Here is a 72,089-nt window from a genome sequence, read left to right on the forward strand (position 1 = left end):
CCAGTGAGATGAGTGATGAACCTGAAGACATCACACTGGTGACCTTTGCCTTGGGAAAGCCTCAGTAGTGTGTGATTTGTGGCTTGGGCTTTTAACAATAGCTTGAAAATAATGACTACAAACAGCCAACTCATGCAATGAGCACAGGACCCGGTCCCACTGCCTGGATGCCTCCCAAACAGATCAAGCCAATCAACTGTCTCACCCATTCAGAGGGTCTGATCCAGTTGGGGACCCCTCAGCCATTGGTTCGCTAGGCCTGGGAGGAGGGGACTGGACCTGCCTGGACTGAGTCTACCAGGTTGATCTCAGTCCGCGGGGGAGGCTTTGCCCTGGAGGAGGTGGGAATGGGTGGTGGGGTGGGGGAAAGGTGAGGGGGGTGGGAGGGGGAGAACAAGGGAATCCGTGGCTGATATGTAGAACTGAATTGTATTGTAAATAAATAATAAATAAATAAATAAATAGGAAGAAAAAAATAATGACTACATAGAAAAAAACCTTCTAAGTAAGAATATGAAGAAAATACTTTATAGTTAAACAATGTATTTAAGCTGTGTTATTAAACCAAATCATAGTTTATTTTTAATAAAAATAAGGGTTTTGTAAAGTTTATAACAGACTAAGGTTAATTTACTGTTGAAGAGAAATGGTCATGCAAGTTTAGTGCAGCCTATGTGTAGAGCAATGAACTGCAATGTCTTCAGTCTTCCCATTTACCCCCTACTCACTCCCTGACTGGACATGGAACCTTCCAGATCTGCAAACTCTGTCATCCTAGGTGCCCCACACAGCTGTGCCATTTTGTATCTCTTATACTATATCTTTATGGCATCCGTTCTGATTTTAGCTGTACTTAGACACACAGACACAATGGTGATGCAAACGCCTGCACTATGGTATTCAGTATAATAACTTAGTACAAAGCTTTGGAGCCTGAGTGAGTAGTGGGCTGTACCATCTGGGTTTGTGCATGTATGCTCTATATTTTCACAGTAACGAAACTGCACAGTGCTCTGTTTGTTAGAACCGATTAGTGTGTCATTCAGTGATTCATGGCTGTCTTCTTAAACTACTAAGCAGTATATATGGCCTCAAGTCAAAGTAATAATGTTTATTTTTTGTCGCTCAGTTGACATTCTATATTTAATAGCACTCTTTGTTGGGTTTTCAGTATGACAGCATTCAATGTCCAGGTAATTAAGTGCATTTTAATTGCAGGCAAGTTGGATTAAATAAAAGTAGTCATGGCGTTCTCTAATTATAAATTTTACTTTCAAAATTCCTTTGTTTCAAGATTGAAACTTTCACTTGAGAAAGTTAGTTGAAAAATTTCCACAATACAATTCAATTCAAGAGTGATTCACAGTATCTGCTGTCACCCACAAAGTCAATGCCATTTCATTATTCTCTTCTGTTCAGAGATTAAAACCGTGCCTCTCCATTTGCATAATCAACTTGTTCTGATGTCCACAATGCCTCTAAGAGTCCCTGCCAATGAGAAAGCTCTGCAAATGACAAAAGGCTCCGCTGATAGTATTGCCCTTCACTAAAGAGCCAGAACCTAATTTGTCACATCTCAAGCAAGACTCACACATTAGTCACGTTAGGAGCTTGCACTTTAGGAGTAGCAAAGCCTCACAGGACACAGCATGCATTTTATTTTTCAGAAGTGAAGTTCTCAAACACCGTAACTAAAACAAATGCCATTTCAAAGGACATTACAAATGCCTCACTTCCTCTGCAAGGAAGAGCAGTGATAATGAATCCCTGGCAGAAACTGTAAGCTGGTCTTGGGGCTCATTTGTCTTTTGTTTTTCTTCTCAAGACTCTTAGAGTTGACTAAGCAAGGGTAAAAACAAGCTGCAGAGGCCTTTGTCAGAGCTCAATACAGAAAGAGATGGTCTAGAATGAAGGAGAGGAAAGTTACTGTGGGCCAGCTAGACACCTCAGCAGGTAAAGGCACTGGCCGAAAACCCTGGCAGCCTGTCTCGGATTCCCACACAGTGGAAGGACAAAACTGACTCTGGCAAGTGGTTCTCTGACCTCCCCGTGCACTCTGTGGCATGCACTGCCCCCCATCTAAGAAAGAAAGAAAGAAAGAAAGAAAGAAAGAAAGAAAGAAAGAAAGAAAGAAAGAAAGAAAGAAAGAAAGAAAGAAAGAAAGAAAGAAAGAAAGAAGGGAAGAAAGAAAGAAAGAAAGAAGGGAAGAAAGAAAGAAAGAAAGAAAGAAAGAAAAGAAAATTTAAGTTGCTGATGTCATATGTGTAAATTTTCATAGAATCTTTGTGCTGGAGGATTGGAGGGAACTTTAAAGTTTAACCTCCCCAAAGATCTTGACTTCATACACAAGAAAACTAAAGTTCCTTAATACATTAGATAGATGTGACTCTTACCTTCCCAGAGTAGTTTAGTGACTTGGATGGATTGTGACCTAAACCAAGTCAACCCTTTCCTCCTCAAGTTGCTTTTTTTTCTTTTTTATTTATTTTATTGGTTTTTTATTAATTTTTTTTCATTTTACATACCAACCACTGTTCACCCTCCCTCCCCTCCTCCTGTTTCCCAACCCTACCTCCCCCCAAATCCCATCTTCTATTCACTCCTCATGAGGGTAAGGCCTCCATTGGGTAGTCAACAGAGGCTGGCATACCAAGTTGAGGACAGACCTAGTCCCTCCCCGCTGCATCAAGGCTGAGTAAGGCATCCCACCATAGGGAATGGGCTCTAAAAAGCCAGTTCATGTACCCAGGAAGATAGGTCCTGGCACCATTGCCAGGGGTCCCACAAACAGATCAAGCCACACAACTGTCACCCACATTCAGAGGGCCTAGTTCGGTCCCATGCAGGCTCCCCAGCTGTCAGTCCAAAGTCCGTGAGTTCCCACTAGCTCCGGTCAGCTGTCTCTGTGGTTTTTCCCATCGTGACCTTGATCTCCCCTTGCTCTGACAGTCCCCCCTCCCTCTCTTCAACTGAACTCCAGGAGCCTGGCCAAGTGTTTGACTGTGGGTGTTTGCATCTGCTTCCATCAGTCACTGGATGTGGGTTCTATGATGACAATTAGGGTAGTCACCAATCTGAGTACAGTGGAAGGCTAGTTTAGACACCCTCTCCATTATTGCTAGGAGTCTAAGCTGAGGATATCCTTGTGGGTTCCTGGGGATTTCCCTAGCACCAGGTTTCTCTTTAACTCCATACTGGCTCACTCTGTCAAGATGTCTTCTTTCATTGTCCTCCCTCCCCAAACTCAGTCATATCGATCCCTCAAGTTCCCACTCCTCATCTCCTCTTCTCTACACCCCCTCCCAGTTTACCCAGGATATCTTAGCCCCTTTCCCCTTCCTGGGGTGAGCCATGCATGAACCTCTTAGGGTCCTTCTCTTTACCTAGCTTCTCTGGGGTTGTGAATTGTAGCCTGGTTATCCTTCGCTTTGGGTCTAATATGTACTTATGAGTTAGTACATATCGTGTTTGTCCTTCTGAGTCTGAGTTACCTCACTCAGGATGATTTTTTTTTTAGTTCCATCCATTTGCCTACAAATTTCATGATACCATTGTTTTTTTTACTGCTGCATAATACTCCATTGTGTAAATTTTCTTTATTCTTCAGTTGAGGGGCATCTAGATTGTTTCCAGGTTCTGGCCATTACAAATAATGCTGCTGTGAACATAGTTGAGCATGTGTCCTTGTGGTGTAGTTGAGCATCTTTTGTGTATCTGCCCAAGAGTGGTATTGCTGGGTCTTGAGGTAGTTTGATCTCCAATTTTCTGAGATACCACCATACTTCCAGAGAACAAGATTGCACTTCCACAAGCAGTGGGAGAGTGTTCCCTTTTCTCCACATCTTCTTCAACATAAGCTGTCATCAGTGTTTTTTATCTTAGTCATTCTGACAGGTGGAAGATGGTGTCTCAGAGTTGTTTTGATTTGCAGTTCCCTGATGGCTAAGAATGTTGGACACTTCCTTAAATGTCCTTCAAATTTTTGAGATTTCTTCCATTGAGAATTCTCTACTTAGATCTGCACCCCATTTTTAAATTAGATTATTTAGTATTTTGATGTCTAGTTTCTTCAGTTCTTTATATATTTTGGAGAACAGCCCTCTGTCAGATGCAGGGTTGTTAAAGATCTTTTCCCATTCTGTAGACTGTCTTCTTTACCATGTCCTTTGCCTTACAGAAGCTTCTCAGTGTCTGTGCTACTGGGGTTATATTTAGAAAGTGGCCTCCTGTGCCAATGTGTTCAAGGTTACTTCTCACTTTCTCTTTTATCAGGTTCAGAGTAACTGGATTTATGTTGTGGTCTTTGATCCATTTGGACTTGAGTTTTGTGCATAGCAATTGATATGGATCTATTTGTGTTTTTCTACATGTTGACATCCAGTTATGCCAGTATCATTTGTTGAAGATGTTTTCTTTTTTCCATTGTACCATTTTAGCTTCTTTGTTACAAATCAGATATTCATAGGTGTGTGGATTAGTGTCAGGTTCTTCAATTCAACTCCATTGATCCATGTGTCTGTTTTTATGTCAATACCAAGCTTTCTTTTCATCAGATTATTTTATCACAGGGGCAGGGATCAAAACAAAACATAAGAGGTTTGACTACAACAACCTGGACAACTTAAAATTCACAAATCTAGCCAGGCGGTGGTGGCGCATGCCTTTAATTCCGCCACTCAGGAGGCAGAGCCAGGTGGATCTCTATGAGTTTGAGACCAGCCTGGTCTACAGAACGAGATCCAGGACAGGCACCCAAACTACACAGAGAAACCCTGTCTCGGAAAAAAAAAGAAGAAAAGAAAAGAAAAATCCACCAATCTATGAAGACATCAAAATCAATATTATTAACATATGTCACCCCCTAAAGTTTCTTCATAGATCTTTGCAATTAATGCCTCCATGTTTTCCATCCTGTCCCAAAGCAATCGCTGACATGTAACTTCATTCATTATAGATTAGTTTTTGTTCTATAGAATTTATGTAAGTAAAGTAATCTGGCTGCTACACTGTAGCTCCCACTGACCTAGGACTCACTTTATAGCCCAAGCTGACTTTGAACTCACCATATAGTTCAGGTGAACCTTGAACTCATCCTCCGATCTTAGCCTCTTGAGTGGTGGGATTACAACATGGGAGGAACTGCACACAGCCACCAAATTAAAACAGACATATTCTGTAGCAGGAATCTTAGAAGGTCTTATTAATAAAATCAAACCTGAGGCCAGTTATTGCAGTGAATGCTGGAAGATCAGAGAAACAGAACAAGCCACAGCCACCTCACCTTGCCAGTTCCTCAGATGATCCTGTTTCCTCAGACCGGAAGCCTCTCAGTCCTCATCCAGAATGAATCTCAGCTGAACTGCTGCTCGAAAGCCTGAAAGCTTAACCAGCCAAATGCTTTTAGTTCCTGGTCTTCACGCCTTGTATGTCTTTCTGCTTTCTGCCATCACTCCCTGGGATTAAAGGCTCACTTCTTGGGATTAAAGGCGTGTGTCACCATGCCTGGCTGTTTCCAATGTGGCCTTGAACTCACAGAGATCCAGAGGGATTTCTGCCTCTGGAATGCTAGGATTAAAGGTGTGAGTGCCACCATTTTCTAGCCTCTGTATCTGCTGGCTGTTCTCTTCTTTGACCCCAGATAAGTTTATTAGGGTGCACGATATTTTGGGGAACACAATACCACAATACGCTACTCATTCATTTTTTTTTTTTTTTTTTTTGGGTCTGGTTCCTTTCATTCATTGTAGTAAGGAGATTTGTTTATGCTGTCTTGGGTTTTCACAGTTCATTCTTATTGATGTTGTATAGTATCTCCCTTTACAAATACAGGATTTAGCCATTCACTTGTGGATGAAGTTTTTGGGTAATTTCTAAGTTGGAGCTGTCACAATTACTGATAATAGCAGGATCTCTCTCTGGCTGTTCTTCATTGGATGTCTGCCTTATGGTTGGCCTTCACCTCTCTCACTGTGGTACTCACTTTGATGGGTTTTTATTTTCCTTTGTGTTCAATAAGAGACACAGGTAAGTTCAAAACTACAAATGGACAATTCGGAATGCTGTCTAATTGGAGATACAGACTAAGGATGGATGCAGTACACAAGACTTGAAAACTGTTGAACAAATGACTAGACTTGGTTGTATTTATAATGTCATCTACCCAACAGTTAGAGAACACATCAAACATTAGACAAGAAGGCCTGTATTCTGAAAACACTACAAATACCAATAAATGCAATTAATATTTAAGTCACAAGAAGTAAGTTCTCAGACTAAAATGGAATTAAACTAAAGATAATTAACAGAGAATTAACTGAATGGGAAATTCCCAGATACTTGGGACCTGCTTTTAAATAACTCATTTTCTGAAGAAGAAATTACATAGAGATTTAGAACAAATTTTAATTGAATGAGGATGAAATACAGCACATTACAATTTGTAGCTAATTACATGGGACAATTATCCCTTTACTGCTTATATTAAAGATATAAAAAGTTTCAGATTGTTGAATAAGGTCTCCCCTAAATAATCTAGTAAAAGAATAGCAAATTCCATCTAAAGAAAGCAGGAAAATGAAATCATAAAGATGTGCAAAGGTCAACAGCACAGGAAACAAAAAGCAATAGATCAAAATAAGGACAGAAAAAGGTAGTGCTTTGCAAAGATCTATGGCAGAGACAAACCTCTACTCATCTAACCAAGAAAGAAGACACAAATTGCCAAAGTCAGAAGTCCAAGGGACTATACAAAGATCCTTCAGTCATTAACAGGATAATAGCATGCTACCTTTGTGTGTATGTGGTTTTTTATTTTTCTTTTCTTTTTGTTATTATCGTATAATTGCATCACTTCTTTCTTCCCCTTTCTCCCACCAAACCCTCCCTCATACCCCTTCTTGCTCTCTCTCAAATTCATTGCCCCCTTTCCCATTAATTGTTGTTACATGCATATGTGTATGTGTATATACACATGTATTTCTAAATATAACCTGTTCAGTCTATATAATGTTAGTCATACGTAGGTTTTCAAGACTAACCCTTTGTAATTAGATAATGAATTGGTATGCCCTTCCCTGGAGAAGACTGTTTCTCCCTCTCCCGGGAACTATCAGTTGCCAATAGCTATTCTGCTAGGGGAGAGAGTATATGCCCCTCTCAACACTGGCATTCAGTCTGGTTTGAGCTTGCATAGGTCTTGTGCATGTGAAACTACAAAGCTTTTTGAGCTAGGTTGGTAGATTTTCTACCTCGGAGCAGAAAAATATTTCTTAATTATGACAGAGCTCATAAGCCAAAATAAAAATTAATACATTGGTGTGTGATGAAATTTAAATTGTTGTCATCCAAATATACCCCAAAGCAAGTGAATGCATAGGCCATAAGCTGGGTAATGAAGTGTAGGGCAACTGAGTACTTATAAAAGGAAATCAAAGGACTAGTATCAAGAAGAAAGGGTGTTTGTGTGCATTTATACGTTAATAAAAACAGATCACCCACCTCTAGATAAAAAAAGGCCAAAATGTACATATTTTAAAGGAAAGAGATCAAATTATTCTAAACATAAAAACATCTTAACTATGTGAAAACATAGTTAAATTCATGAATGATCAGGTCAATGTAAAGCATTTTGAGAAATGATAATTAAATAGTAAATAAATTGTTTAAGTCAGATGACATCACATTGGGCAGGGTGAGCATTGGTGGGAATTCTTAGTCACTGTGGAAAAAGAAGAAGTTAGGTAACTACTTGTTAAAGTACTGGCTTCCCGGACGAACCTAAATGTGCACACACACTACCACCCAGAATACTGACTAGTGGGTACAGGCTCTCTAGAAAGCATGGCAGCCTTCACAAATTTTCACATTACAGTAATGTTTACAGATGCTTCTCATATCAGAAAAGATGAAAACATCACAAATATCTATTAATAAAGGGATGGATAAATAAATGATAGAATCAGTAGAACACTGAAGAGCAGTGTTCTATAACTGTATGTAACAACTTGGTTGAATTATGCAAGAACATATGTTTGAATGAAAGAATAAAGTCACAAGGCAAAAGTATCATTTGATTTTGCTTATATATAATTCAAAACCTAGCAAACTAATGTACTACTTAGAATGTACTGTGTACAGTACAAAACCTCCAGAGAAAGAAAACTGATCAGCCTGTAATTCAGGACTTACAGGCTCAGTGGGAAGAGCATTGCTACCTGTATTAGGCATACGAGATGGCCTGAAAAATAATAGAGTGCTATCTCTTAGATTTTGTATCATGCCCCTAAGTGTTCATTCTTTGCTGACTTATTGCACATATTATATATTGGGTGTATTATTGGTTTCTAACTTAATTGTTGCAGATTCTAAGAATCTCAAACTATAGATCTTAACTCACTAAGATGATATGAATAAATCTGTTTATTTTATCAGATTTTTGTAGTGATTTGGATAAAGGTAGCCTGAAGACCATGGTTTAAGTATCTGTATTGCTAGCAGTTTGGCATTTTTACTCTTATAACTGGCAATTCCAGAAGAGCAAGACAGCAATCAAAGGAGATAGTTTGTAACAAATGAAATACAACTCTTCCATGTTCAGAAACATTCATTTTACTATACTATTTATAAAAGATAAGTCAAAAGAAATTGCATTTTGAACCATGTTAGTTGTTACACAAGATCCCGATGAAGAAACGTGTCCCCGTACCATACAGTACCATGTAGAGAAAACTGGCTAATCATTATGCCATGAGTTAGGAATGTAGTACCTGAAAGTCAACCCAGTGCCCCCTTATCATTTGTCTAGAAAAATATAAAACCCTGGCTTCTTTTTAAAACATGAAATCATTGTCAATAAAAATTCATAGGAATAAAATTAGGTTGAAGGAAATACAATATTAAGAAAAGGTGGCACTGGTTAGCTGCCTAGTAAATATTAATATTAAACTTTTCTAAGATGCATTAAGTTACAACAGTCAGTCCAAGCAACACTATTTGATTATCTTCTGATCTGCATATGGAGTGCAGCTATTCTAAACAACCTTGCGATGACATAATTTTATTTTACATATATACAGATTGTGCTATTTATATACACATCACAGGACTCTTCCAGTCACTTCATCTCGACGACGGGGACTTGACAAGAAGAACAGTTCTGGTTGGCTTCTTGCATTCAGGAAAGGCTCAAGTAGCTGTTTCTTTTTCTTCTCTGCTGAGAAGGGTTCTGGGAACTCTGAATGCTTAGCTGGGTTTAGGTGTGGCGGTGGTGGGATGATAAAGACTATTGGGGATTTAGGGCTTATAAATAGTGTCTTTTCTCGAACATTTCAGGTGTTAGCTACACCTTCGACTTCTGTGCTTCCACCAGACTATATGATCCTTTCATGTTGGCTTTTCTTGCGAAGTAAATGATCATCCCGACGGCAGGTATTACCAAGGAGGAGGCACAGTACAGTGCAAGGAGTCCCGGAGAAAAATAGTCCTCCGTAGTTTCTCTTCCTGGAAAATAACCAAATGGATACAATTAATGTCTAGTACAAAAGGAAATCGTTTACTCACAGTATGTATTTTATTATAACAGTACAACTAGTTCTTCAAAGAGGAAGAGGGTAAAAGCTGTGCTGAGGATCATTGAAACTCATTAGGCACATTTTCTTTTCTGAAATGTCCAACTAAGAAGCTCATGGTTGCTATGCTCATGATAGGTATGAAGATAACAGTTCTTGACTTTACAAACTTGGATATTAAAAGATTGCTTTGGGTGTTAAAATGGAAGGGAGAGCACACATTTTAGTGATCTGTTTTTTATAAGAACAGGAATCAGAAATATCTAACAAAGTCCTGTGGCTCTGATCATCATGAATTGAAATACCTAACTAGTTCTCCGAGACAATCTTTATAACACTCAGAGTATGCTCAAGACAGGGCACCCTTGTTGATGGCTGGCCTGTGTTTACATGGCGTCTTCTGTGTGTCTGAAGCAAACTGTCTTTACATGATTATTCCCCTCCAGCATTGACAACCTTTCTTGATTTACTGATGGTCTTCAGATATTTCGTTTAAATAAATGTCTTAGTTACTCAGAGAATGGTTCTCTGACCTACATCTCCCTTGTTCTAAATTAATACTCCACCATTCCCTCCAAATCCAAGCACCACACTTTCACATGCCCCTAACAGCTTGCAGTTCAACATTTGCCCATGCAGTTATCTGTTACATTTATTTCCCTTTCCTGACTGCAAACTCTATAGAGATGGCTATGTTTGTATGAAGTACTTTACAACTAACCAGGACTTAAGACACTACTTGGTACGTTAGGTAACCCCCAAAATATTATTTGAGTACTAATAAAGTTTTTTTTTCTAAATCCTGTATTTTACAGTAGTCATAAATGCAGTACTGAAAATGACAACATATAAACAATTTAAAGTCTCCTAAGAAAGCATAGGGCAATTGTAGCACCTCTTAATATCTCAGCTCCATCAAAACATCTCCAGAGAGCGTGGCATTCTCCTGAGACCCACTTCTGTTGGTTTTACACACCACAGTGTGGTCTCACAATTACACTTTACCAAGTGCAAGGGTATGTTGTCTGAGTCCTTGCAGGAATTAGTGATCTGATCCGAGGCATCACTATGTTCCTTCCAGAGCTTTCAAAACACAGAAAGTCACTCAAGTAGAAAAGACTCATTAGCACCACAGGAGTGAGGTGTTTCAAATTACTGAAGGAGGAAAATGACGCTTCACGGTAAGCATCATGATAATGGTTTGGTTTTTCTGCTTTCCTTCGGTAGAATTGAGCTAAGGGTAAGACTGTAATGGATACTCATCATAATTATGGTTAAGCATCAATATTGATGACACACTAGGAGGTATTTCTGTTATCGTTTTCTTTACAATTTTATGATTATCTTTACCTTTCAGTTTGTCCCTCAGACATCTGCTCAAAACTACATTGAGTCAATTGCTAGGGCAATATTCTAACACATTTTTTTGCTATTAATTATAGTCTTGAACGTCTTAAAGAATCCTGATCATTTGTATCAATGGAATACTTTTAAGCCAAATCTAAACAAAACAAAATAAACATTCAGGTAATACAAAAGGAAACTAGTTCAAACTATCCAGGGGGAGAACAGGTCAACCTTGGGTCTTCATTCATACGCAGCTATTTGAAACTGTCTTCGTATTGGAAGCATGAATGTCTACGTGGTGACTAATATGCTTTCATTGTTCATTTGAAGGATAAATTAAAAGTGGCAAATACGTAAGAGAGGAATTAAGCATTTAGAAAAGACAATGTGTGAAAGAGAAAGCTAAAAGGGGAAGAAGCAGTTTTCACAGTCTTGAGGAGAAACAGCCACGCACACAGAGGCTGACAGAATTCTTAGGAGTGCCATTTCCTGGGGCTAGGCTAAATTAGAGCTAGCCAGGGGTATCAAGGGTTGAAGAAAACAGACAGGGATGGAGTTCAGCCTACTCCTAATTGAGATCTTGGTCCACCTCACTGGAGGCAACAGCTACACACATGGCATCATGTCCAGTGACATGATGGAAGATGGTAGCTTCCTTGTCCAGATCACATGTTTTCAGGAAAATCACTGCAGGTGGGCGACTAGAAGTTTGACACATAATTATGATATTTCCCCCTTTTAAAAACATTTCTGAGTGAATGTATTGATAGTGAATGTATTGAAGAGATATTGTGAAGACAGAAAAAAAATGTATGCTAAGATTTGTAATATCAAGAAGTTTGGCCAGATTAGTAAAATTTTATCTGTTTTCTCACTTAGGTTCAGATTTTCTCTACATTGACATGCGCTTAGTTAACTCGTATAGTCAACACATTCATTAGCAGTGTTGTTCACTCTACCAGACTGGATTTCAACATTCAACAGCTCTTTGGTGTACAAAGGGTCTGAGGCTCATTAGTCACGGCTGGCATCAATAAAATTAGCAGGCACTCATAACAGAGAACAGGAAATTAAGGAGTGCCAATATGTCTCTGATGGGCCGCTGAGCCCCCCCTTCCTCTTCATCAGGTTAAAGTCGGACAACTGGGGCATGGATTTCAAAGGAAGCTTTTGTGAAATCTAGAGATCCTGTTTAGGATCCAGGCTACTATCCCCAATTAGCATCCTCACAAAAGAGCTATGCAGAAAATATGTGCTTGTTCTATTCTCTGAAAGCAGAGCTGGTTTCCAGCGGGGAGCAAGATCCGCAGAGAATATTTTTCTGCTGTGCCAGGCCCAGTAATTTAGTTCCTTTTACCCCAGGGGAAGGTTGTAAAATATGGCTAAACACTTAGCAAATCTAAGACCTCAGAAACCAATGATGAATTGGCAACTTTGAAAAAAAAAATAACCAACGGGAATTCCAAATTCACCGATGATTAATGTCCACTTCCTGCCTAAACGCTATAGGATGGAACAGCTGCGCCTGAGTGTTTCATGAAACATTAAGAAACAACCAGTGAGCACGGAATTCAGTCTCATTTCACCAAATCCATCTGATAGTAGAAACTTGTTGCTCTCCTCGGATAGTTTGAATAATAATAAAAAAAAAAAAGAAGAAGAAGGAAAGCAAACATAAAAAGTTAACCTTTTACGTCCAGGGTTAAACTTCTTAACTGTGAGCCAACTTCGGTTTTCGACTCGCACTCGTACACCCCGGCATCCTGCGGCTGGGCCTTGAGGATGGTGTATGCACCGTCAACGGACTTTAGCACCATGTCCCCTGTCTTGGCTTTCTTCTTCAGGATTATCCATGTTTGGGGCACGTTGCCGCACGTGCAGGAAATAATGACAGTGTCTCCCTCTTTGACGCTCTGGGAAGGGAAGGCTGTGAGCTGGATATCTTTTGGAGAGTCTAAAGAGAGAATGGGCAGTTAGCGCGGACGGAGTGGAGGGGCTCAGCAATCGCATTTCCTGACCGAGAACATCGGCAGCCGATGCCAAGCTGTTTGTGATGCTTTCTGTACGGGCTGTAAAGAAAGCCAGCAAAGAAGTCGGGCATTTGTCCAATTCTAAATGATCCAATTGTAAGCGAGAGAAGACGTATCTCAGGCTTCTTTTCTGTTCTTACTATGATTCTTTACCCAGCCAAGGACAAAAATAATAGGTATTTAATAAGCAGCTGTAGAATTCAGATGTGAAAAAAAATAATTTTTTAAAAATCACATTGTTCACCAAAATTTTCCTTGAATTGCGTAAGCCTGTGAGCTAGGCTCTTCCTCATCAGGAAATTAAGATGTATAACATTTTTTAACTGTCTTTAAGAACATAGTTACCAATTATCAAATTTCAAGGTCTGGGCTGATCTCACTTGAGGTAGAACGTTTCTATTAATGTAATAAGCCTTAGAGGGAAACACCCAATGTCTGTTTTATAAGCACTTGCTTAGACTGTTAGTCTGTTTTGTCACTTGGACACTCCTCCTCCGGGGCCACAGGGCAATGACATCCACACTCTGCTTTCCTTTTCTTTCAGATGGTCGCACAGTGTAGCCCAAGCTGACCTGAAAGTCTCCTAAAGGTTTTCTTTGAGATTATGTGGTACCCTTCCCAGGTTCTTCCTTTGAATTACAGACTCCGTGAAATGGGGCAGCAACAACAATACCCAGCATGCCCCTTAACAGGAATAATAGCAAGAGATCCAGAAGAGTGCAACCCCAGTGCTCCCAGAGAAAAAGCACAGGGAACAATGCAAAGTTGATTACTTCATAATTTTGCTCATGAAAGCCCAAGGCTCCAATGTGCCAAGCAGAAACTGTTGTGTTCACAATTTGGGGTCTTTACCACTGAGAAGGGAGACCTACATCTATATTCACCCTAGTGGTTCTGTGCCAGCAGGCTGAGAAGCCAGAGGGCACAATTACTGTGATCCTTAATCTCAGAGTTTACAAAAGGTACCCTCTTGAGCTTCTAAACAAGTCCTTAGGTGGCTTCTTGGGACTTACTTCCCATTAAGCCCAATGTGATGGTTTTAATACTAAGTAATTTTCTACTATTATTCCTTCACCAAACCCACAATTTCCAAAATGTCCCTGAACTCCCAGCTTAGTACATGGAGCATGCATTTCATTTGAGGTAAACAGGATTTTAGGGCAAGTGATTTCACCTGAAATGAGACTTCATTCCAGGAGCAGTGTGGAACTGCTTTATTATTATTTTTTTTTACACAAAAATACAATTTTGAAGTAAGGGCTTTTCTTTTCTTTCTTTTTAAGATTTATTTTTATTTTTAAGTTATGCATATTTGTTTTGCGGGGGTGCCTGCATGTGAGTACAGTGTCCACGGAAGCAAGGAGAGGGCATGAGATCCCCTGGAGCTGGAGTTACAGGCAGTTGTGAGTGCTGAGAATGGAACCCGAGTCAGAACAGCAGGCATGCCTTACTGCTAAGCCATTTCTCTAGCCCCCAAAGGCTTTCTTTTCAAAGAGGTTCTTGTTCACCATCAGTAACTCAACAGGAAATGTACAGAAATAACTTAAAAGTCATACTCTGCTCACCTTGGATAATCTGAAGTTCAACTGATTTTTTGCTAATTCCAGCCTGGTTAATCCCTTTACACACATAAATGCCAGAATCTTCCATCTTTGTAGACGTTAAGATGAGCATTCTATCTTCAGAAAGAGGCTGCAGTTCCCCATTAGGTAGCTGCCTGCTCCACAGGATTTTTGGAGCTGGTAAACCATCACTTGAGCAGGTCAAGTTCACGGGACTGCCCTCCCGTAGGATGGGAGAGGGGCTGACCGAGATGATGATTTCCTCGGGGGCAACTGAAAAGGAAAAGACACTTAGCTTGACCCTCTTATGCCCTGAATTCCAAAGCGTCTGGACAATGCTGTAACACTAGGCAATGGAATCCGGGTTAGTATAGTTTATAAACTGTGGTAACCTGCCCAGGAAGTTTCTGTGGAGGGGACACAGTGAGAGTTAGAACTCCAGATGAAATGTGGATATTTTCAAACGGTAGAAAGCTCTGGAGAAACTCTTCTAATGTCAAAAAATAGAAAGTCAAGCACAGTGTAGTGTTTGGGTGACATGGTGGATTATTAGAAGCCTCTGTATGACCCCGTGAAGAAGAGCCAGGGTAAGATGGAACTGACTCTTTCTGAGGGAGAAAAGAGTAGAGGAGCTTTGGAAACACACACACACACACACACACACACACACACACACACACACACACACGAGTGGGGTGTTGGGGAAGAGACTTAGAGGTCAGTAGTATGCATGATGCATTGGAAGATTCCCTGTGAATAAGAAACACCTGTTTACTCCCCCTTGAACCTGGGTTGATCATTTGACCAATAGGATGTGGTTAAGTGACATGGCGCTGCGCGCGCGCGCGCACACGCGCGCGCGTGTGTGTGTGTGTGTGTGTGTGTGTGTGTGTGTGTGTGTGTGTGCGTGTGCGTGTGCGTGTGCGTGTGCGTGTGCGTGTGTGTGTGTGTGTGTGTGTGTGCTCCTGATATGGTTTTCTGTGGGGCTGCTTTCATCACCACCCTCCTCAACTGTGTTCTGGAGAGGAAATTGAGGCTCCCTTCCCTGAGAATGACCCCACACTAAGAAATGGCGGGTGGAACCAAACACATAAGGCTCAGAAACTGGAGCGAAGCTACCTGGGACAAGTCAGCCGCCAGCCTGGCTGCAGATGGCTGCTTGAGCTCTACTGCTTCTATCTGAGGCTGAGGAGCTGCCTGGCTGGCCCATTGCTGCATGCTAGTGCATAGACTCATGCATAAATAAATGGCTTGTTTTTATATTATGGAGAATGGTTTATTATAATTACTATTACATTGAATTTTCTTTTCAGTATTCTTCACCGTGGTTCCAATTGTTAACCTTTAGTTAGCGATTACCTAGTGAACATAATAAAGAAATCCATATTCAACTGTAGCTGCCCCGTGTATGTACTTACCATTGACATAAAGCGTCCGTGTACTCTGCCTTTGTTTGGGTTCAGATTCCATCTCGCCACTGTGTAACTTAGCCAGGCAAACAAGAACTTTCTCGGTATCTTCCGTGGTAGGGATGAAGGTCATTTCCAAACTTTTGGTCTCTAGAGATTTCATGCTCTTTTCCTCCAAAAAATATTTATTCATCAGCACGGTCTCTCCCTTGAGTAATTCGATCTCCAGATGGTCAAAAGGGTACACGTCAGGGACTGTGCAGTTTACTGTGACAGGTCTCCCGTGCACAAGCAGCCCGCTCATCTCAATTTCTGGGTCTTTAGGGAATGCTGCAGATATCAAGTAAAAATGTTGATATGTGGTAGTCAAGGGAAAATTGAGTCAGACTCCATTGAACGCAAAGGTCTTAGAGCGACAGTTTTTGATCAGCTGACAATAGTATGGGCATAAATAATACCGCTAATTATGATGATACACTTACAATAGTAATTATAAATAATAGAAACAAAATACTAAGTATTTTAAGTCAATGAGTAATAAGTGTTTTTACTCCTTATTTTTCTCCTCCAATGATGCCATCTTGTCTGTTCTTTTCTAAGGGCACAATGACTTCTGCCATCTCATCAATTAACTATATAATTTAAATGTTTTGAATATTTATCATGATACATTGACTACTAAATATGAACTAATACCCCAGCTTTCATTATCTACTTTCTGAGCAGCCTGATAAAAATGGTTATTATTTAACTAATTTTATAGCTAGAAAAAGAAACTTACAGGGATAAATGAGACTTTTCATAATATATCATACTTAGTTAAAATCTGTCCTCTGACCTATGAGTCTTGGCTACACAGTTTTTCAGTATGAAATGAGACTCACAGTGCACTTCTCAATATGGATAGTTTATTTTAAGACTAAATTTAGGCTATGAGTTTTAAATACTTTTCAGAATTTTTTTCCTCCCTCCCTCCCTCCCTCCTTCCCTCTCTCCCTTCTTCCTTCTTTCCTTTCTATCTATCTATCTATCTATCTATCTATCTATCTATCTATCTATTTATCTTTTGTTTTTGTTTTTCTGAGACAGGACCTGGATGACCTGGAACCCTCTATGTAGACTAAACTGGTCTCAAACTCACAGGGATCTGCCTATCTCTGCCTCCCAATTAGGTAATTCTTGTAATTAAGAATAAAAACTGACAACTGAGCATGGTATCACATGCCTTTAATCCCAGTATTTGGGAGGCAGAGGTAGGTGGATCTGTGAGTTCGAGGCCAGCCTGGTCTACAGAGTAAGTTCCAGGACAGCCAGGGCTACATGGAGAAAACCTATCCCAAAAAAGAAAGAAAGAAAGAAAGAAAGAAAGAAAGAAAGAAAGAAAGAAAGAAAGAAAGGAAGGAAGGAAGGAAGGAAGGAAGGAAGGAAGGAAGGAAGGAAGAAAGGAAGGAAGGAAGGAAGGAAGAAAGGAAGGAAGGAAGAAAGAAAGGACTTAATACTGTAATACTGTATGTTTTCTCACATATGTGAAACCCAAATTTAATTTTTAAATTATATACATGTGTGTATTGATATGTACGTCCTTGCAGGTCACAGAATTAAAGAGGAAAGGAAGACGTCCTAAGGAATGTGGGAACTAAAACCTATCACTAGGAAAGGAGAAAGCGCTACTGTCAGAGGATGGAAGGGAAGCACTAGAGAGAAGACAGGCATGGAGAGGCGATGGGAAAGGGGAACACGTAAGAAGAAAGCGTAATGACACAGACGTATGACGACGTCGTCATGACGAACCCACTTGTTTGTATGCTAACTTTAGCCATCACTAAGAAAACGTGAAAGAACTATCCTAACTGTATTATTTAGAATCTGGGTAATTTTATCTCATCTATATAACATTTATAATACATCCTATGTAAATTAACAAAAATGACACTAAAACAGTTATCAACATAAAAGTAATACTTAAAAAAAACTAAACATTGTTTCCTAAGTAAAACCTTGTTAAAGTGGTAGATTTTCAAACACATCCATATTGCAATAAGCTGTCATACTGTTCCCATTTCTGTTGGGAATGTGCCCACATCAGCAGATCCTGGACTCTGGGTAATACGATAAAGCAATAAAGTTTACCCTCCTTTTGAGAGATTTAAGTCTCTTAACAGACACACTCTTACTCTGGACAAAATCCTAAAGGTTAACCAAATTTGGGCAGGGCTTTCGACGGAAAATCTCTACAGTACGTTCTCTGGGGTTGCATGAGTAAAACGGAGCAGCACCATCCTCTCCACAAGATAACTTCACAGTCACACGGTCACTGTAAAGTTCATTCCTCATTCAGTGTGGACTGAGGGACCTCAGCAATGTGAAGTTCACGGACATTGGGGGTTGAAAAGTGTTTTTATTAAGGTGACAATAAAAGGAAGACAAGATAAAGTGTGTAATTTGTTCACAGTGTACATCAGTTTCAAATCCTGCCATTGACTCCTGGGTCTGCAGCAGCTACCTGTGAAGACCAGCCCACACGCAGACTAAATAAAACCTGTTTCCATTTCTGGCACCCCACTGTTTCCCAGTGTCCCCCACCCCTGAATCCTGAAGATCAGCTTTTCAAATCTGCCTTAAAACAATAGACTGCTCCCCCTCTTTCTCCCTCCTCCCTCCATACCTTCCTCCCAACCCCATAGGCTTCCCATTCTTTCTGCTTTCATGAAAAGTCATAATAGTATCTAACATTTATTTATGTTAGATACTATGTGTTTATTTTAAAATAATATATGTATTATATATACTATGTCGAATACAGAATATTTATTATATAGCAATGCATTATTATATATATATGATGCATTATTTTAAATGAACTATATACGCACAATAAAATGAATACTACATCTGATCGGAAGCATGTCTACTTGGGAAGGAAAAGGGAGTAGTGGGTGGGAAGAGAAAGGATAAGACACAGTAACAGAAGGGTGAATATGAACAGACACAGTGACCCATTATTTTCTATCCTATTAAAAATGATAAATACTACACACAGTAAAGCTATCTTTCAAAAATTAAGGAGAAATAAAGACTTTTTTAAAAGTGTTCATAAAAAGCAAAAAATCCAAACATGGTAGGCTGGCAGGCTGAGGATGTAGCCCTAAGGCAGAGCACTTGCCTGGAGTGTGGAAAGCCCTGGATTCCAGCCCTATCATCTTAAAACAAAATGTAACAAAACAAAAGGCAGGCTTGAGCCTCACCTGCACTGTGAATAGATGAGGCAGTCACCCCTCACCTAGTGGTTATCTGAATGGGCATGGCCCCTGACTGCTCTCACTCACCCTGTCCACACACCCTATGCACACGTGGAAGTGGGGGAGGCAGAGCATGGAGCATGGTCAAGTGCATGAGGAGAGTAGGACCAGTCACACACTGTGTGCATGCTGTAAACAAATGCAAAATATACTGAAGAGTTCAGCCAGCTGTATGGCATCCAACAGTGCTCAGAGATCTAGGGATGATTTACAATGCGAAATCTCTCTCTACGTAAATGGATATCACTACAGAGTCACATTCTTTTTCTTCCAAAGGAGCCAGAGGAAAGGGAAGTGATCAGAGTCACTGGTTTTGTAAAGCACTTACAGTAGACTTCCACCTGGATTCCCTTTTCCAGTTTCCTTCGAGCGCAGGTCACAGTGCACAGGTAAGAGTGTTCATTCTCAAAGCTCACAGGGCTCAGTGTCAGCGTGGACTTGGCCCCCTCACTCCTCACCTCCCCATTAAGGGGGCTGTCTATCTGGGTTCTCCAAGAAAAAGAGGGGGAGTCACAGCCAATAGCAGCACACGTCAGTACAACTGAGTCTCCAACCTGTGCAGCCACCCGGGATCCAGGGAAGATGTCAACAGTAAATGGTTTCTCTGAAGGGGAAAAACAAAAAAGAAAGAATAAGATGAATAACAGATCAGATTCTTTTCTTATTACATCACACCCCCATATTCCATGTTTATCTTTCTTGATCTCTATTCAGCTACTATCTGTGCCAAGAAGAAATTACTCCTTTTCCATCTTGGAGCCATCAGGAATAAGACCACATCTTTTAAGAATGAACCCATGATGCTCTGTTGACTCAGGCTGCCAGAATAAGTGTAGACAACAATTTGTCAAGGGTGTGGTTGGCATCTTTTCAGAGCACTAACTCAACCTCTGCTCTATGCAGCTCGTCACATCACTGTGGTTGTACAGGACCTCGAATTAGCCAGTGGTTTCTGTGTGTCAAAGCATCCTGCATTCTTTATATGCGTGCATTATCTCACGTAATTCCCCTAACTGGTACGATCATTCTTTTCTACTTTCTTATTCTTCTGGTTCTGTATTTTCCCCTTTTCTTCTTCCATCCCCTCATCCTTTCTCTTCTTTGAGACATTTCAGCTCAGAAATGCTAAACAGCTGAAGACTGGAGCTAAATTTGCAAGTGGAATAATGGAGACTTGATGGGAGATGGGTCTGACTTGAGAGTTCAGTTTTTCTGTTCCTAGAACAACTAAACCAGGTCGTCCTCATGTGAAGACAAAGTGAGATCTAAAACAGTAACAGGGGAAACTGCACCAAAATGCCCTCTAATTAAAATACACTATCCATAACGAACCCTTCGTATACGTCTATATAATGGAACTCCAAGATAAAGTAGTTGTTTTTGAGGATCACACAGAATCACACTGAAAGCAAAAGAAAGACGTAAGCATTAAGGTGACATCAAATATGTTTGATGCATTATCCAAAGACTTTATAGCCATTCAGGGTAGAAAGCTGAGCAATCAGGGCAAACACCTGAGATTCAAGCATCCAAAAAATGTTCTCCAACTTCCAGGCCCATAGGCTTGGATGAAATGACATATTTTGAGAGAAAGAAATCTAAACCTTGACGTTGTTCCTCTGAAAATCCTGGGAGTGGTTGGGCAACTCGGCAAGGGACAGATGAAGCTCCAAAGAAAATCACTAGAATGTTCTAGCAAGCCGGAGACAGGAGGAAATCTCAGCACACAACACAAATATACTCTGTTTTGTGTGATTCTCTTCTGTACCAGGAAAAAAATGCTTTTCTCATTATAGTTTGTGTAGTTGTGGTATTGTATTATCTTTCCAAAGAAGGTTCTTCTCAGATTACCTCCAAATAAATTAATACGCTATTAGATTTTCAAAGGGATTATTCAAAACAGTAACCAAGTTGTCCAAGTTCCGTCTATGCTGGTGTGAGAATGAGGAATCTGTTAGGAGATTCACTTCCTGCCTGCAGTGTGACTGACATCCATCACTGTGTGTGCTTGGAGCTGCTGGGGAGAAGCCCTGGAAAGTGGCTGAGAGGCCCTTCAACCTTCAGTACAGTCAACTGATACAATACACACTGTACTGTGTCTATACAGAGCCCCACTTCCCACGCCCAGAGCACACCTCCTTCATCCATTTGAGATGGGGCCCAGCATTACGGGATGCACCTGTTCTAGGACAGACACTGAGCCTCCCACACTTAGCCACATGTCTTCTCTGACCTTTTGGGAATAGTCATCACCTGCCTGAGTTAACCAGATGATGGTGCTTGAATTCTACTTTCTTAACCATCTAAACTTAAAATCCATGTTTTCATAGATTAAAAATGTGTTGTCCAAGTTTATAGTTTATGTTTTTTATTCAGCTTAAATACTTACTATGTCAGGTGCTATATTAGCCAGTCATTTATTAATTCAAAGACCAACACTCAAACACAGTAGGCTCCTGAGTTCTCAGGTTAGAAGCTTGCAGTTTAATGCAGTTTAATACACATTCAAATACATACTTCTTTTGTGCTCTTACTAAAAGCATATACTTTGATTTAGTCATTCCACATTGTATAAGTATACCAAAATACCACCCCATACACAATGTATGCATGCATATACTTTTGATTGTCCAATTAAAATATTAATTTTAAAAATAGAGAAAATGAGCTACAATTGGAAGAGCATGGGATTTTGAATTAAGAGGACCCTGTAAGTGCGACAAAGAGCCATTTGACCCTAAGTAAATGATGAGCTATATTGCACCCAAGCTTTTCAGCTACCTCACAGAACGTGGAAAAGAATGAGATAACATATAAAGTAGAATGCGGAACTCTTGGCAAACATTAAATGTACAGTCAATTGATGGCCATTATTAATCTGAGACTTCATTCTCCCATCTGTAAAATGAATAGAAAATACCCCTTAGTTATTTCTTGAAGACTAGATAGCTTATATAAAGTGCCCGAAACCCAGCTGGGTTTGGGGAATGCTGTTGTTTAAGAAAAACTTGCAAACTCTCAAATGAGAAATTATAAACTAAGCAAGAGGGATGGTTGGAAAGGAAGTTATGTCACCGGGAATCGTTTTGAGGTAGAAGGGTCAAGATTAGGTCATTCAGAAGAGGAGCATATATTCGGTCATAACAAGAATGGAGTGGTGCAGTTCCTGAGTACAGGGAATGAGAAAGCCAAGCGAAGTAACATGAGAATATTAATATTGGAAGGGCAGGAGAAGGAAACCAAGCCAGGCAGTGAGACAGCAGTGAAATGACACGAGCTACTCAAGAACCAGTATGGAGTTTCTGGGAGAAAGGAATTCCAGAAAGCGAGAGTATGATAAATAGATGTATGCTGAAGCACATGACGACCAGGTGAGTCATCAACTCCCAACATGGCACCTCTTCCCATTCTACTCACCGTGGACAATTAATTCCACCTCTGTCTTGTTTCTCCCAATCAGATTTACTCCTTCACACACATAAATTCCAGAATCTTCCATTCTCATAGCGACTAAGGTGAGAGTTGCGTTTCCTGAGAGGGGCTGTAGCACTCCATTATCTAATTTCCTGCTCCAGAAAATCTCAGGAGCTGGTAGACCCTCACTGGAGCATGTCATTGTCACAGCACCACCCTCTTGAAGCCTTCTGGAGGGATACACAGAGATAACTGTATTCTTGGGAGAGGCTGAAAAGGTAGAACATAATATGAGCGGTCATTGAGCATCATCTCCATCCAATGAGAATGATTTATTTCTCTTGTAGACTGTAGTTTTGTGTCTCTACAAATATGACAAACCTACCTTCCAAGTGAGAGTCAAGAATCACTGAGTCGTTCAAAACTTAGCCAATCTAATATCTAAGCAGTTAATTATAGGTTTTGATATTTGATGTTTCCAGGGGGCCACAGGTAGGTAGAAGTTAAGAGAAGCCCTTCAAGTTTCCGGGTTCAGTCTCTTGCCCAACAACGGGAGTCCCGTGTGGGAATCTTTGTCAAAAGCACATCCAGGTCAGTTTCAGCACTTACTGAAGGAGACAACCTATCCAAGGACCATCAAATTGGCATTTGAATATCTTTAATTATTGAAAAAGTCTCTTATTGAGCTGAAATCTTCCTGGACGTAACTAGCATTTGCACCATGGTCGGAGTTCAGCCCTATGCTCTTGCAGATAAGTGGCCATGCTCTTTCTCACACAACTGTCCTTCAGTGACTTAGCTCTATTTCTCTTTCAAAGCGCTGTATTCTGTGAGGAGAAATATTCCCTATCTTGATTGTTTTCTCAAAAGGTTGTTAACAGCTTTTTCCATCTCATTATGCGTTGGATAAACATATTGTACTTGACACCAACTCTTTCCAATATAGGGCTCAGAGTAGAAAACATTTTAGTTTTAACAGAGCACAGTGAGTTCCATAAGACACAATTCTAATATAAGAAGAAAGCTTCAAATCCACCAGCAGTCTCCAAAACCCTAATACCTTTCCACCTACTACATGTGTGTACACGTGAGCACACTCTTGTGCACACACACATACACACACATACATAGAATAAGAAATCCTTTTGTCAAATTTTTATACCTGTGAAAACAGTGTTTCAAAGCTTACTAAAATTTTGTCATTTGAGCCCATTTTCTACTGTTCAAGCAGATAGTATTATGATGATTCCTCCTTGAGAAACAGGAAAATAGAGGAATCAAGCAACATTAAGGTCACTCAGCTAACAGACATGACACTCAAGTGCTCTAAACCCAAACCCAGTATCCTCTTCTTCAAATAATACCACTTATAATATCATGTCCCGAATAAGTAATGCAGTAAAAACTGCATATTGCTAGTTAATCTACTCGATGCATTTTTTGTAACAATAAAAAGTAATACATATCTGAGACTGAATTCCCATAGAGCAGAGCTCATCATGCAGGTACTCACTGTAGACTTGCAGTTCTTTGACAGTCTCCCTTACTGTGGGTTCAGAATCAATGTGTAATTTAGCTCGGCACACAAGAGCTTTTCCAATATCCTCAATGACAGGAGTAAAGGTCACTTCCAAACTCTTGGTTACCAGAGACTTCTTCACCTCTTCCACAAACACCTGCGTCTTCAGGAGATGGTCACCTTTGAGTAGATCCATCTCCAAGCTGTCAGCCGGATAAACATCAGGAGCCAAACACTTGACCATGGCAGGCTTCCCGACCTCCAGGGGGCCACTCAGCTGAATCTCTGGATCTTGAAAAGCTGCAAAGCCAAGCAAACGCACAAATAGGCTTTCGGCTCCTAACACCTCTGACTGTTTTAATACAACACAAGTCAAGACAAATGTTTTTGTTAATACTGGGCTTCATTCAGCATAGCCAATTGTTTAAATAACTAGTCACAGTTTGTGGTGGGTTCAGGAAGCAAGGATCAGAGTTAACCCCTTTTTAAAGGCCATTTCAGTTTTAATCCTGCAACTGTAACACAAAGTATGTGTTATTAAAGGAAAGAAGAAAGAAACGCCTGATATCTATTGGAACTCGGCGATAGATGTAACATAAAAGGCTTTGCTCTCTCTTTACTGTAACCCTGGGTGATAGGGGTCACATTTCACAGATAAGGAAACTTGGACACTGTGTGATTGCAGAAGTAGCCTTGGTCACACAGCCACGGTGAGGTTTGGAGCAAAGCTCATGGGTTCTGTCACTCTGCACTGTGATTCCAGTGACATATCACACCCTGTTCTTGCATGCTCATGCCGATACAGTTCTAGATAAGAAGACCAACATTCAGAATGACAGCGCAAAGAAGTGTTACTGTGTAATTGCCTACAAAATGAGGAGAGTGACTTTAGAGGGCTGGCTTCTGAAATGGACCTCTGGTAAGAAGAATTCATCCACCAGAAAGGCATTCTTATGAGAGCTCGCCATACTGGATTCATTCCTCCAAAAGCCTAACTCCGTGTTCTAACCAGCACTCTACTGAACCCACCAGGACAATGGAACACAGTGCTTGCAACCTCCACCTTTCACAGGGTTTATCGTGTGTGTGTGTGTGTGTGTGTGTGTGTGTGTGTGTGTGTGTGTGTGTGTGTGTGTTGATGATGATGATGATGGGAACTCATTGGTGTCCCAGCACCACCAGAATATTACAATCAAATGTGGAATAGAAACTGAACTGTGAAAAACAATGAGAAACAGTCGCTCTTGCAGGGAAAAAAAAAGCTACATAATTAAATCCAGAAGGGTCCTCACTTCTCTTTTTTAACTCTCCAACTGTACTGCATTTGTGGGCGAAAGGCAAAGGAACTGGAAATGCTTTATTATCTAAAAACATAGTACTTTAAATGTCCCCTCCAGTTATTTATGTCTGTCATGGTCTTCAGGAAATGTGCCTAGAATCCACACATTTCATGACAGGTAACATAAGAACTTGCTACTCTTCCTGATATTTATATAACAGGACCTTCCAAAGTGCTCAGGAGGCTGCCTAGACATAAACTATGCATGCACAGCCAGCATAATGGAAAGCAGCCGGCGAGGCTGCTTGGGAAGCTCAGCTTCACAAGGGGCTTGCTGCAACTTCAATTAAGGTGAATCAACAAAGTCAGGCTTCAGCACAGTAAGAAGGAACTGAGGTGATTAGGGGTGAATAAAATGAGGTGCTCATGAAGAAATGCCTATGTGAGTACATTTTTTAGGGGGGAGAGACACCATTAGTAACCAGAGACAAATGATTTCTATAGGGTTCACTCGCCCTTCTTTTTTGTAGTTCTGCTTGCTGAGTTGAGAATGGGGTGGGATGCTTTGGGGTAGGCTGGAGTAAGATGGGTACCTGTTCATAGTCCTGAGACAAATCCAATGTACTAGATGGAAGTCCTTGGGGATGGAAAAATCAAGGCTTTATGGCAACAACAACAAACACTCCTGAGCTTATCAGTGTCAGATGAATGAGATGTTCATAGATGCTTTGGTTATATCTAAAGAGAAGGCTTCTATACTTACAGATCTCCTTAATCTGCAAGCAGATCTTAAGCACCAAGCTGCATAAAAATAAGTCAATGGAAAATCCCAGAGAGGGAGAAATCATCACTCTTCAGATGCATGAACATGTAGAAATACAACAGATGAAAGATTAGAGAAAAAAATGATTAGAGCCTTTGAGATGCTCACATTGTGGCTAAGGATTGACCCAAGAAGGTGTGAGTCCTTTGCAAGGACACCATTTTAGTGGCAAACAAGGACACAGAGGTTAAAATTTGGGTTTCTGTTCTCAGCTAGCTTCTCCTGCCTCTGGCTTTATTGAAACCATCTAGCCAAGAATCTAGATACTCTTAAGAAGTCTCTACTACACATATCATTACTATTTTTTTTCAAGAAGAAAAAAACCTCCTTCCGGCACTTACAGTAGACGTCCACCTGGATCCCTCGCTCCAGCTTCCCAGATCCACAAGTTGCCGTGCACAGGTAAGCGTGTTCATTCTCAAAACTGACGGGATCCATGGTCAGGATGGACTTGCTCCCCTCGGTCCTCACCTTCCCGTTCAGTGGACTGTCTATCTGGGTTCTCCAAGAGAAAGACGGGGACTCACAGCCTGTGGTGGTGCAAGTCAGGGACACGGAGTCCCCAATCTGAGCCACCGTTCTGTATTCAGGGTAGATCTCAAGATCAAAAGCTTGAGCTGAAAGAGCAAGAGAGAGGATAGTCACATTGCACTGGTCTGTCTCATGCTGTGTCCTCTCTCTCCTGCACAGCCACACAGTGTCCAAAACACAGCCTGGACGGTCTACTTTTTAAACTGTCTCAGACTAATAGCAAGACAGCCCCAAAGCCCTGACGCTGCTGTTGGGGAAGGTACTGGAGCCATCACCATGAAGAAGATGCGCAGTTCTCGCTTGGAAGCCCACTGCGCAGAGCAATTTTGCTGTTTTCTAAGTTTGACTTCGTTGTCAAGTACAGGAAACTAGAGAAAGACCTACTGCCAATATAATCCAAATTACTCATTTGACATTAGAAAAAGGTATCAAAAAAAACCAAAAAAAAAACAAAACAAAAAAATCCGTCTGCAGCTCTGTGACAATACTGGCTTTTATAGCAAATCTCTATAATACACCCAAAGCTGTGGACCTGTAAAACAGGTCAGGGACTTACAGGCTGCAAACAGTATCCAAAGTACAGTTGAGGCTCCAGAGACCGTGACCATCTTCTCAGGCATTTCAAGTCGCTGCTGTGGTGACGAAATGGAGGCTCCAAAGCCTTCTTTGTGCCCCACGTGAAAAGTGTCTGGGAAAAGTGTTCAGCTCCCAAAGTCAGCCAGGCTGGTGTGAGTGAAATAGAAAGTCTGCTCTTTATAAAGGGTCTTGCTGGAGAGGCGGAGGGAAATCCCTTCAAGGGGAAACCCAGGGCAGAGCCAGAGAAAAAGTTTAACTGACAGCCGGCCAAGTCTCCACGTTAACCCCTTCAGCTGCTTCCAGGGCTGAAGTCACTCGGAGTCCTGGGAAACAAGACACTTCCAAGTCCATAAATCTCAGGCTTTTCCTGACCTTCAGCTCGGAAAGGGCTATCTTTCCTGAAAAGATATGAGACAAAGATCTCTGCAAAACGAAACTGCCCACAACGTGTGTGTGTGTGTGTGTGTGTGTGTGTGTGTGTGTGTGTGTGTGTGTGTAAGACGGACAGAGACAGAGATCATTGGATAAATCACCACTGATTTTTTTTTTCATTAAGAAATGTATTTGCAATTTAAAAAATAGAAATTGTTTTCTTTCAACAAAAAGGAAAATATCCTTTATTTGGGATTTATGAGTCACTCTTTTAGATTGGAAAAAAGTTTAATTTCTTAATTTTAAGGTTCTCTATTCATAAATGGGTTTTTTTGACACAAAAGAAATCAACTCTCTGAAATAATTTTCTGAAGCAGAAGTGAGGGGGTGTTGATACAGAACTAAGGGAATTATATTTTCCTGATTTGAGACTTACCAGCCCTGTGGCCCTGTGCTGGATGACGACAAGTCGTTTGCAGACTTGAATGCAGAAGAATGGACCTGTCTAATAAATTTTTGTGGTGAATTTCTTTGACTGCATTATTTAGCCTCATGTCCAGTTCGAACATATAAACAGATTTGCTTTTTGTTGGAGGAGACAAAATGATAACCAATTTTTATTATCTTCTCCTCCCAGTGAAATGACTGTCTAAAAGACACAATTAACTGTCTCTGTGACTCTTAACACAGACATAGCCCACGTCCTAGCAAAGTGCTTGCCCATCAAAAAGAAACCGGAAGAACCACTTCCTTGTATTATACACGTGCAGATCTACCTCCCATGTTGCATTATCAGTTCCCTTCATGGCCAGGACTAGCTCTTATTCATAGTTGTTTCTATTCTTTAAATATATAATGCATGGTTTTGCACATAATAACTACAAAAATTGGAGCAGTAAAAGTTAAAAATCTGGAAAAGAAACTTTCAGATTACTGACCCCGGCACCTAAGTGCCACGTGAGAAAAAAAATTTAATTCTGTAAGAAAATTGCAAAGTTGTCAGTCATTTAGGCACATGTAAAATAAACAGTGCTATGTCATAGGATAAAGGCTGTAAACTGAGACCTGCCATCTCCAGCTGTCCCTGCCTGGTAAGACAGACTTCTGGGCTTCCTCTCGGAAATGTACGTGGCTCCCACTGAGAGGCAAGTAGAAAAAGGTAGTTGAGGAATATATTCTAGGGCTATGATGACATTTCTAGGAATCAATGAAATTAGCTGCCAAACAGGTAATGTAGGGGACCTCAACCACACTCATGTCATGAAAGAGGACTACCAACCACATAGCCATTGCTACCAACTTTGGGATAGATCACAGGCAGGTAAGAAAATTCAAATCCATTTCTCTGACACTCAAAAATAAATACTGCTGGGATCACTCAAACTCCATGCTGTTCGGTATTAATTCTCATCCAAGAAAGTGGAAGAATAATTCCTCTGGGAGAGGGGAATAGTAAATACCACAGAGGAAGTGAAAAAAACAATTTGGTGGATTCCACAATGCCAAATCCTTCCTCATTTGAGAATCACCGCTCTAACATAGCTGAGGAACCTCTCTGTGGCTCCATTTACTTCTATGTGAATCTTTTATAACAGCTTTACTAGATGCCCATGAGTCTGAAGTTGGAAGCTGAATCAATCATATTTAAAGCAAATAATGAGGACCAAGATTAAGTTAGTCCCAATCCTGCAGTCCTTATGTGGTTAATCCTCAGGATTCTACCTCGGCTGTTCCTTCACCACACATCACATCTGCGTTTCAGGCATGAAGTATGAAAAGTAAAAGGCGAGAACCCAAAGCCAGTGGAGCCTGCTCTCTTTGAAGGAGCTTCCCAAGAATTCTCAAGCAGTGACTTCCACCAACAGCTCACTGAAATGCCCCCAAGTAAATCAAGATTCTGCTGGTAAGAGCTGGGGGTGGGGGTGGGGGTGGGGTGGGGGGAGAGGAACAGGTGATGAGTTAGGCAGGCAATTAGCAGTGTAATGGTTTTCTAATTCAGTTCAACTTACGGAGTGTTTATTGAGGAACTACTGCACAAGCACCATGCTTGAATAAGAATGAGTAAATGCCAACGGGGACGCAGTTTTAAGAATGAAGGACACCTCCGTGATATCAACAGAAGACTGTAATAGTGCTCAACAGGTGATTTAGGGACCATTGGTCTGTCTGCAACTCAAGAAACAAAGCATATTTCAATGAGCTGCTGTTAAGTTTAAGATTTTCAGTTGGGCAGCGGAGGCACATGCCTTTAATCCTGGCACTCGGGAGGCAGAACCAGGTGAAACACTGTGTGAGGTCAGGCTAGTCTACAGAGCAAGGTCCAGGACAGGCACCAAACTACACAGAAAAACCCTATTTCACAAAACCGAAAAAAAAAATTTTTTTTCTAAAGCCAAATTATAGGGAGAATCATGTGCTAAGACATCTAGTGCCATGAAGTTATTGTGACATTCAGGGGTTTTGAGGAAAAGATTACTGATATCACCAAGAGTACAAAATTATATACAAAAAATGCACACACACTGTGGGTGTTTCTTGAATTTTAATCATGAGGATGTTTTGCTACATATTAAGAAGGTTTTCAGCACAAAAATATTTCTCCTCTCCACTTCGTAAGGTCACAGAGAATTTTGATTTTTGTCATTGGTACTTTGCATATGCCACGTGTTTGCATACAGAAGTTCAAGTGAGCAGAGAAGTCTATTTCAGATCTCCTTCGGATGACCTCCATGGTTTCTACGAACCCCCTTCTATGACTTTTTGCAAACTCATCTTGCCTTAAAATGTCCCTACACTCCCTAACATGGGCATCACTGTCTCAACAGATTTTACCTCTAGGCCCTTACAAGTCATTCATGCTCATTTTCAAATTTTATCTGCCCTGATGTTGTATCTGTTTCGGGTGTCTATGAAGTGATATAAAATAAATGAGACACTCCTTCTGGGGCAATAATTTCAGACTTTCCTTTCAGTTCCTAGTGACACTTCATGCTTTTGCAAATCTTCACCTAACCAGTCAACTGAAGTGCATTTGTGATCACTGCTTCTGAACTATAAAGAAGTAGGTGGGTGTTCCTGTCTTTATATTCATACAATCAGGAAACACAGAAGTTTGATTGTTTGAGCAAGATCAGACAGTGAGTGATCCTGACACTGAGTACCAGGATTTGAGTTTTAAACCCAGCTTTTCTCACCCAGGTATCTCTACATGGTACACTCCACTTTGCCAAGCTACCTGTCTTCGAGAGGGTTCCACCTTTTCTTCAAGCATTGATGTCACTGTGAGAAATAATTGCAGTGGGACAGTTTGACTACTGAAAGCATTATGACCCGAGACTGTACCCACTTCTCAGTGCTGACTAATAGTTTCATAGTACCACCTTTAGAGCTACTGTTTGGTATTTTAATACCATAAGAACTTACACTGAGCACTCCAAATCTTCTGCAGTTACCCACAAACAAAAGGTGTGAGCAGACAGTATGGGAACACCCGAGCCACTTGATTGTGAACCCAAATGTAGAATTCCATTTGGCTTTGTTGAAGCTCAGAAGGGAAATTTGTGAAGTCCCTGGGCTTGTAAACACGCCCTCCTATGATCCAGTAGCTGTCTCCAGTGGATCCAAATGGGAGTTCTTTTGATGAGAGCCCCATTCACCCCCCTCCCCAGTCATGCAGTCTGACCCCACATAAACTCCAGTTCTCACAGGGAGGATTTGAGAAAATATTCAGGTCTTCACCCATTAAAAATGATTGTAAAACTCGTGTTTATGTTAGTGTGAGGGGGGCTTGGAGAAGGCATGTCACGAGCTTGCCGAAGGCAGGGATGAGTAAACACATAAAAATTAACAACCAAAGTAGTGGGAAAGAAAATCACTGTAAGTCACGTGTGTTGTATCCACTTATAAATGATTCATGTTAGTGGGGGGGAGGGGATGTCAGAGTTTAGCACATAAAAGAAGTAAGAAATTGTATTCTTCTGCCATTTAACCATATTATAAGTATGTTTTCCCAAGGTATAATGCCTTTGGAAATCTTCACTTAAAATATGATTATTTTTATATGATAGATTAAAGTTCTAATCTTTCATAAGTAGCACTTAAGGTTTCTTTTTAGAAACTGCAGCCTTTTAAGAGCAGCAACTCACCATCCAATGCTAAAACTATTTTTAAGGTACATGAAGAAAAAAGGAGTGGTCAGAAAAAAGGAAGCCAGATTTTTCATCCCTGTTCTGCAGATAAAAGGGTAATATGAGGTGAGATTCTTCACACCCATTGTCAAAATCATCTCATCTGCAAAGCAAAATGGGGGCAGGTTCCATGGTCTCCAAGTCAGTCTCTTTCATCATGATAACTTCTAGACCAAATAATGAGCATCCAAAGAACTGTGGTCAAATTGCTCAAATGTCTCTGTCTCAGGACATATGACTGCAGACAAAGTAACTTGAAAGTCCTCTTGAAAGTTGTGTGTCCTTTGTAGAAAATCCTTTCATGAAAAGCCTAGTTCAGCATTGCTCAGTGGTAGAGGGTCCACTTTGCATGATCAAGGTCCTGGGTTCAGTTCCCAGCACTGTGAAAAATAAAAAAGCAAACATCAACTCATACCTTTAAGTCATTTGTTACTTTTTGTGCCCAAGGCTTTCAGCCATTGGCAGCAGGCTCTTGGCTCTTGGCTTTGCTTCTGCGTATATCAATGTTTCGATTTGAACTCTTGAACATGTGTGTCTGTTCCTCCTCTAGTCTAAAGTTGGTGACAAAAATGAAAATTTAGTAACTCTTCTGCAATATCTACTGGGTCATTTGCTCAAGAATACAGTGGTGGCAGACATCCCTCTCTCCTGGAATTTATATTCTAGTGGATTGAAATGAAGAACGGCTAAGAGCAAATGGGCTAGCAATGGGACATCGGTGAGGCAGGGAGGCAGAGTAAACACCAGCAGAAATAATCATGGCATCAGAGGGTGGTGAGCTGGTAATTTTCTTTCATGAACTGTTATTTTAGTCTGCTTTAAAAGGTGGGATTGTAAACTGCCTACGGTTTTCACCTGTAATACCAGCACTCAGGAGACAGGATCAAGTTCAAGGTCAACCTGGGTTACATAGCATGGCTCCATCTCAAAGTCGCCATGAGGGAGATGAGTGGCTGGTATGACATAAATATGTTAAGTGACCATGCATCTGGAAGACTAGTTGACTTCACTCTAGCAGGTTTAGATGCAACTGTACAGGTTCAGCATGGGGACAAGTTGGACTACCCAAGTTTGCAAATATGCCAAATGAAAACAGTAGGGAAGTGGAAGGCAAAGGTGATTAAGTCTGAAACATGGTATACAGGCAAGTATAATGAATATCTCAGCAACCTAGACCCCACCCACCTTGGCTATATACATATCCATCTCTGAACAACGCACCTAGCAACCTGTTAGCAGCAGCCTAGGACTCCACCTGTGTAGAGCTGCGTGTAGGTCTGCCTTTAATGATGGAAATAGTTTACTTCTTTCAGCAACCTTTTGGTGACTGCCTAGTAACCAAATTCCTCTTTCTCTTGACACATTAAAAGGAGGCATCAAATAATAACCAAGGCCCTCAAGCACTTTAACTCATGGGCCCTGCTCTCAATCTTGATAGTGGATTCTTTTCCAATCTGAGCTGTTCCTTTGCTTAGTTAAAGTTGTTTCCTGAGACCTTGCAATCTGTGGATGGTTTTGATTTCAACCTTTCGAACGGGAGGCCAAGAACCTTGAAACATCTGGCACAGACGCTGACCACCCGTAACGTACAGCACCAGAACAATAAAAATGGAGCCCAAGCCCTGTTAAAGTGGGATTATCATAGAGTAAGGGAACTTAAGGATCAGAGAATGAGAACCTTGATGTAAGACTTTTAGTTATTGATATGACGGGTAATGACAAGTACTAGAATATGACCATGGGAAAGAATGACTAAAGTTTAATGGGTGTATTGACTATTATAGACAAGGAGTCAAAGGATTCAGGGCCCATGAATGTTTTATTTCCATTAGAAAGAGAAAAGCAAGGGCCAGCGAGGCTGGTTGACCTGCTCAGAGGCACATAGTTAGGTAATGAGAACTCCAGCACTAGAAGTTAAGGTTTCCGAGTCTCCACTGACCATTCTTTCCACTGTGTCTACTTTCAAAACAATCTACACTCAGCCAAACCCCAGACCTTTTTTGGTCTTCCTGTACCAAAGAAAGTCCAGGAAAGCCTCATAGATAACTTAAGGACCACCCATTCTTAGGATCTGTTATCATGTGATATAAACTATTTTTACCATATTTTCCTCTGAGCTCACAAAACTAGCTTTCCATTTCCAAATCATGCTTGAAATCAAGTATCTGCAGAGGAGTAACGCGGTGAAGTAAGGCCACAGAGACCAAAATTTCCCTGCTTTCTGTCTTTGTATATTTTCATTGGCTTGGAACCAGTGTGTGGAAATTCCAAGACTTCCATATCAATAATTGTACAAGCTGAATTGTCATTTGCCACATTATAGCTAAAAGGAGGCTTAGGGAGAATATCCTGTTTTTGATACCTTTGTGCCAGGATAGATAGGACAAATACCAAGTGAATCAGATATTTCAAAGGGAAATTGTAACCAAAATATTACATTGTCCTTATAGAGACTCAAAGCACATAAAATTCCCCATTGGATTTTCAAGAACCTTAAAAGTCAATAAATAAAAAGTGAATGGGCAGAATATTTCATATAAAAATGAAAATAATGTACTTTAAGAGATTTCTCCATTTAAAGGACTCTGACACCTACACACCAGTGGTCCCTGTCATTTTCACCTTCTGAGGCTGAGGCCATCACACACCACCCAGAACCTTACACCTTCCAGATCTCTCATGACTCAGCAGGAAAAAAATCTAGAATTCTTTTCTTCATCTCAGAGCTAATTTTTTTTTTTCTGGAAATGACTGTAACACACTGAGACACTGTAACAAACCCCGCCTTTCTAGATTAGTAAACTATACAGAAGTTAGAAGTAATTGCATAGCATAACTTACTTCAATTGAGTGGATCTAGAAAGATTATCGTGAAGGTCACCTGAAGGGAAGCCCAAGATGCCATGTGAGAGGCTGTGGGAAAAGGTCCCATGGTTCTTAGCCACAGAGGTGGTCAGGAGGGAGTGAGCGCACCAATAATTTATTGTTTATAAGACTATGCTGCTGTTTGGAAAGGATTCCTTCTCAAGAAATAAATCAGATTAGATTCCAAATAATTGCCATGGGGACGTCATCATTCTTACTTGCACTCTGAGTGCTTTCTTGACTGGAAGGGAAGAGGTGGGGTTAGAGCCAGCTCTGGGAATTACTGATAACCTTCCGTCTATCTTATCTGGGACACCGAGAGGGAGCTAAGGGATGGACAGACTGTGAATGACTGTGGTTGTGGCAGCTAGGGGAAAATGTCTGCAATGATACTTGTGTTAGCCTCTCCACAAAACTTGTACATGTTTCATCCCAAACTGGATGTGGGAATTTGAATGTTATTCATCCTATAAAATTGTGGTAGAGAAACTGACCCTTTCTGATGAAGCTTGGTCCCATCGGATGAAAAGGCAGACTGAGCCAGGCAGTCTTCCCACTTCGCTCTACAACTCTGGGACAGTTGCCATAAGGGTTACATGTCAGATTCCAATAAATATGATCAGTTCCTTGTGTGTCATCGGAGGAAAAAAAAACACATGATCATTTCGATAAGATATAAAAGTAATTCCTTAAGAAATAGAAACACGCCGGGCGGTGGTGGCGCACGCCTTTAATCCCAGCACTCGGGAGGCAGAGCCAGGAGGATCTCTGTGAGTTCGAGGCCAGCCTGGGCTACCAAGTGAGTTCCAGGAAAGGCGCAAAGCTACACAGAGAAACCCTGTCTCGAAAAACCAAAAAAAAAAAAAAAAAGAAATAGAAACACAAAGAGCATAAGACAGGTACTGATACGTTTGTGGGATATTTGTTTTATGAAAGGAAAGTGATGTCCTGTAAGCACAACCCATCATTTCTCTGTAGCACTTAATAAAGCTACCATTTCTCCATGCTTGATCCCTAGGAGATACGGCCATTTTCTGAATGTTAAGAGTAAGGAGGATGTTTTATGGTTTTCCGTATGGGGGAAACAAATCTTAGATACCCATTTCCATTATAATCAACGTCTGCTGATTCCTTGGTTTTCTTAATAATACTCATTTGATATCTCGGGGTTGCGTAAAGTAATACATATGAAGTCAGTGGTGCACAATATTGTAAACAGAAAGTATTCAATAAATATCAGCTACTCTTGAGACAAAGAGACTCTGACCCTTGTCTGTGTCTGAACCCTTCATCTACTGCATTTTGCTGTAACTCCATGAAGTATTGTCTTAAAAAAACCATAACTTTTTATTATTTCAGGCCAATTTTGTGAACAGAACTTTCTACCGGGAGCATGCAACCTTTGACACTGGGGCATGATGTTATGGGCCACATAGCCCTATCCTCGGATGTTTGGTCTGGTGACGTCATGGTGATAAAAAAAACAGTGGAGAAGTTTAATAACTGTGTGTAAGATTTCCCTGTGGTCCATTTCACAGGTTGCTTTCTCTTTCCCATGTGGTGATTGATGCCAGAACGCAGGCCCTTCTGGAAAAAGAACAGAGTCTCTACATCGTCTCCCAGCATGCCCATTGCATGGTTTACATGTAGACATGAGGACGAACAGATCACTGCCTTGATGGTGAGCAATCGGTGTTCTAGGAGGGGATTTTTTCCAAGTGTAGTGTTCCGCATCACCCAAGAATGCGTTACAAGTACAAGTTCTCAGATGTCACCCCAGATACACTGGGACAACAACTCTGGAGAGGTGTCCAGAAATCTCTGGATTCTAATGCTATTAAAGTATGAAAGAAACTATTCTTTGAGAACCCCCCCTACACACACACACACATTCAGAGAGAAAAGGAAACAGAAAGATATCACCATGATCCACCTTGCTTCTTTGAACACGGCCTCCGTGCATATTACCAGTTCTGCTCCAGAGAAGAATGAATCACAGGTGTGTCATGATAAAATGGTATTTACATCCTTAATCCAATCTGAGTGGACTGCTGGTAAGAAGGTCGGAATATTTGTATATGGGTTTTTGTTTGTTTGTTTTGCTGCTTAGTCTTAAGTGTGAGGTTATAGTTAATATCATCATCACACTTTACAGGTGAAACAGAGGAAAAACCTCAGACAGGATGCTCACAGTCACCAAGGGAAAAATGGAGAGATTGGCACAAACTTTCCTGACTACAGTGCTCTTCTCGGTTCTTTGTATGACATCACAAGCCTCCACAAACTTGTTCTACCCAGAAATGGAAAAGGATTGAAATAGGGGTTTTTTAATCTTTCTCTCTCTCTCTCTCTCTCTCTCTCTCTCTCTCTCTCTCTCTCTCTCTCTCTCTCTCTCTCTCTGTGTGTGTTTGTGAGGGGTGTGTGTATGAATGCACTCAGTTGTGAAAGTGTGGGAGTGTGCATGCCAATGTGCATGTATGAGGTCAAGAGACAACCTTGGGTATCAGTCTTCATTTTCCAACTTGTGTTAGAGAGGGGTTCCTTGTTGCTTACTGATATGTACACGAAGCTGGTCAGCAAGCTTCTCGAGATGTTTCTCTCTCCACTTCACTGTGATTCCAGATGCACACTATTGCATCTGGCTTAACATGCGTTCTGGGAATTCAACCTTAGCCTTGCATTGCAAATGCTTAACCTACTGAGTCATCTGCCCAGCTCAAGATTATGCTTCTTGCAATGCATTTCCTACAGGGTGCCATTCCTTCCTTTGTGAGTGACGCCAATGATATGACCATACAAGCTCCTTGCTGATTGATAACGCTTGTGGCCTCCTCTAACAATGGTGCACTAGAAATAGCACTTCTGCCTTAAAATTAGACTGACAAGCATCTATAACTTACTGGCACTGGCCTTCCAGGTAAATTTCTGAGCTGACCAGCTCTGGAGCGCCACTAAGGCAAGGGCGATGGCATTTCTAACTGCTGCTCCTATGTCAGACATACAAAGGACAGCCAAAAAATAACTTTGGGCTTGTACAAAGGGAGGCAAGTTTCTGATCTGCTAGGAAAAGAAAACAAAAAGTTAAGACATCTTATGACAGATTCCTCAAAAATAGTTTCTAAATACTCTCTCAGAGCTGGAGCCACCATTTTTTGAATTCATATACTCACTCCATCTGCATTGTCTTTGTGTGTGTGTGTGTGTGTGTGTGTGTGTGTGTGTGTGTGTGTGTGTGTGCACATGTGCTCTGGATGAAGCCCTTTCATCTTCTGATACTGTCACAAGGCAGCCCCAGTGGCCACACTGCAATGCCTCTCTTATCTATATGAGGTTCTCAACCCCTGAGAAAGCATGATAGTCATTCCTGACATTCTTACACAGGCATTTCTGTCACTTACAAAGACTTCAGTTTGGGTAAGGAATCAAAGACTCTCTTTGCAAGGGAGAATACACGCTAATTTTAGAGATAGAAACTTACTTTGCTGAGAGAAGTGATGAATCTCAACTTAGAAACAGGGTGGACAGTTCTCTGGAGGATCCTGGGAGTGGGTATTTGTATTGAGATTGAGAGATTTAAAACTGTGGGCCCTTACCTAAGAGATGTGGTCCGCTCCTCCAGAAAGTTTCAGCCCTAGTCTACCTCATTCTATGCTTTTCAGGACAATGCTTGCGGTGACACTTCAGACCCTAGAGACAATGGCAACATCACAGGTTACTTGATCAAATATCTTTACAGAGCTCAGAAAATAAGTATTAAGAAGCATGCAGGCAATAAAATTGAATAGGGTTTTATTAAAATTCTTTTCTTGGGTTTCTCCAGTGCCACAGTGTTTTCATTTTTTCAAAACTAACAAAACATATTTTAAGGGAGTTGATTTTAGGCAGAATCCTGGGTTGTAGTTACTTTTGTGAAGCAAGTAGCCTTTCGTGTCTAGAATAATGATGAGCCCTGTGGACTTTGGATGGGCAGGTGAATGCACAGCCGGTGTCCACTTCAAAAACTATTATGCTATTATTGCTCCTAGAGTGGAAAGCAAACTAACATGAAGCTTTAGAAGTCTGTCTCCCAGTTGCCCTCACTCTCTACTGTCACAGTTCTGTAAAGTTGCATTGCAACTCCAGCATTCTTTGAAGTGAGGTGACCAGAGACGGTCTGGGTGTCCATCACTGAGAAAGAACACAAGGGATATTAACATCTTTTGAGGAAGTTATAAGCAAAGGAAGGGATATGTACTCAGCAGCATGGATCTTAAACACTGTCCCACTTGAAAAGTTTTGAAAATGGAATGAAATATAATGCAAATTAAACACACATTAAATAATATGCCCTTGAAAGAACAAGTACACAAAAAGCTATAAATTTGATACATTAGAAGGGCTAGAATAAAAACAATGTGGAAATAAGAAGGGAAAATTAAAATTAGAAAAGTTTGTTGTGAAGTATTAGTCACAAGCATGAGAACCTATGTTTGGTCCCCAAAATTTTGTGAAAAAAAGAAAAACATGCATTGAGCCTGTGGAGATGGATCACTGGCTAAAAACACTTGCTGCACAAACTTGATGGGCTGAGTTTAGATTTCCAGAGCCAGGTAACAAGACACAACAGTGTGAACATCTGCAATGCCAATGTGCCTCTGTGGGGAGATAGGAGGTGGAGACAGGGGAATCGCCAGATGTTTATGGGCCAGTGATTGGTTCATGCAATGATGAAGAAACCCTGTCTCAACAACTTCTGCTGTGCTGTGCATGTCATACTTACATGGGTAGAAAGAAAGAAAGAAAGAAAGAAAGAAAGAAAGAAAGAAAGAAAGAAAGAAAGAAAGGGAAGAAGGAAGGAAGAAAGGAAGGAAGAAAGAGGGGGGGAGAAGAAAAGAAAGAAGAGAAAGAAAAGAAAAGAAAAAGAACAGGCATGATCGTGTAGGCTATTCTCACACTGGGAAGGCAAAGACAAGTAGATACCTGTGCCCACTGGCCAGGTGGCCTAGCCTGTTTTAGAGCACTTGCACACACACATACACACACACACACACACACACACACACACACACACGCACGCACACACACACACACACACACATACACACACACACACACACACAAATAATAAATTTATAAAATGAAACAAAGAGAGGTCTATCTTTAGCTAGTGGTGAGTGATGAAATGTGGCATGAGCTGAGAGAAGCATTGTCTCCATCTTCTCTATCTGGTGTCCAGAAGGGAAAGAAATCAATCACATAAATGGTATTTGTTAAGATAATTATTGCCTCCCACTGCAGGCTCTTCATCTCTTTCTTTCAATGCTTCATTGATGGATTTTCCTTCCTCTGATCTTTATTCAATGACTGCATGTCTTCCATTAGAGAAACTGAAATGAATAACTCATTTACATTAACTTATTTGAATCCCATTGTCTTATTCATTCTAATGCTTTTTTTTATATTATCAAAGAGAAATGCTTAAAATAAAGAACTTTCCCCTCATGGCAGGATTTAAGCATGGCAAATGGGTGAGCCATCTAAGAGCATGCATGCCCTCCACCACTGCCAGGTAAGACATCAAGGACCCTCAACAGCAGTGACTGTTGACTGAAAATTCAGACAACGTGTTACATAAGGAAGGACCGGAACTGGTGGATGGTTGGGTGCTTGTGTTTCTATCTCTCTGAACACTGACTTGAGTTCAGTCCCCAAGTCTAGGAGGTCCCTCTGCCATCTTCCCAAGTACACATGGATTATCAGTGGCTTATTAACTCCTTTGAGATTTGTGAGTCTAGAAATAAAAGGAGAAATAAGGCAGAGCTGGAAGACTCGAATAACCAAGATTTGGGGTGGGGAGGGGGAAACATAAAAGATAAAATGAGAGTGGCCGAGGCACTGTCCAGTGAAATCTCCCCAGGAGCCAGCACACACCATGTGACTTCCCTCCCCAAGGAGCTTAAGGAGTTACAGCTGGGGCTCTCTTTTATGTATTAACAAAAGGGCAGGTGTTTGTAGGTGTGCTGCGGAGGAGGCTCTTGACGGTTCTTATTCCGTGGATTGTGTTTAACTTGTCACCTTGTCATCCATCGTCTTTTGTGTTTCTTCCGTGCCTCCTGTAACATTTTCACCCTGTTCTACTGACTTCTTTGTTCCAGGAGACACTGAGGGTCATCAAGCTTTCAGAGACGTTGTGGAGACACTGTCATTTTGTCAGGAAGATAGATCAGCCGTGGCACATGTCCTCTTCCATCTGGAACCGTCTTGGTGAAGGTAGAGTGTTGCAGACAGCCTCTGCTCTCGGCTCCCGGATCCCGTAAGGCAGTGACAGAATGGGGCATTCAGTCTGCCCAGAGGAAGCTTCTTCCAAACAGTTTACAATGAGGACATTGACACAGGAGGACTTCACCACCTCCCATGCTTTCGGTTGTTTACTTGGTTCTCAGGCACTGCTGTAGTAGTCATCCTTTGGCCAGCATGCTCGGTGGCTTCCCAGAAAGACACAGATAGTTCTCAGTTACTAAATACTAAATAAATAAATAAACAGACATCCTTACGACACCATTATTTCTGGTAGGCTGCACTAAGCGGATGTCTGTAATGTCTTCCATTGTGTCAGTTTAAGTTCTTCTATTCCTGCAACAAGTTGCCAGAGACACACGGAAGTACGTGTGCCCTGCCAGATGCTTTCTGTGATGTAAGTTGGTCATAGCCAGCACTAGAAACGAAAGACAGAGAAAGCATGCCTTCTCCACACAGCTCCTGGGGGAATACTGCAGCAAGTTATGAAGCCCCAGGGAAGAATTTTACAGATGAATAATATTCCAAAATAATAAGAGCAGCTGTTAGTCATGATTCAGGCTTCTTTGCCATCTTGGGAAACAATTGAGATAGCCAATTTTTTTCAATGCATTTTAACTCTGGTGCGTGAACCCAAAATCAACGACTCTAACCTTATCATTTAAAGCTTAATCTTACCTGGTTCTTTCTCCTTAGATAGATTTGTCAGAAAAGAAAAGAAAGCAACAAAAAAGCCTACATTTCCAAAAAAGCTCAGTGATCTAACCAACACCATCATCTTATGATTTTATTTTATTACTTTAATGACTTCTTAGATTAAAAAAAAATAAATCTACATTTACAATGTGCTGATGTCATAGTAAATACTGAGTTGCTGGCTCCTCTCCCACAGCCTCACTGTCACCACCACTGTGTGCTAGAGAGGAAGATGGGGCCACAATACTGTGGAACTGGAAGGTGCTGAAGGGAGGCAGCTGTGTTGTGGGTAATGGAACTGATGGGCAGAAGCAAGTGGGAAGACATCAGCCAAGGACAACAGGCTGGGATTTAGGTCTGTGCTGCTCTCTCCCCACGTCTGGGTGGTTTATAAGGGCTGCACTGCTTTTTTCATCACCACTTTACATCCATCTTTCCTTTGTGGTTGCCTTTCTAGAAAACTTCCAACTCCAGCCCTCAGACATGAAGACAGTTTAACCTTACAGAAACTCATTCAACCCAATGGGCTTAAATTCCTTAGAATCATAAGGGTGTTAACATAAAAAATAGAAGGACTTTCTTCTATTGAGTCTGCCTGTATCGACACAGAGATCTAGCATATTTTAAGCAAAGGAAAAACGCACCTCCTGAAACTCAATTCATACAGGTTCTACAAAGTGATACAAAGATGCCAGATAATCATTACCTAAGAAGAGCACTAAATTTAGGAAACCAAGTGTGTCATGCTAGGCAGTAATCAGGCTTGTGCTTTGCCCAGGAAAGATTAACTCCTGTTGTCCAAAATTTGAAGCAAAATTGCCCTTTGATGTAGAAGGGCATCAAAGACCCCATAATATCTTCCTCATTTTTTTGTTTCATTTTTTCATTTTTTTTTCTTTTTTGTGTGTAACATACTGATGTGTGTGTGCGCACATATGTGTGCACACACACACCATGCATGCACCTGTGGAGGCCAGAGTTTTTCTCTTTTCACCTTAGTTGTTGAGCCCCCCCCTCTCCACTGAACCTGAAGCTCCCTCAGCTTGGCTAAGCTGGGTGGCCAGCAAGTGCCCTGGACCCACAGGTCTCTGCCCACCCACTCCTACCCCCAGCACTAGAGTTACAGAAGCCTACAACAATACCTGACTTTTACATGGGTTCTGGAGATTTGAACTCAGGTCTTCACTACTGTGAGCCAAGTGCTTTTACCCACTGAGCCATCTCCCCAGTCCTCTGTTCCATGTATATTTTTAATCTCGAGAAAAAAATAATAAGTATGACAAGCTGAGATGCAAAAATTATAAGGCAAATCCAATGGGAACTCAAATTTACAATGACTGATGTATGAATTGTACTTAGTAGGATTAATGGTAGGTTAGACACCACAGGGAGAAGAGGAAATGAACTAGAGGATCCAGAAGAAAATGTCCAGAATGAAACACAGAAAAGGGAGGAAACTATAAAACATAAATAAAGAACCAGCAACTGAGACGAAAACTTGGAGCACCTTCATTAATATGTCAATGAAATACTGCTTCTTTAGAAATGTAGAGGGGCGAAACAAAGAATAATAGCTGATTTTTGAGTATAATAACAAACAAATAAGACCCCAAATAAATTGTTTAATTTTAACTGCTTGATCTATGATTACATATCACCATAGGGCATCTGATGAAGGGCTAAAAAAACTCCTTAAATCTGCCATGCTTCTATAAGCATAAAATTACTGAAGAAAGAAAACTTGCATTAAAACATAAAAATGGAAGTCTCAATTGTACACTGTAATCAAGAAACCCACTGTAAACATAAAGAGAAAAAAAAACATTGAAAGTAAAAGAACACAAAATGGAAGTTACATTAGCAGAAAGATAAAGCATCTAGAGTAAGTCAGCCAAAGTAGATTTCAGAGAAGAGAGTACAGGGGATAAAGAAAGTCATTTCACCACGAGGAGAGGAGTAACCAGTAAAGGAGCAGCACTTATCGGTGTCTAGGTTCGTTAGGAACCTCATGAAGTAAAAGCTTGGAGAACTGAAGGACACTCAGACTCCACGATGACAGCCAAATGTTTCAATAGCCCCCACCCAAGAATGGACCAAATAAGCAGAGAAACAGCAACATAAAAGGCCAAAGTAGCTCTTGATCCCCAAACAGCCGAAACAGATTCTTCTCAGTAATGCACGGAATGTTTGCCAATAGACATCATATTCTAGAGAATTAAACAGATACAAATGATTTTAAAATGATTCAAGTCATGTAAATTATGTTTTCTAACCAAAGTAGAAGTAAATTAGGAATCCATGCAATCACTAGAAAATTCTTAAATGCCTAGAAACTAAATAATTTACTTCCATATTACTCAACTGGTCACAGAAGAAATCAATGAGAAAAAACTTAAAGTATTTTGAATAGAATGAAATTTAAAATATAACATTAAAATATTGTTGGATGCCAGTCATACAGCTTTTATAATGTCTACAATACTTCAGAGAGTACAGCTATAAAACTGGAGAATAGTATAAACAACTTTATAACCAACAAATTTGGTGCTTTAGATGGGATAAACAAATTTCTTGTAAGATATGAACCATCAAAACTCATGGAAGAAGAAATAGATAAATCAAAAATCTATAAATAATCCATTTGGTCCAAAGTATCAAATGCTTCAAAAATGCTATAAATTTCACACAAACTCTTGTAGAAAACTGGAGAGGCAGGAACAGTTTGCAGTGAATTTCTTTTAGAAAGTCAACATGGCCCTGATATTAAGACCAGAAAACACACTACAAAAAGGAAAACCAGAGACCAACATCTCTCATGAACATACATAACAGACGGTATCAACCAGGCATAGAGGACAGTACTTTGTGGTAAGTGTGGTTTGTCCTGGAATGCCAAACTGGCCTAACCTTATAGATATAACATGGTATTTGATCATATTAAAAACTAAAGATGAAAAAAAATCCATGGAACCATGACTAGACCCACAGACATCATTTGATAAGTACTGCATGTATTCCTATATATTCACATATATGTATATTAGCAAACTAAAACACTGAAGGATTCTTGCTAACTTAAGATCATCTCAAAAACTACAGTTAGCATAATAATAATAATAATAATTCATTATAATTCATCATAACAATGAAATATGAATAATTTTTCTATAAGATCAAGAAAAGGCCAAAATACCTATTTTCATCATTTTTATTAAAGATTATGCTGGAGGTCCCTGACAACAAGTTACAGAACAAGAAGGGGTAAGAAATAATGCATATTCGAAAGAAGAAGCAATGTTATTTTTATTCACACATGACGTCATAGTCTATATAAAAATTCTATGTAATAGAAAAATAGAACAAATGAGTGGGTTTTACGAGGTTGCAGTAAGATCAATGTACAAAAATTAACTTCCTTTCTGTATACTGGAAATGAATAAGTGGGATTAAAAACTGTAAAAAGCAAACCATTTACAATGTCATAAAAACTATTATACTTAGGTATGCATCTTACAAAGATATGAAAGACCTGTAGACTGGAAACTATAAAACATTGCTGAGAAATTATATTTGTAAAAAGATGTAATGAAGTGGAAAGATCTGTGATATCCATTAGTCAACACATGTATTAAGATGTCAGTTTGTCCTGAAGGATTTAGTTTGAATTCCAATAAAAATCTCAGCAGGAGGTTGTTAAAACTGAGGAGTTGATTCTCAACTTCTTAGGAAAATGTTAAAGAGCTAAAATAGCCAAAGTGGCTTTGCAAAGTGTAACCAAGTTAGAGGGCTAATACACTCATTTTGAGACCTTGTAGGAAGCTAAGAGAATCACACACTTTTTTGTTTTGTTTTGTTTTGTTTGAGACAGAGTTTCTCTGTTTTCCTGGCTGTCCTGAAACTTGTTCTGTAGACAACGCTGGCCTTGGACTCAGAGATCTGCCTGTCTCTGCCTTCAGAGTGCTGAAATTAAAGGTGTGTGGCACTACGGCTCAGCCATAGACACTTTTTAAAACAGCCATACATGGAAATAAATCTTAGGCTGAAGAACTTATGAAAACATATTGCTACTGAGCAAAACACAAAACAGTGAAAATAGCAATAAAAAAATCCAATTCTCAAAAATATTTATGTCAATCCTGAATTAAAATCTAGAAAATACTGTGAAGACTGGAGACTGAAAAAAAAAAGGTTTTTAAAACAAGGAGATAAAACTGTTAAGATATTTCTTCTTAACAGAGGAAAGTAGTATATGCAGGCAAACCATCTTAAGAGAAGAACTAGAACATACAGACAGGCGTGGTGGTAGGTCTTTAATCCCAGCACTCAGAAGGCCAGTGGATCTCTGTGAGTTTGAGGTCAGCCTGGTCTACATAGCAAGTTCTAGGACAGCCAGGGTTACAAAGACCTTGTTTCAACAAAACAAAAATAGAATATACAACTTTTAAATGGCTAAAGGATACTTTTATTTCTCTAGAGTCAAGAGATGATTTTTTTTTTGTTGTTGTTTTAAGGAAAAGAATGTAGAGGATATGACCTCCATGAGTAGAAACACATTTTAACGTAATGGCGCTGATGGAAAACAGAGGAGGCTACGTGGGATATCTTCTTCCTCACAACATTATGTGAAAAACTTAAAGCTTCTCTAAAATAGCATTCAAAAGACATGTCAGGGCTGAAGAGTTAAGAGAACTTGTTCTTCCCAAGACCTGGAGTTCAGTTCCCAGCACTCATACTGGGCAGCTCATAACTTCATAAATCTCCAACTCAAAGGGCTCTGAGGCCCTCTTGTGGCCTCTGTGAGCACCTGCACACACACACACACACACACACACGAATACAAAAAATTTTTAAAAATACACGTCAATACAATGATACTGTCACTTATGTATCTCAAATATATGTACTTTCCCGTCGCCATGTGAGAGGAGACACCATGACTCAAGGAGGTCACAGAACTTTGTGCCAGAGCTGATTTTGAGCTCATACCTATTAATTAATATTATTTATATTACATTAGTACATCGAAACTGCATTCACCGAGTGAAATGTGTGCACTGATATTTTAACGCAGTAGCAAATAGACACACGGAAAGACTTCAAACTAGGGAGGAAATGGCTCCTTAAGTCCTTAAGAAGGTATGGAGGGAGGAAGGAAATAGTTAGAGATGCAGTCAGTTTTCCCTGCACCTCAGAGTGCAGAGGAATGAGGTGCCCAGTTCTCCCTGCCAATGTTAGTCACATGTGGCACTGACAGCCCTTGTACCATTCCTCACAATGCCCTATCTCAGTAGAAATGTTATGGAACCTCAGGTGGGATATTTTCCCCTCCCTCACAAGGAATTTTCTCGGAAAGCTTAAAATGAAACCAGATGCAGAAACAAAGAAATAGCCTTTTTTGCAGGGTTGGAATCAGCTGAAGCCAAGGGCCAGGGCCTGTGTTCCTCCATAGGTCTATCAGGGACAGTCACAAATGGGCCCCCTTTTGTAGCAGCGAAGAGCAGTCATGTCCAATGAAAAGAGAGAAGGCAAAGTCTCATAGGTGTAGTTGCTTTAAAAATGCATGAGACTGGCTGGGGAGATAGCTTCACCTGTGAAGGACTCAGCATGGAAGTGTGAGGGTTTGAGTTCAATCCCCACATAACACCCTGGGGCTGAAGAAAGTGCCAGTGATCGAGACACTGGAGGAGAAATGACAGGAGGAGCCCTGTTTGCTGGCCAGCCAGTCCAGCTGTACTGGTAAGCTCCCGATTCAGTGACAAACTCTCTCAAAAAATAATGCGGAACATGAAGTTGAGTGGGTAGGGAGGGGGTTGTCTAGGAGGAGCTGGGGGAGGGGAATTAATGTGACTAAAATATATTGCAAGAATGAAATTCTCAAGGAGAAAAGAAAAACATTTTTTAAAATGTAACATAGACAGCAGTCGAGGAAGACATCCAACATTAACTTGTGACAGCCACATGGTCATGTACACACATGCACACTTACAAATACCCAAGGTACCAGCCAAGCACCTTCTCTCAGCCCTAGCAAAGACTCAGTTAAAAATGTGAGGAAGCCACTTCAGAAGCTTCTTGCTGGGAAAGTCCCCCTGTCCCATCTGCCAGCTTCCTCAAGCTTCCTCATAGCTCTGGTTACAGATCTGCCTTTAATGGTGCCCACCTCAGGGTGAGTGTACAGCTTTGTCCCGAGTGACAAGCTCAGTGACCCTCACCCACATAGCTGTAACCAGGCTTAGGAGGGACGTGGGGTGGACGCAGCTGAGGGGCCCTTCCTGGCTTGTGTGGCCTCAGAGCTGAGGCTCCCGGCTCCCAGGACTACAGAAGGAAGGAGTTGACAAGGCCCTGTCCCTTGCCAGCTTTAAATTCTATATCATTCACTGGAGGAAGGAAATTTTGTGCCCACCTTGTCCGTCAGGGGAAGGGGGAAGACCACTGAGGTAGGTCGTTTTCACTAGCTGCAAAGAGGAAGAAATTAAAATCTTTCTCCACGGAACCAAGCAAGCAACCAGTCCAGAAGTAATTAAGCCAGAACCGGAGGGGAAGCAAACACAAATGGGGTCCTTCTATAATTTATAAGACTGACGTTTCACAGTGGAAGTTTCGCAGAAAGAAACTGGGGCATCTCAGCGTTATGTTGCCAATCGCTTTTGCCTTCAGTCTTGGACTTCTGGGTAGGAGGTAGGACTTGAGAATAATTAAGCCTCAAACTTTGTACTTTTAACCTTGGACTTCTCACCAATGAAAATACAAGAGGCGGGGCACATGGGAGGATGGAGGTGAGGACTGTTAGCGTTCACTCTCTACTCTGCAGTGGTCTTGAATGCAAAGAAGATGTGTTGCATACCTTGGCATAGTTAGTGCTCAGCACATAAAGGTTGGTGAACGATTTTAGCGACTCTGGGGAGAGGTGTGTTGAAGTTTCTAGAGCTCAGAGGAAAGTGATCTGTGGTCCGTTAATGCTGTGACCTGTGAGTGTGCTGTGATCCATTAGTGCTGCTGTCCGTGGAAGCCAGTAAGAGAATGAGTGTGTATATGCTATCTGATTTACCATCCCTTTAGGAAAAAAATATTCAGTATTACCTTAGTTAGGGTTTCTATTGATGTGAAGAGACACCATGACCACAGCAACTCTTACAAGGAAAACATTTAATTCAGGGTGGTTTGCTTAGTTTCTGAGGTTCAGTCTTTTATCATCATGGTGGAGAGCATGGAGGCGGGCAGGCAGGTGTGGTGCTGGAGCTGAGAGTCCTACATCTTTCAGGCAACAGGAAGTCGATTGAGACACTGGGTTGTACCCTGAGCAAAGGAAAACTCAAAGTCTACCCCCACGGTGACACACTTCCTCCAATAAGGCCATAACCACTCCAACAAAGCCACACCCCCTAATAGTGCCACTTCCTATGAGATTATGGAGGCCAATTACATTCAGACTACCACAAGTATGGATGGTGGTTAGTATTAATTGTCAACCTGATGGAATCCAGAATCGCAGAGGAAACAAGATCTATATTAAAGTTATTCTTGAGAATGTCCGTGAGGGAATATCATGATTGCATTGGTTGATGTGGAAAGGCCCATCTTAATTGTGGGTGGAACTAGTCCTTTGACGTGGGATCCCAGACTGTATAAAGTGGAGAAAGAGGGCTGAGGAGCGGTGTTTGTTCATTGCTTTCTACTTGCTGGTTATGGATGCAATATGACCCGCTGCCTCAAGCTCCTGCCCCTGTGGCTTCTCTGCCATGAAAAGCTGCAGCCATGAAGTATGAGCTGGAATGAACTTTCTCCTTTAAGTTGCTCTTGTCAGGGTATGTTACCACAGCAACAGGGAAAGATGGACAGTGTGCGACACTAAATAAGTGTGCTTCTAGTAAGGAAGGAAGTGGGCAAAATCTTAGTGATTTGTCTCTATAGCTAGGGTCGTTATCTGCAGAAAAATGCTACCTTCATATCTGACTACTTCCACCAAAATAATAATAATAATCATGATGCTGTTGCTGATGATACTCAGGCTGAGAAGTGAAGCATCTTCTTTAAGTGGGCTGCACCAGGGTTTGATAACCCACTAAGGCCAGAGCCAGTGGTGGAGCCCACCACCTTTCTTGGCAGATCCATCCTCAGTGAAATCACTGTTTCACAATGAAAGTTTAGTGAAGTAAAGCTAGGACATCTCAAAGTTACATAACCAATTGCATCAACCTTCACGCACAAGGGCTGACTGATCCACATTTTCAGGCCTGCTACCTGGATGCTGCTAATTAAACAATAGCGGAATCAGCAGGCCACAAGCCTCTTCAAATGTGCTAAGCAAAAATGTCCTCAAATGAACATTTTGTCCACCAACATTCAGGTTAGCTGAATACATAAGCCTGATTATGAGTATCATTGCTACTTACCTCGCTTCTGTGTGTGTGTGCGTGCGTGCGCACGCGCGTGTGTATGTGCGTGTGTGTGTGTGTGTGTGTGTGTGTGTGTGTGTGTGTGTGTGTGCCTGCCAGTGTTCATGGTGGCCAAATGTCAACCTCAGGTGTCTCTCTTCAGGAGCCATCAATCTTGCTGAGCTTTTGTCTCATCTTGGTTTTTGGTTTGGTTTTGCTGAGACAGGATCTCTCACACTGAGATTGTGCTAGGCCAGCTGACTAGGAAGTTCCAGGGATCCACCGATCTGCCCCGCCCTCTTGCTGGGTGTATAGGCCTTACACCACGCCCTGCTCTTCACTGAGTTTGGGGGATCAAAGTGGAGCCCTCTTGCTTGCTTAACCGGCACTTTAACTACTGAGCTGACTCTTCAACACCCAAGCCACATTTGAATGGCAGCGAAATATCCTGCTCCGGAGAGCTTCCTTTAGTCTTCCTCTAAAGTCACTCCAGTGACAAGATTAAACTCACTGTACAACACTTAATGTATGTTCCTAAGAAAGGATGATTGATTATACCCAATGGAGGAGGAGAGGAATCAGAAGAAAAGATGAACGGGCATGTCCTTGCCTGAGGGAGACATTCAAACTCACGTGTTTAGGTCTCTCAATGGGCCTGTTTCCCCTATCTTGGGACCTAGGCCGAACAATTACCACAAACACACACACACACACACACACACACACACACACACACACACGCACGCACGCACGCACGCACGCACACAGGGCAGGAAGCTTCAAGCTGCTGCCAAGCATTCTCAGGATGGCAGGAAAACGCTGATACTCTAGTAACTATTCTTAATGCTGTTGTACAGACCTGATCAAATGATGGAAAATTTATGCTTTTCAGTTCCCCAGGTTACATCCAGCCTTGGAACGGAAAAGAATAGAAGAGGAAGAGGCAGCAAGAAATCCAAAGCTTGTCTAGATAGATTGCATCAAAAGGGTGGCTATTTCCACTGGACTTTTGGAGAGAGACAGCCAAGTGTGCTAGAGTGACATCTGTAGGTCACCTGAAGTCTCAGGTGTGAGTTCGCAGCTCTGGGGGCTGCAGTATCTAACTGCCTTCCTCTCCTGTCCCTTCCCTAGGAAGACACAACCTTCCTAGAAAAACCTGCCACAAGCCACGAGCAACCTCAGAATTGTTTTTTAATTTTTATGTCTCTTAATTTTTTATTTTTTAATGTGTGTGTAAGAACGCACACATGTGCATGGGTATAAGCATGGTGTATATGTGCCTCTATCGGCACACATAGAGTCCAGAGAAGGATGTCAAGTGTCCTCTGTCATTCTCTCCTTATTCCTTTGAGACACGGCATCTTACTGAACCTACAGCTAGCCTGGACAGCCAGTAAGACCCAGTGATCCCCTTGTCTCATTCCCAAAGTGCTGGGATTACAGGGATGTGCATGGCTATCCCCCGTTTTTTTATGGGGGTGTTAGGATCTGGACTTTGGTCTCCATGACCAGACAGCAATGACTCTCACCTGCTGAACCATCTCCCCAGGTGCCAGCCTCAGAATCTTAAAGGAAGGGTTAACATGACATTCAGAGATCAACTTCAGAAAGCAGTAAGCAGGGTGAATGGAAACAGGATCTTTTGGGATGAAATGAAATAACCAGAAATACCAAGAAATGTTGACTGCTTGAGTTAAGTGTATAGCTAACATTTTGTGGTGTGGCCTGATCATCTCCCTCCCACACAAATTCATATTTTCTATACATTAACTAAATATTTTTCTGAAGGAGGAACTGGGTGCTGGTCCCCACTCAGCAAAAACAGAGCTGTGCAGTGTGCCCAAGCCACGTGCTTTCTAAATCTAGTGACCGACCACTGTTACTGAAGCAGACTCCAGGTAGAGTTCAGTCCTCAGCCAAGGGTCTGTCACCCCATCCAGGAGCCTTCTGGGAGGAATATTGTTGTCTGAAACATTTCCACAGGCTCTCAGCCAGCTTGAACTTATACCTTGGCTTGTGTCTGCCTGAACTAACTCATAGAAGATATTTTGTGTCATGTATACTCAGTTACAGTGCACACATGTCCTCTCACATGTTTCACTCTGTGTGATAATATCTATTGTCTAATATGCATTGGCCATACATGTTTCCAAGACAGGATTGTACGCAAATAGAAAACACCTGACTAGTTCATTTATACATCTATTTTTTAATTCTTTACATTTATGTAGTGTGTGTGTGTGTGTGTGTGTGTGTGTGTGTGTGTGTGTGTGTGTGTGTGCGTGTAGATGGCAAAGAACAATTTTCAGGAGTCTTGTTCTTCCGATATGTGAGTCCCAAGATTTGAACTCAAGTCCTCGGACTTGGTGGCAAGCATCCTTACCCACTGAGCCATCTCACTGGCCTTTCTATCTGTTTTCATTGAGTGACACTCCTATTAATTTTAGTTGAATGAGCAGTCTCCAAGTTGAGCTTCCACACTATCGAAGACTGAATCCCACTGGTTTTCAGATCTCTGTGAAAAAAAAAGCCACTGAGTATTTTTAAGGCTTTGCCTTTTTCCTTTAGGCCTGGATTAATCCCTCCATTTCTTGGCAGCCTAATCCAGCATAGAGAAAAATGAATCTGAATGTCAGCAGAAGGGCAAACTATCTATACACACTATGACACCTTCTATATATGTGGATGTACACACACACACACATACACACACACACACACACACACACACACACACACACACACACCACTAAAAAACAGAAATTGGCAACTTGAGATGTGTGATCACAAAAGATTACTACTTAATCCAGCTGTAAGTTCACCTGTCAGCTCAAATGTAGCTCTTCAGAAGAACAGACGATGTGCCCCTTGCCAAGAAACATGCCACATAAACAACTTCTTAGTGACTTTAACCTTCCTCACAAATATTTCTGTCACAGGGTACAGAGGAAGTGACAGGATGTCCAAACAAAATATGCAACAATAGCAAGAAAGACATTTGAGAAGCTGCCCCCAGAGTCCTGAGACCCACAGCACTTGTAGGACCGTTGTCCTCCTTCTGGTCCTCCGTGCCTCTGACCCTTTGTTTTCATTTCCTTATTTTTCTGTCCTTCTTTGGCTGTCTGCACAGCATCCTCTCAGACAGTCATTGGGCAAAAGGGAACAGGAACCCGTGTTGCTTTTATAAGAATAACAGTATCTGGTACAAAGCAAGCAGTCACTTTTGTAAGAAGAGACAAGACCAGGGAAGGTCTCAGCCATAGTCTAAGCCACACTGGACCTTCAATATAATCCTGCTCTCAGGGTGGCTTTCATGAGGTCAAACTCATAAACGCATGGGGAGGTGCTCGACCAGTAACTCACTGCCAATGTCCTCTGAGTCTGAATTGTAAATTCAGTAGGGCACTTCTTGCACTTTTTCTTCAAAAGTTAAGGGTCATATAGTTTGAATGCAAGTGTAAGTTTCTTCTTGGACTGGGGTCACCCTTTACATCCTCCTAAGTGACATGTTCCTGCAGTGTCAGAACCCTGTTTTATAGCTTCTGTTATGTGATGGGCAGAGAGTTGAGCTCTTTGCCTGGCATGTGATAGGTACTTCAGATATACAGTGCATGCTGAGTTAGTTTTTCAAATAAAAAAAAAAATCTATGTATCTAAAAACAGTTACAGAAGTGCCCTGAAGTTTAAGACTTCCATAGGACAACGACACTGGTCTCTGAGTAGATATCCTGTGTCCCACCCAGCCATCCTAGTCTGAGACAACGACTGTGAATTAGTACAGCCATGGCTTACGCCATTTCCATTTCACTTTCCAGCATGTACAGTAGCTCTGGATTTATCAAGCATACAGCTTCCTCGATGCCGTTTTGAATTGGTGGGAAATTAACACCCTTAAACTGCCATTGCTCAAACATCCTGTCCCAATAAAGTCATATCTCAATTTCTGGTCAAAGAAGTAGCTAATGATTAAACCCCAATAATGATGTAAGTATCGTTTGCTGGTTGAACTGAACAGTAGGCAGAAATTGTATTTTTCTTTAACAGCAGCTCATTTGACTTTTTCTTTTGCAGGTTTTTCTGGGACTGATCAATCCAGCACGCCTATCAAATATTCACCTATGGTATCTTTCGAAAGGACTTTCTTTCCCTTCCTGTGGGTCTCTGCATCCTTCCTCATAGCTGTCCTTATGGGACTTCCTTCCCTTGGCTACTGTATCCTAGCAGATGCTCCCCAAGCCTTGCCATTTTTCCTCTTTTTTTCACCAGTCCTCCGAAGCTTTCTAGGACAGAATGTGTGGGAGTTCCATTTTCTGGGATCTCGTATGTGTAAAGTTTGGCTGTTTCTCTATATGTGATAACTGAGTGTGAACGAGTCGAAGGATGATAGGGAAAAAAGCAGATGCAATAGCCCGGAGGCAAGAGAGTGGGCGATTTTAGATCCGAGAAGAATCGCAGCCTTGTATCAACCAAACAATAAGAAATTGGACCACAGCATTATTTTCTCGACAAGTTGAAATGAAAGTAAAAGAAATCCTTTGAGGAGAACATGAACTCAGCGATTTATGAAAGACACAGGGTATCTTAGAAGAGTCTTCCTGTGTCTTTCTGGGTTAGAGACGTTGCCATTAACAATATTTCTATTCTAAACCAAAGCTGCAACAGCAGAAAGGTGCTGTGAAGAAAAAAGGGGACCCAGAAAGATTCACCTGATGCCTTCCTGCACTCTCCATGTGAGACCCTTGTGGCTATTACATCATGGGGTAACATCGGACTTACCAACGAGAGCCCCATGCCTACTGAAGGAGAAGTTCATTCGGCTGGTTTGAGGGTAGGAATGTGGGGAGTCATGAGGAGGGTCCTAGTTACTGTGAGATTACCGGTGAATGGAACCCCATCTCTTCCCACTCTCTTCCAAAGCATAGCTGACATTAATGCCCATCTATCATTGTCTCCAGTCTCCCAGAACTCTCTCCAGCTAACGATGTACACTCAGTACTTGTTTTGACTAAAAAGGGAAGTTGAATCTTCCTGTTACATTGTACATGCAGGCTATCTGCCCACATGTCCTACCACCTCACTAGTTTATGAGATGCTAGAGGTTCCTAAATGATATCCTTATGTCAGTATACCTAAGTAAAAACCAAAGGCAAATATGTAAAACAGTAAATAGAACAAGAAGGAAGTTATTAAAACAGAGGAGAAAGATAGTGCATAAATGTAGGATCTGCTTAATTGCTTGATTTTCTTTTTCCTAATATCAAAGGCAGAGGCAAAGGACTCTTGTGCTTTGGTTTCTTTGTTTTAAGAAAATATGATGAAGAATAAGGTGAGGTGGAGAGGCAGGGAGACTACAAATCAGCCCAGACGACTGGTGGCCTCTGGAGGAGGAGAGTCAGTGTTCGTCAGTGCTGCGGCCCCTTGTAGGTTGCGCATGCTCAATGGACAGCCCCATAACGGTGCTGAATATGTCAACACTAACTGTGCTCAGTGAGTTATAAATGAAAAAAAAAAAAAAAAGAGCAGAGAGCATAAAACCAGGAGAGAACATGGTGGGGTCTGGGAGAAGCTGAGCGGTATTGTATCAAAATACATTATATACATGTATGACAGTCCCCAAAATTAGACAAAGTTAAAATTTAAAAACTCAGCCAAGCTCTCAAGAGGCTTCTCTGTGAGACGCAGTATTGAACTAAATAGTGGCATTCTATTAAAAGGAGAATTTTGTAATATTCTTATTATATAACCATTCACTAGCAGCTTAAAGTCTTGGTTGGCTTTTGAATAAATGTTTCTATGATAAGAATGATATCCGAGTATTATTTTCAGGAGATAATAAAGAGCTGACTAATCCCACATTTAGTGAGGACACCAAACACTTCCTCATCCAGGAAGGAAAGACACAGAGTGAATTTATCCAGCGAGCTGCCAGTGTGCCAAAAACAAGAATGATCATGAAACTAGATTCAAAGCAACTTACTCCCAATTTTGTTTGTTTGGTTGGTTTGGTTTTTTTGTTTTTCGAGACAGGGTTTCTCTGTGTAGCTTTGCGCCTTTCCTGGAACTCACTTTGGAGACCAGTCTGGCCTCGAACTCACAGAGATCCGCCTGGCTCTGCCTCCCGAGTGCTGGGATTAAAGGCGTGCGCCACCACCGCCCGGCTACTTCCAAATTTTAAATGCAAAGACCACTAATATTAAGTCTTTGAAACCCAACACTGCTTGGAATATTTTACCTTGGGTATGCTCCACAAATATGCATAAACTCCACATGCATAATTTCTCGTGTGTAATACCTATGAGCAACCTATGAGCAGCAGTGAGTAATTTACTTTCTCTTCCACTGGGTAAAAACGGAAATTCTGACAGAATATTAGGTGATCACTTTCTCTAGTATTTTAAATTTTCATCCAATTATTAAAATAAAGTACATTGATTTACCTAGTAATCACAAGTGGACACTAACCGTAATAAAACCTCATTAATTTATTGACAAATTTATTATAATTTTTCTTGATTCACTGTATAACTGAAAGTATGTAAATTTTATGCCTTTATTTTTATAGTTCTTAGTTGGAGAATGTATTTAGACCACATTTCTGGTTGTTCTCTCATAATATATTCCGAAAAGAATAAATAAGATGTGAACATTTGCAGGATTTTAACCTATGCCACCAAATTGCTATCCAGAAATTTTTGCAGCAATTTACATAACAGCCCCTGATAAGGACACTTCTTGTATTTCACACTGATTAGCAGAGGGTTTTAAAGGAACTACCATTTGCAAATCTGGAAAATAAAAAGGTGGGTTTTTTTCAGTTGCACTCATTTGAGTCCTAGCAAGATTATTTATATTGCTCTCTAATTATATTTTCCCATGTGAACTGGAGTTTCATGATCTTTGCCTTCACACTTCAAGATCCTACTGTTTTCTTATCATTTTTACAAGTTTTAATATGTTCAGATTATAAAGCTGTCTATCACTTTTCTTATAAATACTGTTCTTTCTTGATCTTCAGTTGCCACGGATGGGAAGATACCATTACTTTAATAACATCTTTTAAGAAAATAAAAGAAAGTACTATTTTCATAAAATATTGATTAGAAGACACCTTGATTTTAGAGATGTTAAAATGTAGGTGAATGGTGAAACATTAAAATGTAGAGAATGTCAAAATGAAGAGTGCACATGCATACCACCACCACCACCACCACCACCACCACCACCACCACCACCACCACCACACACACACACACACACACACACACACACACACACACACACACACGGCTTTTTTTTTTTAAAGTTACCTTCATGGGTCTTTTCCAGAACTCTTTTCATGTCTATGATCCATCAAGGATAATAAAATACTGCATAAAATATGGTAGTTTTGAAATATGAGGATTATTCCCACATATAGACACATATACACACACGCTCATATGCAGTCATATATTCTAATTTGGGTTTCTCTTATTGAAAAATAATATCTCTGTCATCAAAAGCATGAATGTGATATTTACATTATTCTGGCTTATTATTCACTAATCCAGAGACATTTTGTAATCCTCACAATAACAATTATAGCTATCATTAACTGAGAGCATTAGTGTGCCAGTTACTTTGGAGGAATTTTGTGAAGGAAGAATAATTTAGGAAAGCCAAAAATTTGATTTCAACTATTTACAACATCTTTTAAATTATTTCTTTTATCCATTGAGATTAATATAGGTACATCATCCCCCGCTTCCCTTTTCTCCATTTATACTCTCCCATGTTTTTCTCCTTGCTCTCTTTCAAATTCATAGCCTCTTTTTTCATAAATTTTCACTACATGAATATAGGTATATATATATATATATATTCCTAAATATATAAATACAACATAGTCCTTATAATGTTACTTCTATGAATGTTTTCAGGGCGGATCATTTAGTATTGGATAGCCAACTGGTGTGCTCTTCCCGGGAGAAGTTTATTTCTCTCACTTTCAGCATTTCTTAGTTGCCTGTAGTTCTTTGTGTAGGGTTGAGGCCTCGTGGGCTTTTCCCAGTCCATTTTAGCATGTCTATTGTTGTTTTTGTTCGGCTCATGATTTAGATGGTCATGCTGGTGAACTTTATAGATGTAGCTTCTGAGATTATCAGGAGACAGTCTCACACAAACTCCCTCCTCCTCTGCCTCTTACCATCTTTCTGCCCCCTCTTCAGCAATGTTTCCTGAGCCTTTGGTGCAGGAGTTACTTTGTAGTTATGCACAGCATCTCTTGAACACTGTCTATAGCCAGGCACTTTTGCAAGTCTTGAGAGGAAACAGGAAAGACGATGTAATCTAGTTGTATTTCTGTTTCTGTGATAAAATACCCCAAGAAAAGACAGCTTAAGAAAGGGTTTATTTAGCTCAAAATTCCAGGTCACCATATTAACAGTAACAGAAGTCCATTACTGTGGGCAAATCACGGTGACAGGAGCTTGAGACAACTGGTAACATCACAACATCCAGTCAAGAGCAGAGAGAAATCGATGCATACTTGCTTATGCTCAACTCCGTTTCTCTACCTATACACAATTCAGAAGCCCTTGTCCTAGGGAGTGGTGCCACCACCCACAGTGGGCTAGAACATCTCATATCAATCAGCTTGATTAAGACAATCCATCATTGAGACTCTCTTCCCATGTGATGCTAGATTGTATCAAGCTGATAATTAAAGTTAATCATCTCCCGAGATCTCTGACCTCATGGTACTTACAACATGGTTTGGGGTGAGGAAGAGGGGGTTAGAAAAGTTAATAATCAAAATATCCGAATATAGGAATTTACCATGAGTGAAACAAAACATGTGACAGTAGCTGGTGAGGCTGTTACTTAAGTTTGTCCTCAAGGACCATCTGAGGACCTAATGAGCACACATTAGGAGGTGTGTACTGACAGGGTACTCAGGACCATCCTCTCCTGAGACCCAACCCTGTTAATTCATTAATCTTGATTTTATTTTAAAAGTTGATTCTCTGTTCACAAAAGTGCTCTGGGATGTTCTGTATGGCAAATGTGTTGCTGATTAGTCAATAAATAAAACACTGATTGGCCATTGGCTAGGCAGGAAGTACAGGCAGGACAAGGAGGAGAATAAAGCTGGGAAGTAGAAGGCTGAGTCAGAGAGATACTGCCAGCCGCCATGATGACAAACAGCATGTGAAGATGCCGGTAAGCCACGAGCCATGTGGCAAGGTATAGATTTATAGAAATGGATTAATTTAAGCTGTAAGAACAGTTAGCAAGAAGCCTGCCACGGCCATACAGTTTGTAACCAATATAAGTCTCTGTGTTTACTTGGTGGGGTCTGAGCGGCTGTGGGACTGGCAGGTGAGAGAGATTTGTCCTGACTGTGGGCCAGGCAGGAAAACTCTAGCTACACAAAAGCCTTGGGCTAGACATGAGAAACCACCCCTTAAGTTGTTCGTCATGGTTATCAAAGAAACAATCAAAATAATTTAGGCTATTTCTTTGTCTTTCTTTGTTTCCCAGAAATTGGAGGTTAAGACCCTACTGCTGAAAATAACAATGAACCTTAAACCCAGGGCCTGGAAGCCTCCTCTCTGAAGACTAGCTCCCATAGTATCTGAAGGTTCTGTACAAACTGCCAAGGGAGAAAAGCAATCAATAGCTCTGCTCAGCTATAAAGCCTACAAACCAATAATGATCAGTATGGCAATGTATACCCAAAGTTGCCACAATGGCACTTATATTGTGAGGGCAACCAACATCTGTCTAATTAAACTCAAGGTCCTTTCAATAAGAAGGAATTCATGCCTGGTACTGTAAACCTAGCCAAGTACTCATGGCTGGTGAGTAGAACTTAATACTGCCACTTCCTAGACCAGCATAATTCTGTGTTCTAAAAACTTACCCTTATAGCCACAAGTAAATGTGGCTTGCACCCCCTTATCAAAGAAGCTTTTTATTTTTGCAGCAGTCAGAGACCATTACAGAAATCCGTAATTGGTTAAAAGACCGAAAACAATTGATCCTGAAGTAGCCAACTCCAATTGACACACCCTACACAGCCCCTACTCTTCAAGTTCAGGGAACATTGAGGAAGAGGGGCCGAAAGACTCGAAGAGCCAGAGGACCAGATGTCTGTTGTAAGATAGTGGCTTCTATATATGACTAGCAAACTGCACACATAAAATCTCAAAACTATGGTCACCTAAACAAGACCAGCACAATGGCCAACAGCACCAGTTGACATACCAATGTAGAAGGGGCAATTTCACAAGGTCCTACCCCAGCTTGAAGAGCTACAGGCAATTAATGGCTCCTGGGAGACAGGGAATCAAGAACAATTTTTCTCCGGGATGATTCCCATAATAGGTTATCTAATCCCAAGTAGTCAGCCCTAAACAAATACACAGAAGAGCAACCATAAATGGATTTAGGCTCTGTGTGTGTGTGTGTGTGTGTGTGTGTGTGTGTGTGTGTGTGTGTGTGTGTGTTCGTGCGTGTGTGTATGTAACGGTTAAAGAAAAGGTAACAAGTTTGAGAGGAAGTGAGGGGGCGTGGCATGGGAGGAGCTATGTGGGGAGAAGAAGGAATGAGAATGACAAATCATGCATGAAATTTTCAAAGGAAAGTTTTAATTAAAAAATTACTTTTCTTGATGCTGAGGACTTTTTTCTGAGGTTCCCTAAGTTTTCACCTTACATGAATAATGTGTGGGGTAGAGTCCAACTACTGGCTTCATTGGCTTTGGGAAATAAGCTTGCTAAGCCACTGAGATACAAGAGTGCTTGTTACAGCAGTTAATGTTCACATTGACTAACATAACTCATTAATGGCTCCTGGATTTATTGCCTAGAGGGTATTTCATCAGTTCTTTAGACTTCATTTTGTTAAAAGTTAGATCTTTATTTATTACCTGAAGCTTCTCTTTTAAATAAATTGTGAGATGTGCCAACAATTAGCTTTTATTTTCTTCCTAGAATTAACTAAAAATGAGGGTATCTCAAAATTCTTATACGTATATAAGCTGAGGACAGAACTCAGAGCGCTCTACCACCGAGCTAAATCCCCAAGCCCTATATATAACTCTTGATTGACAGTTTACATTGGAGTATGCTACCTCTGCTGATGTAATAGAATATGTTATCTGTGACTGAACGCTTACCTCCCTAAAACTCCATTTCATTGTCTATAAAGTGGGGCATATAAGAACACCCACCCTGTGGTGTGATGTACAGCATAAACAATGTTGTCCTTGGCATACCGTGAACATGGATACCTATTAGCTTCTTTAAAATAGTAGCCACTTTTTACCTCTCCCCTTCTCTCTGGCATTTGAGGCAAATTGGAATTGGGAGGCTGGTGTGCCAATCAGTGAGGCTTGTTGTCAATTAGCGGAATCATTAACGCTAAGCTACACTGCAAAGAAACCTTGAGGCTGTCCTGTGACTGATGGAGGTGGTGGCACACAGCCCTCACTCAGGAAGGCTTACGTGGGACTCTTACTTCCAGAAAGCCCAGAGGCCAAGACTGGCTCCAGAAATCCTGGGCTCCCACCCATGCTGGGGGCTGTCAGCAGGAGTTATAAATAAAGATGGAATCTCCTTTCCTATTGGATTAAACTCAAACTATGAAGCGACAGCCAGGATTTGGAACCCTTGCCAAAAAGAAATCAAGAAAAACAATGGGTGTTGGAATTTTCTCTGAAGTCAGTTTCCCAAGGGGACTTTTTTTGCTTGTTACCTGTAAGTGTCTCAATTCGCAGAAAGACTATCAGTAAAGATAATAATACGTTGTAATGCCTACTTAAAGGAAAAATCTCTTTTGTTGATGAACAACAAGAAGACAAGAAATGAGCCTGCCTAAAAACATATTGCTTTTTGTTTTAATTTACTAAAAACATTTGTTTCCTGAATAATGCTCTTTGGAGCCAGGGGACCACAGCAATCACTCAGATATCAGCTTCTTCTCCCAAGCCCCTCCTTTGGAAAAGAAAGCAATGACATTTCTAAAAGAAAGCCAAGGGTCCCCTGACGCTTTCTCTGGTGTTGATCACTGTGGTTTTTCAATCAGCACACATCAATCTGTCTTCTTGAAGAGTTCTGCCATCCAAGACTGGCAAGGTGGTTCAGTGGGTGAAAAGCGCACTTGCTGTGGGGACCTGGGTGGTATTGTGTTCCCCCAAACATTGTGCATGCTAATAAACTTATCTGGGGTCAGAGACAGAGCAGCCACAACATTAAACATAAAGGATAGGCAGTGGTAGCACACGCCTTTAATCCTAGCATTCCAGAGACAGAAATCCCTCTGGATCTTTGTGAGTTCAAGGCCACATTGGAAACAGCCAGGCATGGTGACACACGCCTTTAATCCCAAGAAGTGAGCCTTTAATCCCAGGGAGTGATGGCAGAAAGGCAAGATATATAAGGCGTGAGGACCAGGAACTAGAAGCATTTGGCTGGTTAGGCATTTGGCTGGTTAAGCTTTTAGGCTTCGAGCAGCAGTTCAGCTGAGAGCCATTGGGATGAGGACACAGAAGCTTCCAGTCTGAGGAAACAGGACCAGCTGAGGAAACAGGACCAGCTGAGGAATTGGCAAGGTGAGATAGCTGTGGCTTGTTCTGCATCTGATCTACCAGCATTCACCCCAATAACTGGCCTCAGGTTTGATTTTATTAATAAGACTCTTTAAGGTTCATGCTACAGACCTGAGTGTGATCCTCAGAACCCATATAAAGGTGGGGGAGAGAACCATCTCTACCAGGTTGTCTTCTCACCTCCACACGCACACCCTGGCACATGACTCCCCGCATCCATCTGTCTGTCTATCTGTCTGTCTGTCTCTCTCATACACACAATAACAACAACAACAACAACAATAATAATAATAATAATTTAAAATGTTATCCCCAAAGGGAGGCAAACAGTAGGCATCTGTGATAAGCACAGGACCCACTCACTGGAAGTTCATCTACAGTGATGATTGGTGCCCTGAGATATGCAGGGTGAGAACAGGTGGACAAGATCAGGAAAGTCTTAGCAGAGGAAGCAGTAAGTTCTAAGTGTTATTTATCAAATACAATGAATTGTGAGCCAAGTCTGGAGAATGAGGTGGAGAGTAGGTAGATGAGATAGGGAAGAATGGTCTGACAGACAGAGTATGGCAAACTGGACACTTCATTCTAGATTCTAGAAGATCCAGAAGGCCAAATACTGCACACCTTTATAACCCAACTCTACCACCGAGTCTGGCCAAGATTTCTACTGTTAGTGGTGGCTAAAAAAAAGTGAATGGATGTGAGTCAGGGGTGAGCTTTCAGTCCTTGGCATGTGATACTTTACGGTAAATAGGAGCTAGGTATCTACACAATTTTCCAGACAACTTTGAACTTCCAGCAGGAGACATCCATACGATACGGGACCAGGCTAACATCTGGTGAAAGGAATTTGGCTGCCCAAAGCACAGCCAATTTGAAAAGGAGGAAGGCAGTGTTTTCTCAGCTTTGGGCTCCATTGGGAACCGGAGTAAACCTGAATTAAGAGATGAAAGTTAAGCTCCAAGTAAATAGAGCTGTTGCTTCCAAAGCATAGGCCGGGGGTGCGGGTGGTTAGGACATTACAGTGCCCCTTACAGAGCAAGCAGGCTTCCTTTGATGTCACTTTTCTAATTAAGAATTATTCTGTGGTATCCAGACAGGACTTACTGTCGTCCCTCTAGCTGTGCCGCTGACCAAGTTTAGAGAGGCCTGTGCTCAAACCCTAGCTTCCAAAGCCTCTTCCTGCTTCAAAGGTTAGGCTAATGACCCACAGCTGCAGATCACTTTTGATGAGTTGGGTTGATTTTTAATATTAAATAAAAATATATTCAAGTGGTTATTTTTCTTTGAATGAAAAAGGATAGTATCATCACATAATGATAACAATTGCTAAGTTTTATTGACAGGCCAATTGAAGTAGAGACATAACATTGTCCTTTGTGTTTTGTGTGTTTAAATGTTTCTGTAATAAAATACCCCAAGGTTTATTTTATTTTTGTTTATGTGTATGTGTGTAATTGCATGTGGATATGTGTCCATGAGTACAAGTGCTCTCAGAAGCCAGAAGATGGCGTCAGATCCCCTAGAGATAGAGTTACAAATGGCTGTGTGCCTCTCAACATGGGTGCTGGGAACTAAACTTTGGTCTTCTACAAGACCAGCAAGCACTCTTAACCACAGAGCCATCACTTCAGCACCAATTTTTTAAATTTTATTTATATGTATATTTATGTGCATGTGTGTTTTTCCTGAACCAGGTGCATGCCTGGTAGCCCCAGAAGCCCAAAGAGAGCATTGGATCCCTTAAGACTGGAGTTACAGATGCTTGTGAGCTGCCATGGAGGTGCAGAGAATTGAACCAGGGTCCTATGGAAGAGCACTCACCACTCTTAACTGCTGAGCCATCTTTCCAGCTCTCCATTAAATTTTTTTTAATTCTCTGTTCCTCCCATGGTCTACGTTCACCAGAGTTAGACTCTGTAATAATTTCCTTCATGTTCTCCCAAACATTTTCCTACCTTTAGAGGCATATATGCATTTGTATAGTATTTATAAATGGAAATAACACAATGAACCTTGACTTTTTTCTAATTAGCAGTATATTGAAGAAATCCATCTCATTCTTTTAATAGCTACCTAGTACTTCATTAAAATAGATTGAAATAGTGGGTTAGCACTTTTGGTTTAAATCTTTCCAAATAAAATAGATGAAAAGTGTCTCATATACTGTTGGTGAGATTCAGCATGAGATTCACATGTCTCTTGGTCATTACTTTTTATCTTTCAATTGCCTATTCAGATCTTTTGTCCAGTTCCCTTAGAGTGTTTTGTTTTATCTTTTCAAAAATTTGTTTGTAATATCTCCTTCATAATAGGAAGCTTTCCTTGTATATGTATGTGCTGTAGATATTTGAGAGCACACTGTGGTAATGTGATTGGAAGTGGTCTTTGAGAGTCAGATGGGTGAACCAGTCACTACTGATAGACAATAAGCCCAGATTACCCCAAATATCCATCATAGTGTTATCGTTTGAATGAAGACTGGCCTCTACAGGCTCATATGCTTCAACATTTGGTCCCCCAGTGGTGACAGTATTTAAGAAGGTTGTGGAACTTTTAGGGGGTACAGCCTAGCCAGAGGAAGTGGGTCACTGGCAAATAGCCCTTGAGGTTTATAGCTCAGCTCTATTTTCCACCCTGTCTCCACTTCACGGTCTGCAGAAATGTGAGCAAGCAGCCTCATAATCCCACTGCCACAGCCATGAGGCCCTCCTTCCACCATTCTTTCCCTACCCTTATAGACTGTATCTCAAACAGTGAGTCAAAAGAAATATTTCTTCCCATAAGTTCTTTCTTGTCAGGTAACTTCATCATTAGGACATGTCAGGTTAATGTTTTGGCTTCTATGTATGAGGCAGAACACACAGTACTTGTCTTTCTGTGTCTTGCTTATTTCACTTAGCACAGTGTGCTCCAGTTTCATCTGCATTGCAGCAAATGACAATTGTAGATAGCGCTATAGTAATCCTTGGCATGCAGTTATCTCTTTCACATGCAAAGTTCACTTTCCAGGGGTCCATACCCAGAGGAGGTTATAGATGGATTGTATAGTAGTTCTGTTTTTTAAGTTAGATTTTTTTTTTTTTTTTTTTTTGCTTCAGGAACCACTGCACTGTTTTCATAATGGCTGTTCTAATTTACATCCCCACCAATGAGGTGTGGACGTTCCTCTCCTTCCATTTCCTTGCTACCCTTTGTTAACTGTGCCATTGTGACTAACCATACTCAGTGAGTTGAGGTGCTGTCTCGCTGAAGTCTCGATTGATATGTCTCTGATGACTGCTGTGGATATCATTCTGTATAAATAAAACACTGATTGGCCAGTGGCCAGGCAGGAAGTATAGGCAGGACAAGGAGAGAGGAGAATTCTGGGAAGTGGAAGGCTGAGTCAGGGAGACACTGCCAGCCACCCACATGACAAGCAGCATGTGAAGATGCCAGTAAGCCACGAGCCACGTGGCAAGGTATAGATTTATAGAAATGGATTAATTTCAGATATAAGAACAGTTAACAAGAAGCCTGCCATGGCCATACAGTTTGTAAGCAATATAAGTCTCTGTGTTTACTTGGTTGGGTCTGAGTGGCTGTGGGACTGGCGGGTGACAGAGATTTGTCCTGACTGTGGGCCAGGCAGGAAAACTCTAGCTACAGATGACTAATGATGTTAAGTGATTTTTCACACTTGTTGCCCATCCCTTTGGAGAGTCTTCCTTACTTACTGTCTCACTTTTCTCCATTTGTGGCAGTTCGCATTTCACTGCCTCTGCCCTTACCAAGGACACTATTTAAAATCCATCACCACTTTTCACTCTTTGGCGACTCTTCTTGAGTAGTTAACACCACTGAACGCCGCCTCCTTTAGAAGCTCACTTGCACAGCACCTCATCTTCTGTTTATACCCCTAGCAGCACAGCTGCACCTCTTCTTACATCTTTTCCTTGGCCCAGTCCTTGACAGGCTGGAATCTCTCAACTCCTTCAATTTCTGTCATAGGTTCTACCTGTAAGTTTAGATGCTAACAAAGTTTGGTTACCCTCTATGTGCGGATAATTTTCAGATCTTTTTATCTCTTCCACATCTGTCTCTGGCCAGAGACACACAGAGCTGGCAGCAGCCTTTTGGAACCATAACATAGGTAAATAGCTCAAAATTATATGTTAGTATGTGTCTTGAGTTGCCCCTTTTGGAGAAGGGTGCTTACATCAACCATGATGCCCAAGCCCCACAATCAGACTAACTTCTGCATGTGCCATTTGCCTAAACTACCACATCAGGTAACTATTACCAGTATCTAAATCCACCCACCACCACCCCCATCTCCCTTACTAACATGATTGCTGCTAACTTTTATTTTTGGTCTGGATCACTGCCTCCAACTGGCTCTCTTCTTTCCTGTCTGAAGACAGAGTGATCTTCTCAAGAGACTGATCTAATTCGTTGTCTGCCTGGTTAAAAGCACAAATGGCTGTTTGTCCTACCATCTGTAGAATTCCTTTACCCAGGAACTGTGGAAGTACGGATGTCATGTAAATGGTCAGAGAGACGTTTTGTTTTGTTTTGTCTTGTTGTAATACAGGACTTTTGTGAGCCAATTCTTCAATAAGTGCTAGTTACTGTTAGGCATAGTGAGAACACTCATACCATGAGAACAGTAGATGCCTTCACAATTATTCACTAGCACTTTTTTTCTGAGCTAGCCTCGACTCCCCAGATGTAACTGTGCTCTCCAGTCAATTGTCTCTGCATCCATTGTTGGTGGTAATGTCCTCCCCCAATTAGCTTTCCTAGTCATCCTCTAGGTCTTTAAATGTCTCCTGAAAAGAACATTTGGTGTTAGGCCCTAAATTGACTAATACACTCCTTCTGTGTGTCCCCACATCCTGTTTTCAATAAGTGTGTACCAATGTGACTACATTAGAAGCTGAGACCTTCCTATTTGCCAACAGTGTAAAAAAGAGTTGAACTGCATGGCCTCAGCTAATCCCCATTGCCTCTTTATAAGCTAGTTACTATCTTAGATGAAGAAATCTGAGCTTGGGCCAGTCATCATTTGTACAGTCACTAACATAGCATTTTCCAAATGCCTCTTATCTGATTACATGATGCTCTTCTGTTTGTCTGAATGGTGGGTCTGTAAGTTCCATGAGACTCGATGCTGCCTTTGACATCTAGTACTTATCGCAGCATCTGGCACACGGCAGGTATTCGACATAGACGGATGTGGAACTGGTTCATTTTAAGACAGTAAAATAACTGTTTGCCAATTCTAAATGAGAACATTCACAGCTTCTCCTGTCATATTAGTATCCATAAATTCTCTAGAGTTACAAATAATGCTGACTAGAAGTTTACCCATGCATCTCCATAAACAGCCTATACAAGAATCCTTCTTTCAGGAAACAGAGATTAGGAAAGCACCTTACATTGTCAGTCAGACCAGCCTCTACTCTCCACAGTTCAGGAGCTAGGACTCCTGCATCAAAAGCTCTGGCTGCCTGGGGTTCTATGAAAAGTCCATGCTTTTTTTGTTGGTGTTTTGTTTTTAAGTTGTGATTTCTCCATAGTCACCACCGAGACCCACTTGACCTTTTCTCATGGTTCCAAAACAGCAGCCAAGAAACCGGGTTTTGAAACTGAATCCAGAACAAAGGTTATGGACCTGGAGCCCCACAGTATTATTCTTGCCATTTGGTTATACTGAGAATTAGGAGTTCAGTGAAATGAATGAGGTTTTCTCCCACAAAGGATGTACCCACAGTGAAATTATCTTCCTTTAGAAATTAAACTACTACTAACTGACCTTATCTCCTGATAGGGGTGACTAATGTCTACAACACCCTGGGAAGATACTGCCCATCAATAGCTTCCACTGTCCTCCCCACCCCACCCCTGACTCCTGCTTACTGTGTGTTGGATCCCTTAATGATGCTGAGCACTCTGAATGACAGAAATGGGTCTGCATGCTTTCTGTGACCTAGAACTGCTTTACTTCAACCAAGAACAACTGGCCAAAAGAATTTTTGATAAAGAATTTTTCTTTCAATTTGATCAATTAGAGTTTGCTTCTTTTAAAATGATGTTTAACTTGAAACATCTAAAATAATTACTAATAAAATTACTTTACAAGGAGAAGAAAAGTAATAATGGGAAACTATTTTAAGTAAAGTAAAGTATAGCTCAGCTGGTAGAGTATTTGTCTAGCATGCACAAAGCCCTGGATTCAATCTGCACTGCTGGATAAAGCAAGCTTGATAATATATGCCTGTAATCCTAGCACTCAGGAGGGAGAGGAGGGAGGACAATGTACGAAGTTGAAAGCTAGCCTAGACTCTGAGACTCTGACTCAAGAAAAAGAGAGGAAGAAAGGAGGGAGGGAGGGAGAGAGGGAGGGAGGGAGGGAGAAAATTCTTTAAAATTGAAAACGAGAATGAACAAAAAGCGCTATTGAACATAAATGATCTGATTTTACATCATGTGTCATCTGTATGGTAAAGGACCATTTATATTATTTTTTGATACCAACACATATGGAAAAGCTCTTTTGATTGCAGGTTCCTATCATGCTTGTTTCTGTAGGCTTCTGAATACTGTGTTTGCAAGTAATTATTAGATACCATCATCAGGAATATACCATCCATGCAGAACAAACACATAGAACACAAGCTTAAAATGTGTATCTTCAAATACAAAATTCTGGAAAGTATATATTTTCTTCTCTAAGTTAATATATAGCAAACATTCAGTAACTTGTAGTTTACTCAACTCTTAAATGTATGTCTCAATCACATTTTACATGCATAGCTGTTCAACTGACTCAGAGACAAGATGGAGCATTTCATGACTCTTAGATATCTCCCTTGAGTTCACACCAGTTAAAGTCCTCTAGAGACAGCTATTGTTCCCTCCCCATTACTTTACCCATCCTTGAACTTTATCTGATGCTATCCTCCCATGTCTAGATTCTTTCCCTGAGAAGTGCATCTGTGATGTCTGCCTGTGCTGTTGTATATTATCATAACCTGCTCCTCCGAACTGTCCAGTACTATTCTACTATTGGTGAGTATTTGGGTTGGTCTCATCTTTGCTTATTAGGAATAAAGCTTCTGAGGACATTCCTGTATGTTTGAGGTGGAAATTTCATTGAGAAGTAGAACTCATGCACTGTAGAAGAGACTGTGTTTAGAATGTTTGTTTTGATTTTTTTTTTAAGCATGTGACTAGAGGGGATTGTCTTCTTTGGTGTCTGTCCTATCACTTGACATTCCTTTAGATTACTTATCAGTGCAATTGATCATGTTGAACAGGTGTCCTTCCAGGTAAGGAGTAAGTGGATAAGATTAGAAGGCACTTGAACTATATCATTAAGCTATTGTATATGGATCGATGAGATGTATTTTTGAAATTTATTTGAGACTCTCAGAAAATGTCAAAGTCCTAATAATCTGGTCATTAAAAGTTCTTGGAACAATGGAGGTGCTCTAGCTGGATGCATTTTTAATACCTCTGGTCCAACCCACAGCTATCCGTGTGATCCAGGTAATTAGTACAGAGATGTTTTCACAGGGGAGTAAATAGCGCTCACACGTGCTTTTTCCATCAGCCACTCTGGGATGTAAAACCTCCACTTGGGCATCATTGGTGAGGAAAAAGAGACTTTCATTTATCACTGTCTCTGAATAAAATGTCTCCTACCACCCTCAGGGTTTTTCCTGGGCTTGAATCAGAGTCTTTATCTGGAGAACAAATCCTGTGCCAAGTACAAGTTAATAATTTTTTTTTTAAAGTTGCTTATCCCCCAAGGAATCTGAAGTCTGATCAACTTCCTCAACATGGCAGAACTGTTTCTTCATTCCCTTGATACTGCCGTGCCCCCCCCTCCCTCCCCCCATCGTCACCCACTAGTGATTTCTGCAGCCTTTTCTGTCTTTTTCTCCTTTGTAAAACACTCCTTTTCTATAAAATCCCTTTGATGAGACAGAGCTCTGTCTTCTCACTCCCCATCGGCACTGGATTGGTTGTGCAAGGGTTATCTTGAGGCTTTGTCTAGACTTAAAAAAAAAAATCCCGGGAATAGTTCCAGACTTTTTGATTAACTGGGCAGTTCTGGAAATCCAGGCTGATTTTGCTATTTTTTACTTGAGTTACGGTATTTGTCATTGGTCCCTTATATCAGGGTGTGTTGCTAGGAGCTTCTGTTGATACAGGATGCAACAGTTTGGATTCTCATGGTGTTCTTGCTGAGGTCATTTCACCTTCCTTTAGAAGCCACCTTAGATTTCTTATAAATCAGTAAATGAATGGTAGAACCTTTCTATGAAATTCTACCAAGTCCTTATCATAACACTAACACAGCCCTCAAACTTTTCCTTTCTGGTGGCCTTGACTTGTAAAAGTGCTTTTCAGATCTTGGATAAGTTTTTCAAGATTAAAAAAAAAAACCTACAAATATCACATTTTCTAACTACAGGATGAACATAGTACCAGTTACCAGACATTTCAGTTTCATTTCTGTGGCTGTGATAAAATACCCAGACAAAACACAATTTCGGGAAGAAAGGGCTTATTTTAGCCCACAATTTCAGGTCATAGTCCACCATAGCAAAAAAGTCAAGGCAGTAGGAACCTGAGGCAGCTGGTCACAGAGTATCTGTCCTTGGGGGCAGAGAAAAATGAGTGCATGCATGCTTGTCACTCAGCAAACTTTCTGTTCTCTTATACAGTCAAGGACCCCAAATTGGGAAATGATACAATCCACTTTGAGATTGAATCTTCTTATATCAACTGAGGTCATTAAGGCATTTCCCTATACACAAGTCCAGAGGCCAACTTGATCTAAATAATCCTTCAGTGAGACTCTTCCCAGGTAATTCTAGGCTGTGTCAAGTTGACAATTAAAACTAACCATATACTAGATATTCAGAGGTTTTTGTTTTGTTTTGTTTTGTTTTGTTTTGTTTTGTTTTTTCGAGACAGGGTTTCTCTGTGTAGCTTTGCGCCTTTCCTGGAACTCACTTGGTAGCCCAGGCTGGCCTCGAACTCACAGAGATCCGCCTGGCTCTGCCTCCCGAGTGCTGGGATTAAAGGCATGCGCCACCACCGCCCGGCGAGTTTTTGTTTTTAATATCCTCTGCTGATCAAATTAGCCAGTTGATTTTCTTTTCAATTTTCCTATTTTTACCAAAGTGACATAGACGTAACAAACATATCATCCTAACCATTTAACTGTGTATTTCAATTGTATAAAATTGTATATTTCCCCGCCGGGCGGTGGTGGCGCACACCTTTAATCCCAGCACTCGGGAGGCAGAGCCAGGCGGATCTCTGTGAGTTTGAGGCCAGCCTGGACTACCAAGTGAGTTCCAGGAAAGGCA

General features: G+C 41.0%; 1 protein-coding gene across 1 annotated transcript; it reads right to left on the bottom strand.

The window, feature by feature from the left end:
* Positions 1 to 8,400: 8,400 nt before the first annotated feature.
* Positions 8,401 to 27,699, bottom strand: Vcam1 (vascular cell adhesion molecule 1). Its single transcript, XM_052731193.1, has 9 exons — positions 27,336 to 27,699; positions 26,590 to 26,865; positions 24,141 to 24,446; positions 22,631 to 22,897; positions 19,542 to 19,817; positions 15,924 to 16,244; positions 14,509 to 14,778; positions 12,601 to 12,867; positions 8,401 to 9,498 (listed from the first exon to the last, which is right to left on the bottom strand). The coding sequence occupies exons 1-9, from the start codon at positions 27,397 to 27,399 to the stop codon at positions 9,338 to 9,340; spliced, it is 2,208 nt and encodes a 735-aa protein (XP_052587153.1). The 5' UTR covers positions 27,400 to 27,699; the 3' UTR covers positions 8,401 to 9,337.
* Positions 27,700 to 72,089: the final 44,390 nt, after the last annotated feature.

The sequence above is a fragment of the Peromyscus californicus genome, unplaced genomic scaffold (assembly GCF_007827085.1).
Source record: "Peromyscus californicus insignis strain IS unplaced genomic scaffold, ASM782708v3 Scaffold_9__1_contigs__length_137607984, whole genome shotgun sequence".
NCBI classification, from domain to species: Eukaryota; Metazoa; Chordata; class Mammalia; order Rodentia; family Cricetidae; genus Peromyscus; species Peromyscus californicus.

Excerpts from the sequence above, each read along its gene's own strand:
- Vcam1 (XM_052731193.1), bottom strand. The coding sequence starts at position 27,399 with ATGCCTGAGAAGATGGTCACGGTCTCTGGAGCCTCAACTGTACTTTGG. Across the intron at positions 22,898-24,140 it reads CAAAGAACTGCAAGTCTACA|CCTCTCCCAAGAATACAGTT; the intron begins GTGAGTACCTGC and ends CTACCTTTTCAG. Across the intron at positions 14,779-15,923 it reads ACGGACGCTTTATGTCAATG|TTGCCCCCGAGGAAATCATC; the intron begins GTAAGTACATAC and ends TTTCCTTTTCAG.